Raw genomic sequence first — 71,722 nt, 5'->3', positions numbered from 1 at the left:
AGGAATCCACAAGGATGACTCCACCTTGGAGTGCTGGAGTGGTCCAGAGGGTAGCTGGACCCATCTACTCTGGTGACCAGCCTAGCAAATAACCTAGCTGTCATCATAGAGCCTTTGTCCAGTGACTGATGGAGGCAGATTCAGAGATCCATGGCCAGGCACCAGGCTGAGCTCAGGGAATCCAACTGATGAGAGAGAGGAGAGGTACTGCAGGCGAGGGACATCAAGATCATGATGGGGGGATGTGTAGAGATGACCGGCCACACTAGTGGAAGCCCATAAACTGTGGACTGGTGGCTGTGGAGCCCCCATGGAACTGGACTAGGCCCTCTGGATACAGAAGACAGTTGTTTGGCTCAAACTGTTTGGGGGGCACCCAGGCAGGGGGATTGGGATCTGTCCCTGGTCTATGGGCAGGCTTCTGGAATCCGGTGCCTGTGGTGTGACACCTTGCACAGCCTGGGTGCAGTGGGAAGGGGCTTGGACCTGCCTAGGCTCAATGTGCTGGGCTCTGCTGACTCCCCATGGGAGACCTCAATTTGGGGGGATGAGGGGATGTGGGGTGGCTTGGGAAAGAGGGCTGGGGGTAGGAGTAAGGAGGAGGGGGGATCTGTGGATAGTATGTGGAGTGAGTAGAAAATTTTTTAAGAAAGAAAAATTTAAAAAAAGAAATTTAGTCTGTAGGATAAAGAGCAAAGCACATGGGAAGATGATAAGCTGAAGAGGAGATGGAGGACAGGTTAATGTCCTAGTTTTCTTTTTATGGCTGTGATAAAATATCTCAACCAAGAGGCACTTGAGAAAGAAGGGACCTATTTGGTTTATGCATCCCAATCATGGCTGATAGGGCAGGAATTTGAGAAAGGAGCTAAACAGAGACCATGGAGGAATGTTCTTTACTGGTTTGCTCTTAAGGCTCACTCAATTTTACTTTTCATACATCAGAGGACCACCCATTGGGAGGACCATTCTTCCATCATCATTAATTAAGACAATGTCTCCACAGTCTTGCCTACAGGTTAATCCAATGGAGGCATTTTGTCAATTGTCCTTCTCTTTTTCCAGGTGATTCTAGCTTGTTTCAAGTTGAAAAACAATTTGTAAGCACAGGTATACTCATGCAGGTACAAGCTCACTGTCTCAGAATGTAATCCTATTTCCCTGAGCACACAGATCCTAAAAGAATACAGTGTGTCCAATGACCTAATTACTTTTCACTGGGCCTCACCTCCCACAGATTCTATCATTGCATAATGCTGTGTCTCCTTAGGGACCAAGGCACATGAACCCTTGTCACATCAATCATATCCAAACCATGGAATCCGCAAAGTCAAACAAGCATTAGTGATGTCATTCTTCATGAGGTCATTTGCTAAGTTTCTTCATGATGCTCCCAGTTCCATCTTTCTTGGACCATATCCCTCTTCATTCCATAGTCACACCTGCCCACTTCCTTGTGAGTGCCCTTTCAGGATATTTGCTCCACCCACCAAACTTATGCTTGCCTTGTGAGAGCCACCCTTCACGTTGCTGCCACTTAAGGACTCATCCATTTCCACCTGTGCTCCTCAGCTCACCGCCTTCCTCTATGACAGGATCAGCATCGCACATCAGCATTGCCCTTGGATGTTTGACATCTTCTCTCAGGAAAACAGGGAAGGAGTGGGCTCATGTAGGGAGCTCAGTTAGTGGTGCTACAGGCAAAATTTTAACTAACTACACTGCCAGGCTGTTCTCAAGGCCAATCATGACCTCTACCAGCGCTCATTCCAAGCTCATGTGACTCACTGCACAGCCATAGACAATCTATTCTGGTCTTTTTGAGAGGCTACCGTTCCTAGTTTTGGCCACTTCCCTCCCCTTGAGTGTCCTTCTTAGTCCTTCCACTCTCTGTCTTCAGGCTACATGCACTTTCCTCTCTTCTAATGCCCTAGTGATCCCAGAAATGCTAACACAGTTCCCTGTTTGTAGTCTTCACCTTTGAACTCTAGGTGCTCCTGTTTAGCTAACACCTCATCCCTCCTCTGGCTGTGTGCAGGGCACATCCCACTTCACAAGGCCTTTGTCACCAACTAATTGTTTCCTACTTCAAAGACCTTGTCTGTTTCCCATAAGATCCTCTGCATAGCTGCTGACAGCTCCAACTTCCTGAGTGCTCTGGACAAAGGCCTCCTAGGCTTTTAGTCTCTTCTTTTTCTCCTAGCCCACATCCAACTTCCCTTCTCTCCATTTACTAGTCAAAGCTCTAAGTCTTTAGCCTGTTATAACCCCTTCGTTTTTATAAACCTGTTAATTTATTAGGAGAGTGCTCCATGGAGTGTCCAGAATGCTCTTGGAGAAGCCTGAGTCAAGTCAGGCCTCTGCACAACGTTCACCATTATTTACAACAGCACAGAGACTCTTGCTAAGTCTCCCAGTCCCTGTTCTACCTGCAATTCATAGCAGTCACCTGCACACTGTTTGTCCTAGGCCTTTGTACCTGATGCTTCTCCTAACCTAAATTTCATCCTCTAGATCAGTGGTCCTCAGCCTTCCTAAGGCTGTGACCTTTTAATACAGTTCCCCATGTTGTGGTGACCCCCAACTAAAAAAGTATTTCATTGCTACTTCTTAACTATAATTCTGCTAATGTTATGAATCATAATGTAAATATCTGATGTGCGACCACTAAAAGTGTTATGACCCACAGGTTGAGCACAGCTGTTCTAGATGCTAATAAGACTCAGATTAATTTTATTTAGGTCTATACCAAATGCCATTATCTCAATGAGGCCTTCCCTGACCTCAGTACTGCCTCATGTTTTTATCTTTGCTTCTTTGTGACTTTCTTTTTTTAGTGGCATGATAGACCCTTTGAATCTGTTGGTTTGTGGTCTGCAGTGTAAAATTAATGTAGTCAGACTTTGTCTTTTTGTATCCTAGAAGTACAGTTGGATGGATGATGGATACTCAGTATATAGTTGCTAAAAGAAATAATGAGAGGCCAGGTGGTGGTGGCGCACACCTTTATTCCCAGCACTTGGGAGGCAGAGTCAGGCGGATCTCTGTGAGTTCGAAGCCAGCCTGGGCTACTAAGTGAGTTCCAGGAAAGGTGCAAAGCTACACAGAGAAACCCTGTCTTGAAAAACCAAAAAAAAAAAAAAATAGTGAGAGCCCCACAAAGATCTATGTAGGGATGAGAGGCAGGTGAAGTCCTCTGGGTCAGGCATTAAAGCATAGCCTAATTCTGAAAGGTTCCCTAAGTCCACCCGAGGACCTGGGAGCCTTGCTATTCTATTTATGCCCCCTAATATTTTCTTGCAGCACAGGGGATGAACATGGCCGGGGGAACTGGGGTCACTTGGACCAGGTGGTTGCACTGCGCTGGGTCCAGGACAACATTGCCAACTTTGGAGGTGACCCGGGCTCTGTGACCATCTTTGGAGAGTCAGCAGGAAGTGAAAGTGTCTCTGTTCTTGTAAGTGTCCCTGGCAATCCCTGCCTAGTTTTGGTGAATTTGCTGATGGGACCTCTTGGAGACCAGCCATCTTCAAGGGCCACAGACATCTTTATTTTCAATACATGGGTTCAGGTATTCTTGCAGAATACTAGATGGGGAGGAGCTAAGGAGCAAACTAACTCTGGCTTCTAGAAAGTTCAGTGTCCAACTTTGTTTTCTAGAATCATAAGCATGTCGAGTTACAACCTGGGACACTGACAATCCTAGTCTTCTCTCTTGGTTAATTTCCCCCCTTTGTTAGCCATTTAGCATCAAGACTCACCATTTCTCATTGGAAATAGAGTTGAGTATGAACCAAAACAGGAAGAAGTGGTTTCTAGGCTCCAAGGCAGATCTACATGCTATGGCCTTAAGTGCTGATCGCCACCAGGGAACTCTGAGGTGTTCTTGTGACTTGTCAATAACAAGAGAGAGGGCAGCTGACTCTGGAGCAGGGGATGAATTTTTGCTTGGAGATGGGTAGAAGTGAGACAAACCCTAGCCAGAGATTTGGGACACAAATGCATGGAGATATAAATATTTTGCTAATGTGGAGATGGAACTTAGGGAAACCCAAAGAGAAGCTTAGAAATAGAAAATTTTTGTGGACCATAAAAACACTACTAAGTGCTAACTCGCAGTTGAGGAAAAGTATCTATCGCCATACTCCCTCTCAATCAACCCATAAATCTACCAACCTATGATTGAATCTATCTGCATCTATTGATCATCTTAAAACTAATGTATATATGTATCTATCTATACATCTATCATATGTCCATTGATCTATGCATCTATCTATAATCTGACAATCCATCACTCATCATCTCTTTATCATGTCTCTATCCATTTTCTGACTCTATATAGTCTAATTACATTCCTTTTTTACAGTGAAACTTTCCTTAATAATGTAGGATGATACAAATATTTCCATAAACATTAAACATTCTTACATAACACTATCATTTATAAGTGCACACTATTCCATATCAAAACTGAGAAATTGTTTATTTACCCAATGTCCTAATATATGGATATTGGAGTATTACAATTGTTTCCATTATAATTAAATATCTTCTGTACTTCTGATCATTTCACACTTCCCCTGCCCCTTTCCTCTTCCCTACCCGTCTCTCTTTCACTTTCCTGTTAGTTGTCCCATAAGCTATATCCTCAACCCTTTTTATGATGACCCCCTTCATTCAGGTAAGTTCTGAGTAATAAATATTCTATTGCAGAATTTGTGGCAAGGAATTGCCAGAACTATCTTTGAGGTAGTTTTGATCATCATGATGGCCATACACTTCTTGTTTTGATTATTAGTATGTATTCTGGTTCCATTACACTGAGGTTTTGTGGGGGATCTCAGATTCAAGGTCTCAGAAGCAGGCCAGTAAAGATGAGGCTCCCTCATTTCCACAGAGCACCGCAGTCCCTAGGTGAATGGGTGGGGTAGGGGAGAATGTAGAAGGAGATTTAAGTGGCAATAAGGAAAGAAATAGAAGCTGTGGATTTGAGAGTTCAGCAAGGGGGTGGGTAAGTGGGAGAGGTTGGAAGGAGGAAAGGGAAGGGGGAAATTATGTAACTGTGATCTCAAAAATTATTATAAAAAGGGTAAATGGCCCTTTTGTGTTTTCAAATTCTCTCCTCCTCTCCTCCTTCCCAACAGGTGTTGTCTCCTCTGGCCAAGAACCTCTTCCACAGGGCCATTTCTGAGAGTGGTGTGATCTTCACTTCTGGTTTATTTATGGAGAATACCACTTCACTGACTGAAGTAATACCACCCTGGACAATGCCTGTGCCCTTTCCTCTGATTTCCTCAGATTCTGGGTGGGGGCATCTTTCTGCTTATAAGATTCAACTCAAGAGATTCTGAAGTAAGAAGGGCTGAGCAGGAAGGGCTTTTAGGGCCTCGTTTCAGCCACACTCTGCTGGTGCCTGACCTGAATCATGTTATCCAGATGCCTTGTAGTTCTGCACAGGTTGAGTGTGGAGACAGGGTGTATGTCACCTATATTAATTCTCATACACTGAGTGCTGGAAGTGGAAGCCAAATGATCAATAAGCAAATGAATGGATCATAACTAAACAGTGGAATCATGGATTCTTGCTCTTCACTTGTCTGTACAGGGCTTCTCTTGAGATACTTTGATATTTTGTTCATTTTTAAAGTTGTAAGGACACAGAATCAAATATGTGAAACATTGATATCTGATGTCACAATTATAATTGAAACAGAAAAAAAAAAATCCATGGGCCCCAGAAATCACACTGGCTGCTCTAGAGTGTTTTCGGGAACACTTTCTTGTCTTTAGAGATGGGACTTAGGATAGAACCCACTGTCTACACTAATGGTGGGTACTGACATTGCTCTTGACCTCTGTGGTTGCCTGACATCTTTTACAGAAAGTTGCTGTTATTGCTGGGTGCAAAACCACCACATCAGCTGTCATTGTTCACTGCCTGCGCCAGAAGACTGAGGACGAGCTCTTGGAAGTCACGCAGAAAATGGTGAGTGTGTAGTCTAGTGAACATCCTCTATACGCTTGGACCCAGGTTTCCTTCAGTCTTCTGTCATATGACTCTAGAGCGCCAGATGCAGGGTTTTTTATTTTTTAATTATTTATTTGTTTGTTTTTACCTATTGAGAGCAGTATCAGTCAATGATGCCAACTACAAATTTTATGTTTCCTTTTTAAAATAGTTTTTTAGTTTTTGCAATTAAAATACTATTACATAATTTTTCCCTTTCCTTTCTTCCCTCATGCCCCTCTGCTTGCTTTCTCTCAAATTCTTGACCTCTCTTTCTTTTCTTGTTGATGCGCGTGCTGTGTGTGTGTGATGTGAGTGTGTGCTATGAGTGTGTGTGTGCGAGAATGCTGGAAATGAGTGTCAGTGAGCTTCTGGGAGTCACAGTTTTTTGTTGTTAGTGCACACTTTGTTTTGAAGCCTTGACCAGGAAAAAGGATAGGTTGAAACAGAATGTGGCTGGGTCTGAGTGCTCTGAGGATATCTTACTGAGAATCTCTACCTAAGCTTTCCATTCTATGGCTTCCCTCTGAAGCATGCTTGTCTCCTGGGAAGATCAAAGTTAGCAGCACCCTACACTTACATCCTATCTGCTAAGCAACTGTCTAGCACCAACATTTCAGCAATAGTTTTAGTTAAAACTTTGTTGAACTGAAACTGTTATGTATTCATTTCTAAGTATTAGCTGTGTTCGGGAATATGGTGACCCCATCTCATACCCAGATGTCTGAACTTAAAGTAGGGGAGTGGGAGGGAAGAGAAGGCTCATCCCGTCCTCTTCACATACCCAACTCAGCCTCCCCTCGATGCTGCTACATCCTCTCTACTGTTTGTTTGTTTGTTTCTCAAGACAGGGTTTCTCTGTGTAGCTTTGCACCTTTTTCCTGGAACTCACTTGGTAGCCCAGGCTGGCCTCGAATTTACAGAGATCTCCCTGGCTCTGCCTCCCAAGTGCTGGGATTAAAGGCGTGCACCACCACCGCCTGGCCCTCTCCACTTTTGTTCTACAGGGAAACTGGGGTGTTCTAGCCAAGCAGGAACTGGTAGGGGGCTGGTTGTGGGAGAATACAGGTGCAGGCAAGCAGACATTCTCCCCAGAGCTCCAGTGACCCTGACTCTAGGTCCCAGGATATGTTGACTTCCTGCTGCTACCCCTCCCTCATCATACCCCATCTGTACCCTGCAGAGAGAACCCCATGTAGGGTTCTCGTACAGCAGCCAAGCGGGGGACTAGAAGCACAGCCCAAAAGATCAGATTGCATACCAGGAAGGTTGACTGCCACAATGTGCCTTTGTTTCCACAGAACTTCTTTAAGCTTGATTTGCAAGGCGATATCAAAAAGGTAAGGATGTTTTAAGGTTTGCAGCCTTACAGTGTTTGTCTTCAATTAACTACAGTTGGTGGAATTCCTCTTGGTGGATTTCGTACCTGTTTCTTGTCTGTGCTGTTGAGGCCTAGAGCAGCAGTCACTCAATAGTTAACACAGCCAAGGAAACCAGAGGCATGGCTGGCCCTGCTCCCCAACTGCCAGCTCAGTGCTCCAAATCTGTAATTTTTTTAATCCTTTTCTTATTTGCATTTCTTGCTTAAAAAGTGGTCCTATTAGAAGAAATGACACTAGAACTTTGTACTATCAGAAGGATGAGATCACTAGCCAAGAGTCTTGGGAGCCGTTGTTGAGCACAAACCTCTCAAGATGACATAGGCTCAGGAGATATGTAGGGAGGAGCCTGAGACGTCAATCCTAGGGCTATCACACTGTATCTTATACTATGGAAACTCCACCAGGGCCCTGCATCTCATTCCTCCTGCCCTTGCACCTCCCAGCAGTGACCACAGTCTGTCGAAATCAGTTTTGCAGCATCCTACACACCTGTCCTTTTCATTCCCTCCCTGAGGATCCCATCATCTCCTTTAAATGTCTCTGAGGCTAGAATGAGACTCTTTTAGCCATTTAACAAAATTTAAAGAAATGCTTACTCCGTGGTAGGATATGATTTTGAGTTGGGATACAGCCGTGAAACAGACAAGATGTCTGTCCCTGTTAAGGAATTCCATCCTGCAGGATGAAGGTACCATAGAAAGGAGGTTGAGGGTACCATATACAAAATATTCAACTATGTTCTGGGGCTTGGTCATGCTTATGACTAAAGTGGAAAAAGGGGACAGAATTCCCACTCTGTGGTGTGCTACCCCGTGGCTTCTACAGTCCCAGGATTAGACCTGCATGAAGGCAGTGCTGGTGAAACAACATCCAAAAGAGGGGAAGGATATTTGCCTATCTGAGGATGAGGCCATTCTGGGGAGTGGTCACGTGGGACCTACAGTATGTGATAAAACTTTGGAGAAGGGAAGGAACCATCTAAACTTGTGGATGTTTGTGTTCAAACTTCACACAAGGATGACGACTTTGAAAAATTCATAGTGTAGAACATGATTGTGAAGCTCAAGGAATGTGGTGTCGTGTTACCCAGGGTGGGAGAAATAATAAGTCCTGCCCATTTGGTGTTTTACTAAATCCTATGTCAGCTAATTCTTTTCAAAACATGTGTGTCTTTAAACAGGACTTCACACATAATGTAAGGGTGTGGGTGCTAGCATGGTGGTAAGAGGCTCAGAGGAAATGCATTCTGCATTTCCCCTGAAGCAATGGCTTAGGAGTCACTAATTCAACTGTGGTGATATTTTAATTGTGCTGAAATGTGATTTTATTTGTATGTTAATAATAAAGTTTTCCTGGAGATCAGAGGCCATTGGTGAGCCAGGAACAGAAGTCAGGTGGTGGCAGCCCATGCCCTTAAATCAGATCACGTGGCAGGCAGAGTCTCTGTGTGGTCAAGGACACAGCCAAGTGTGGTGACATGAACCTTTAATCCCAGTACCAACCACAGAGACCTGGAGGTCTGTATAGACAGGCAGTGACAAGGAAGTCATTTGGCTGGGTTTAGAGCCAATGAGAAGGCAGAACAGAAAGTCAATAAAAAGACAAGTAAGAAATGCTCTCTCAGGGAAGTGACGGCAGTGAGTGGTAAGTTAAAGGCAGTCTTGACTCTTTGATAGTGCTCTGATTTCTTGGGCTTTTAACTCTGTATTTGGCTCTGTGTTTCTTGTTTAGTAAGACTGTTTAGAAATTTGTCTATATTCAACATTCATGACAACCTTACAGACCTAAGGTATAATGAGGACTACCTCACTGTAATAGTGTAAGGAGTAGTGAGTATTCATTCTAGGTAATATGCTAATATTGAAATATACATGATACATGTTTAATTTAAGTTAAGGATGCCCCTACCCCTTCTTTGCCACCATTACCTTGACATAGACAGATGCCCCTGATCAAGCCTTTGTGGCTCTAGACCGTTAGCTCCCTTCTAAGCACCCTGAGCTTCTCTGGCCACTGTCTGCAGCCATGGGGTTTATGTTCCAGCCACCCCCTGGGTCAGGCAGAGCAGGGGATGCAGGTGATCTCTAACACAGTGTTGTTGTCTTCCACAGCACTACCCCTTTACGCCAACTGTGCTTGATGGGGTGCTGCTGCCCAAGGCCCCAGAAGAGATTCTGACCAAGAAGAATGTGAACACTGTGCCCTTCTTAGTGGGGATCAACAAGCAAGAATTTGGCTGGATGCTGCCAATTGTGAGCATAAACAGAAGTGTTTGACCAATGCCCCTCCCCCTACCAATTATTCATCCAGTCTGTGCACCTGTATGTTCTTTGTTCAAGCCTTGCTTGGTGTCTCGGGCATCTGACCCTATTGTTATGAGTGGATTCTTCCATGGAAACATTCTGGGGCATCACCTATCACCTGTCACCTGAGAAATGCTGGCCTGGGAGCATGTTGTCATTGCTTTTTCTTAATAAATTCATGAATTCCCAGACTTCTTGGGCCTGTAGAGACAATACTTGTGCAGATGAAATAACCAAATAAATCAAGAAAGGAGTGGAGAGTCCAGAAGTGTCAGGCTGGGGCACAGAAAGATCTGCTTGTGCTTGGCTCCTCAAGTCTCATGGCTCCCCATGAGTGCTTTTGGTGTCTCAGGGATAGTGTTCAGAAGGTGATCTGACTGAGTTTGAATTTGTTTCTAACAGGTAAGAAGAGGTTTTCTTTTTTAGCAATTACAGAACTCCCCAACAGTGGTTAAAACAGGGCGGGTTTTACCCAGTAAGACAGGAACAGGAGTGGAAAGATTAAACATGACCTAGACTCAAATCCCTGACACCAAGGCCAGGGATGTTTTCAGTATGGTGGCATAGAATTGCCACTTTAGAGTGACTTATGTAAGAGAGGTGCCAGGGCCAGGCTTCCCCTCAGTGGGCTGTCCCTTGAGAAAGTGTAATTTTTGCTTGAACGCATTGGGCTTTCTCAGGCAGGCATAGGAGGGGCTCAGTGCCTTAAGATGCTGACACAATGCTGGAGTCAGGGCTCTAAGAATGGAGGTCAGTACATGCTAAGAGTTTGCAGCTCTTACTGGGGCATTTCAGATGTCATCAAAGAACCCAGCCATAATGGCTGTAATGGTGACTTCCTCAGTCAGCAGGGTCTGTGAGGACCCAACTTGTTCCTCTATCCCTGGGCTTCTTGCTTCTACTTTACCCTTGTCTAAATGTTCCCCACTGCCTAGGGGATCATAATTCTCCTAGGCTGATAGTAAGTATGTAAGCACCTTCACCTCATTCCTTCAGTTTCCATATACAAATCCATTTGTTTTATTGATTTTTGTTAAACTCATGGGAGAACTAGAGTCTTCATTCCACAGTGGGCAGGGTGGTTGTCTCTCCCTGTTCATTCCTGAGGATTCACAAATACTTAAATATTTTTTTTAAAATAGCTAATGGAATTTCCACCAACTGACGTAAAACTGGATAAGAAGATGGTCACATCGCTCCTGATAAAGTCTGCTTATTTCTTTGTAAGTGTCATGATCCATAGTAACTGGCTAAGGGACTGGCCCAAATTACCAACCACTTCTTTTTCTTTTTTTCATTCTTCTCTCATCATTACATCCCGACTGTAGTTTCCCTCCCTCCACTCTTCCCAGCTCCACCCCGCCCCACACACACACCAGATCTACTCTTCCTCCATTTCCCTTCAAGAAAAGATCAGGCCTCCTTCCTTCACAGGGATTTCAAGCAAACATGGCATAACAAGTTACAATAAGACCAGGCACAAACCCTCCTATCAAGGCTGGACAAGGCAACCCAGTAGGAGGAAAAGGGTCCCAAGAGCAGGCAAAAGAGTCAGAGGCACCCCCACTCCCACTGTTAGGAGTCCCACAAGAATCTCAAGCTAAACAACCATAACATGTGCAGAGGACCTAGCTCAGATCCATATAGGGTCCGTGATTGTCACTACAGTCTCACCAGAAAAAGACTCACTTGGGCTCTGGACCCACGTTTCCAACTTTCTGATTTTATCACCCCAGGAGGGATTTATACAGGGCCCAGAAAGCTCACACTCAATGAAGCCTTCTCAATTGGCTGGATAAGCCACACTGCTCAGTTGGGGATGGTCACTTCATTCATCCATTTCAGAACATACCAGAAGATGGGATTCCAGCTGCCATTGAGAAGTATTCAATAGACACAGATGACCCAGTCAGAAATAGAGCCCTGTTGCAAAAGTTGATTGGGGATGTGATGTTTGGTGTACCATCTGTGATTGTGTCTCGTGGCCACAGAGGTGAGTCCAACAGGTTGGATGGGGGCAACAGACAGACCAGCTTTGGTCTCTAACCTGCTGACATCCTCCTAGGATAGACAGATGTGGAAACTCCTTGTGGTGAGGCCTCAAAGTTTGGTGCAGGAAGAGCTTTTGTTCTGTTTAGTTCCTGGCAGTAGCAGGCTCTACAGGCAAGATGCAAAAGTAAGCAGTTAATTTTTTAGTTGGTCCCAGGAAACATCATTCAGGGACACAAGGAATGAGACGGGAAGGAGATGGAGGCCAGTCAATGATGCACAGCTAAGCGCATACCCACTGTGAGCAGTGGGCGCTGGAACTCTGAGAATAATCAGATGAGTGGTCTTAGGGTTGTTGTATCTGAGCAAGAGGGGAGGATTTTTATCCACCACTGCTCATTTGTCTCTGGTGTGCTTTGATCTGCTGCACATGGGCAAAAAAAAAAACAAAAAAAACAAAAAACAAAACCACAGTTAATAGTGGCCAGAGACAACCTTGAGGCAAAAGTGCTCCTAGTGTTACCAGTACTGGAGGTAGAAGTTAGGCTTCTTTGCCCAGACAAGAGGGCTGCCATAAACATCATGAGGGAAGAGAGACTTATTTAGGTTGTGGATTCAGTATGTGGTGAGGAGACTCTACTGTTGTGTCTCTGGGGTGAGGTTCATCATTTTGGGGAGCATAGTGGAGCAAACATGCTCACTTAATGGCGCACAAGGAGAAAGGTACAGGAAGAAGTCAGGAAAGGTATCTCCAAGGACTTGCCCTAAGTGACATGATTTATTTTTAGTATGTGGAAACACTATTTGATTTTCATTTACTGATTTTCCATGCTGTAATTTTTAAAATTCTGTTTACTTATTATTTGTAAGTACTTTGGGAGTTTATAGGGTTTCTGTATGTAGGAACTTGCTGTCCATGAATATTGTTGCAGGTCCGACTTTCCTATTTGGATGCCTTCTTTTTAAACTTTTGCCAAATGGTTCAGGCAAATACTTCCAACACAATGCTAATTAAAAGCAGTGTGCAAGGTAATTTTTGTCTTATTCCAAGTTCTAGAGGAAAAAATTGTCCCTCTTTTGGACAGTGTTGACACTGGACTTCTTATACATGACTTTTATTATGTCAAAATATACTCCATCTCATATTGGGTGGTGGGGGTGCAAGCCTTTAATCCCAGCACTCAGGGAGATAGAGGCAGGTGGATATCTGTGAGTTCAAGGCCAGCCTGGTCTACAGAGTAAGTTCCAGGACAGCCAGAGCTACACAGAGAAACCCTGTCTTGAAACACTCCCCTATAACATGAGGTAGCATAGCCCCCATGTGTGTTAAATTGGTATGAACCACAAGTCTAATTCCTGTTTGACCATGATAAATTATCTTTCCAATATGTCATTGAATTGGTGTGCTGGTGTTCTTTTGAGTAGTTTTCCATCTGTGTTCATTAAGGACCTTGCTGTAGTTTTCTTTTCTTGTAGTGTCTTGTCTTATTTTCATATCTGTGTCATTCTGTCCTCTTGGGAAAAAATCTGAAAATGTTCTATTGACTTTTGAAGAAATTTGGCAAGAATTTGAGATATATGGTTCCCAGTTCTTTAAATTTGTGATTCTTCAGAGAAATCGTCACTTTTCTTTGATGAAGAACTTTAATTACTAACACAAGTTCATTCATGATTGACCTCCAGATTGTCTGTTTCTTCTTAGTTCAGCTTTGGTAGGATCTATTGGACTATTGGAAGTATTGATTTTCTTTTCCCAGGTGAGCCAATCTGTGTTCACATATTTGTTTGTAATAATCTCTCATGAGCTTTTGAATTCCAGTACCATCTAGCATAAGATCCCTCATCAATGATTTGATCTATTGGATTCTCCACTGATTTTTTTTTGCCTGGTAGATCTTGATAAATTTTGCTGATATTTTTATTCTCAAAAACCTTTTAAACATTTATACTCTCACAAATCTCTCTGTCTCTCCCCCCACCCTTCCTTTCTCTCTGGCTGTTTAACTCAGTTCCTCAAACATTCTCAGGGAGTACTCTGCCATTGGGCTGCCTTCCCAGTCTTCACAGGTCATCTCTGTCTGATCTTCATTTGCTCCCTTCTTTAGCTTTAGGCTTGGTTTGTTCTTCTAGTTCCTGCCCCTACTCCACACACTTTATGTCTTTTAAATTATATCATTTGTAAGGACAATTTATTTTAGTCATCAAATATTTGTTTTAGTTATAGTTGTTTTTTTTTTTCTTAGAACTTTAGGACTTAGAATCCACTTGTCACATGCATGATCATTACAGCTCTAGAGTGTCCTAAATTCTATTTATATCTTTGACATTTGTGCTAATGGGTTTCATGTTGTTCATTAGTATCTCTTTACTTCAACCTTAAAAAAAACTCTACTAATTTCTATAAGACATGTCTACACATGCTCAATTCCATATGTTTTGTTTGTTTATTTCTCTTATTTCTGAATGGCAGCTTCATACACTGCTGTATTCTTGAGACATGAAAGACTGATTATTCCCTGTCTGTATATACTTAGATTTTAATAAGTTCTACCACAGAGATACTTGCATTTCCATGTTCATTACCACATGATTCACAATAGTAAAGAAGTAGAACTAGCCTAGCTGGTCACAAATGGATGAATGAGGTGAATAAATGAATAAATAAAATATTGTATACACAAAGTCAAATTTTATAAAGAAAACAGTTATGGTATTTGCAAGAAAATGCATGAAACTGGAAATCATTATGTTTATGTAAACTTGACTTAGGAAGATAAATGTGTGTATCCCCTCATATGTGGAGCCTAGATTTAAATTTGTATGTGTATCTGCATGGAGGAGAGAAACTAGAAAAAAACAATGAGAAAGAGATCTTCAGGGAGAGGGTAGAGGTATTGGTGAAATTATTAAGGCCACTCCACGTAGTTAAAAGGGAGGTTTATTTTGTAGGGTAACTTACAAATGAAGGGGTAGGTTGCAGGGTCTGGCAAAGGTATAGCACAATCCGGCGGTGTTCTCTGGAGAACTCTGCTCGGTCTACCTCCTGCGTCCAGCGTCCCCGAACCAAGAGAGTGACCTCCTCTTGATCCTCAGTCTTCCGCTCCCTCCTCTGCCCCGCCTTGTGGGTGTGATCATTACTGAAGCCTCAATGGGGGTTGGAACTTCCAGGCCAATGCTGGGATGGCTATCCACTACATAGAGGAAAGAGGACAGTGTTATACATGTGTCCTGAAAGTAGAATTGAAGGTACTGTTAGTAGGAAAGGCACATGCAAGTGGGTGGAATGGGCATGAAGGAGGGTAGTGGGGTAAAGAAATGAATGAAACAAAATATGTATGGAAATATTACAATGAAACCCGTTAATTTTTATGCTAATTTAAAACATTAATTAAAAACATTAGTAACACTTTCAAGCAAGCACTTGGATTTGCTTCACACTCCTGGAAACGAGTGAGCAAAATATGGGGAAATGCTCAGCACCAGTCCAAATAGAAGATGCTTGGTAGACTGTAGATTTTCTTGGAATGAATGTGCATCAGAGTATTACCATGAGCAAGCACCTCTCTGGTTTTTGGGGGGGAGTGCATTTTAACCCATCAATTTTTAAGTCCATGAATGTCTGACTCAAGTATCACTTCCACTTTCTTTTCCTAAACAGCCCAAGCACATTCAAGTGATTCACTAAAAGGGTTCTTCTGCTTTGCTGAAGACCAGGGGTTTCTTCACATGTAGAAGCTTTTATACCATCTAAATACATGCCTGATAACATAAAGTGTACATGAATCTATGTCTTCTCAGATGCTGGAGCCCCCACCTACATGTACGAATTTCAATATCATCCAAGCTTCTCATCAGATTTGAAACCCAAGACCGTGATTGGAGACCATGGAGATGAAGTCTACTCAGTCTTTGGTGCCCCAATCTTAAGAGGTAAGATTGCCTAAGATTGCTCCCTGTGTGCTTGTGGTTAGGAGGTCTGGATTCCAGTTTTCCTTCTGTGGCCTTGAGCTCATTTAGCCTCTCTTTATTATTATTATTATTATTATTATTATTATTATTATTAAAAGATTTTCTATTCATTTTATATACCAACCACAGATTCACCTCTCTTCCTTCCTCCCATCCCCCCTCTCCCTCAACCTATCCCCCATTCCCACCTCCTGCAAGGCAAGGTCTCCCATGGGAAGTCAGCAGAGTCCAGTACAAGGCTTCCCTATATCAAGGCTGTGCAAAGTGTCCCACCATAGGCACTGGGCTCCAAAAAGCTGGCTCATGCACCAGGGACTGTCCTTATCCCATTGTCTGGGTGCCCCCTAACCAGTTCAAGCTAAACAACTGTCTCACCTATCCAGAGGTCCTAGTCCAATACCATGGGGGCTCCTCAGCTATTGGTCCACAGTTCATGCATTACCTCTAGTTTGGCTGGCCATCTCTGTACATTTTCCCATCATTATCTCAATGTCCCTTGCTCATAGAATCTCTCCTCTCTCTCACTGATTGGACTCTTGGAGCTCGGCCTGGCACCCAGCCATGAATCTCTGCATCTGCTTCCATCAGTCACTGGATGAGAGCTCTATGATGACAGTTAGGGTATTCAGCCATCTGATCACCACAGTATGTCAGTTTAGGCACCCTCTCAACTATTGCCAGTAGTCGAAAGTGAGGGTCATCCTTGTAGGTTCCTGGAAATTTCTCTAGCACTCTGTTTCTCCCTATTCCGATGATGTCTTCATTTATCATAGTATCTCTTTCCTTGCTCTCCCACTCTGTCCCTGTTCCAGCTCAAACCTCCCATTCCCCTATGTTCTCATCCCTTGCCATCATTACCTCCCCACCCCCAGTTTGCTCATGTAGATCTCATCTATTTCTCCTTGCTGGGCAATCCACGCATCTTTCCTAGGGTCCTCCCTGCTAGAAAGCCTCCCTGGAGCTGTGTGTTGCAGTCTGCTTATCCTTTGCTTTACATCTAGTATCTACTTATGAGTGAGTACATACCATGTTTGTCCTGAGTCTGGGTTACCTCACTGTCATTGTTTTGCTCTGCTGAGTAGTACTCCATTGTGTATATGTACCACATTTTCTTAATCCATTCTTCAGTTGAGGATCATAGGTTGTTTCCAGGTTCTGGCTATAAGGAATAATGTCACTATGAACATAGTTGAGCATGTGTCCTTGTGGTAAAGTTAAGCATTACTTGGGTATATGCCCAAGAGTGGTATAGCTGGGTCTTGAGGCAGATTGATGGCCAGTTTTCTAAGAAACCACCACACTGCTTTCCAAAGTGGCTGTACAAGTTTGCATTCCCATCAACAGTGTAGGAGTATTCCCCTTGCTCCACATCCTCTTCTACATGAGCTGTCTTCAGTGTTTTTGATCTTAGCCATTCTGACAGGTGTAAAATGGTATCTCAGAGTCATTTTGATTTGCATTTCCCTGATGACTAAGAATGTTGAGAAATTCCTTAAATATCCTTTGGCCATTTGAAATTCTTCCATTGATAATTTTCTGTTTAGCTCTGTAGCCCATTTTTAAAAAATCGGATTGATAGGGATTTTGATATCTAGTTTCTTGAGCTCTTTATATATTTTGGGGATCAGCCCTCTGTCAGATGTGGGGTTGGTGAAGATCTTTTCCCATTCTGTAGGCTGTCATTTTGTCTTATTGACCATGTCCTTTGCCTTACAAAAGGTTTTCAGTTTCAAGAGGACCCATTTATTAATTGTTGCTCTTAGTGTCTCTGATACTGGTATAATATTTAGGAAGTAGTCTCCTGTGCCAAATCATTCAAGAGTACTTCCTACTTTCTCTCCTATCAGGTTCAGTGTAACTGAATTTATGTTGAGATGTTTGGTTCACTTGGACTTGAGTTTTGTGCATGGTGACAGGTATGGATCTATTTGAAGTCTTCTACATGTTGACATCCAATTATGCCAGCACCATTTGTTGAAGATGCTTTGTGTTTTCCATTGTATAGTTTTGGCTTCTTTGTCAAAAGTCAGGTGTTCATCTGTGTACAGATTAATGTCAGGGTCTTCAGCTGGATTCCACTGGTCCACATGTTGGTTTTTATGTCAGTACCAAGCTGTTTTTATTACTGAAGCTCTATAGTAGAGCTTGAAGTTAAGGATCATGATTCCTCCAGAGGTTGCTTTATCATACAAGATTCTTTTAGCTATCCTTTTTTTTTTTGTTCTTCCATATCAAGTTGAGTATTGTTCTTTCCAAGTCTGTGAAGAATTTTGCTGGGATTTTGTTGGGGATTGCATTGAATCTGTAGATTGCTTTTGGTAAGATTGCCATTTTTACTATGTTAGTCATACCTATTCATGAACATGGGAGATCTTTCCATTTTCTGATATCTTCTTCAGTTTATTTCTTCACAGACTTATAGTTCTTATCATACAGGTTCTTCACTTGCTTTATTAGAGTTACCCAAGGTATTTTATATTGTTTGTGGCTATTGTAAAGGGTGATGTTTCTCTGATTTCTTTCTCAACCCTTTTATCATTTGTATACAGGAGGGCTACTGATATTTTTGAATTAGTCTTGTATCCTGACACATTACTAAAGGAGTTTATCAGGAGTTCCTTGGTAGAATTTTTGGGGTCACTTATGTATACTATCATATTGTCTGCAAATAGTGAAAGTTTGACTTCTTCCTTTCCAATTTCTATCTTTTTGATCTCTTTTGTTGTCTTATTGCTCTAGCTAGAAGTTCAAGTACTATATTGAATAAATATAGGGAGAGTGGACAGCTTTGTCTTGTTCCTGACTTTAGTGGAACAACTTTGAGTTTCTCTCCATTTAATTTGATGTTGGCTTGCTGTAAATTGCTTTTATTATGTTTAGGTATGTTGCTTGTATTCCTCATCTCTTTAGGATCTTTATCTAGGACCTTAGATTTTGTAAAAAGCCTTTTAAGTATCTAATGTGTCGGTCTGAGCGACAGGTAGGGTGGAGGCAGGACCAGTCCATCTGGTCTCTCCTGGGGGCTGAGTGGGATGGTGAGTGTTGATGGCCAAGACATCCCCTTTCCACCAGAGACAAGCACACTGAGCCAGGAGCCTTGTCAAAGCAGGAACTTGCTTTATTGTATCAGGACTGGACTTACACAGGTTGTGGTGATGTGGGGAATGGGGTGAGGATAGTGGGCCAATGTGATGATGCCATCTCAGCAGTTACTAGGCAGAGACAATTCTACGTCAGGTAGAACTACATCACTCGTATTTGGAAGCCATGTCCAAAGATAGGTTGCCAAACTCAAGCTAGGCTCGGGAACTTACACTGGGCCTCATGCCCAGGCCTTATAGGGGCCCAACACTAATGAGATGATCATGTGGATTTTTTTTCTTTCAGTTTGTTTATATGGTGTATTACATTGACAGACTTTTGTATGTTGAACTATCCTTGCATCCCGAGGATGAAGCCTACTTGGTCATGGTGGATATTTTTGTTTTTTTTGATGTGTTCTTGGATTCAGTTTGCCAATATTTTATTGAGTATTTTTGCATCAATGTTCATGAGGGAGATTATTAGTCTGCAATTCTCTTTGTTGCATCTTTGTGTGTTTTGGGTATAAGTGTAACTGTGGCCTCATAAAAAGGGCTTGGTAATGTTCCTTCTGTTTCTATTGTATGGAACAATTTGAAGAGTATTAGAATTAGCTCTTCTTTGAAAATCTGGTAGAATTTTATGCTGAAACCATCTGGTCCTGGGCCTTTTGGGGGGGGGTTGGGAGACTTTTAACGACTGTTTCTATTTCCCTAGGGGTTATTGGTCTATTTAAATAGTTTATCTGATCTTGATTTAACTTTGGTATGGGGTACCAATCCAGAAAGTTGTCCATTTCTTTCAGATTTTCCAATTTCATGGAGTATAGGTTTTTGAAGTATGACTTGATGATTCTCTGGATTTCCTCATTGTCTGTTGTTATGTCTCCCTTTTCATTTCTGATTTTGTTAATTTGGATGCTCTCTCTGCCTTTTGGTTGGTTTGGATAAGGACTTGTCTATCTTGTTGATTTTTTCGAAGAACCAACTCTTTGTTTCATTGATTCATTGTATTATTCTCTTTGTTTCTATTTCATTGACTTCAGCCCTCAATTTGATTATTTCCTGGCATCTATTCCTCCTGAGTGAGTTTGCTTCTTTTTTTTCTAGAGCTTTCAATTGTGCTGTTAAGTCTCTAGTGTGAGATTTCTCCTCTTCTTTATGTGGACATTTAATGCTATGCATTTTCCTTTTAGCACTGCTTTCATAGTGTCCCATAAGTTTGGGTATGTTGTACTTTCATTTTCATTGAATTCTAGGAAGTCTTTAATTTCTTTCTTTATTTCTTCCTTGACCCATTGGTGAATCATTTGGTCATTATTTAGTTTCCATGAGATTGTAGACTTTCTGTAATTTTTTTGTTATTAAAATCTAACTTTAAGCTAAGGTAGTCCGATAAAATACAGGAGGTTATTCCAATTTTTTTGTATCTGTTGAGATTTGCTTTGTGACCGAGCATGTGGTCAATTTTGGAGAAGGTTCCTTGGGGTGCTGAGAAGAATGTATATTTTTTTGTGTTAGGGTGGAATGTTCTGTAGGTATGTGTTACATCCATTTGAGTCTTAATTTCTGTTAGGTCCTTTATTTCTCTGTTAAGTTTCAGCCTGGCAGATCTATCCAGTGATGAGAGTGAGGTGTTTAAATCTCCCACTGCTAGTATGTGGAGTTTGATGTGCAATTTAAGCTTTAGTAACATTTCTTTTACAAGTGTGGGTGCCCTTGTATTTGGGGCATAAATGTTCAAAATTGAGACTTCATCTTGCTGGATTTTCCCTGTGTTAAATATTTAATGTCCTTCCTGATCTCTCTCATTTGATTTTAGTTTGAAGTCTATTTTATTAGATATTAGGGTGGCTACATCAGCTTGCTTCTTAAATCCATTTGATTGGAAAGTCTTTTCCTAGCATTTTACTCTGAGGTAGTGTCTGTCTTTGAAGTTGAGGTGTGTTTCTGGTATGCGGCAAAAGAATAGATCCTGTTTTCATGTCCACTCTGTTAGCCTGTGTCTTTTTGTAGGTGAATTGAGACTATTAATGGATATAAATGACCAGTGATTGTTAATTCCTGTTAATTTTTGGTGGTTATGCTGTGTGTTTCTCTTCCTTGGTATTAGTTGGTGTGGGATTATCTATTGCCTGTGTTTTCATGGGCTTATCTAACTTCCTTAGGTTTTTTTTTTTTTCCTTCTAGTGCTTTCTGTAGGGCTGGATTTGTGGGTAGGTGTTGTTTAAATCTGATTTTATCATGGAATATTTTGTTTATTCTGTCTATGTTGGTTGAGAGTTTTGCTGGATATAATAGTCTGGCTTGGAATCCATGGTCTCTTAATGTCTGCATAATGTCTGTCCAGGACCTCCTGGCTTTCAGAGCCTCCATTGAGAAGTCAGGTGTTATTCTAATAGGTCTGCGTTTGTATGTTACTTGGCCTTTTTCCTTTGCAGCTCTTAATATGTTTTCTTTAGTCTGTATGTTTAGTAGTTTGATTATTAGGTGGCGAGGGGACTTTTTTTTTTTATTCCAGTCTCTTTGTTGTTCTGTAAGCTTCTTGTATCTTCATAGACATTTCTTTCTTTAGGTTGGGAAAGTTTTCTTTTATGATTTTGTTGAATATATTTTCTGTGCCTTTGAATTGGTATTCTTTTCCTTCTTCTATCCCTATTATTCTTAGTTTGGTCTTTTCATGGTGTCCCAAATTTCCTGGATGATTTGTGTTATGACTTTTTTGGCTTTAGTGTTTTCTTTGACTGATGAATCTATTTCCTCTATCATATTTTCAATGCTAGAGATTCTCTCTTCCATCTCTTGAATTCTGTTGGTTATACTTGCATCTATAGTTCCTGTTTATTTACTCAGATTTTCCATTTTCAGCATTCCCTCAGTTTGTGTCTTCTTTATTGACTCTATTTCAAATCTTAGACTGTTTCCTTCACCTGTTTAATTGCCTTTCCTTGTCTTTCTTTAAGGTTTTTATTGATTGCTTCCATTTTTTGTCTGTCTTTTCTTCAATTTCTTTAAGGGAATTTTTCATTTTCACTTTAAAGCCCTCTTCTTAAAGTTATTTTTAAGGTCAGTTTCTTCTGTTTCTTCTGCATTGGGGTGTTCAGGTCTTGCTGATGTACACCCACTAGGTTCTGATGGTGCCTATTGGTCTTTACATTGTTGACTGTATTTTTGCACTGGCTCTACCCATCTCTTCCTCCACTCTGTGCAAGTGGTGTCTGTGTCTGAGGGAGCCTCTCTTGGTCCAGTTGATACTCTTGGTTCAGTGGGAGCTCTTTGTCTAATTAGGGCTCTTGGTGCAATTGGTACTGATGGACTCTGTGTCTCAGGGAGCAGCACTTAGTCCAATTAGCACTGGCTGGCTCTGTCTCAGGGAGTAGTTGCGGTCTCTGAGAGAGGGTGGGGTTTGGGGGAGGTTGGCCTTGTAGGTTACAGGGTCTGGTGGGGAATGGTGGTAATCTGACCTGTCTGCAGGATTCCTGCCTACTGGCCTGAAACTGGGACTGCAATGGATGGTGGTGTAGGGGCTCAAGGTTGTTCCCCTGAGCCCAAAGCCTAGATGTTGGGGTGGTCAGCTTTGAGGACAAAGGCTCACCTCTTAGTCCAATCAGCACTGGCAGGCTCTGTCTCAAGGAGTAGTGCAGTCTCTGAGGGAGGGTCCATTTATTCTCTCTTGTATTTATTTCCCAATTTAGGGTAACAGGAATGAGCTAAAATACCTAGTGCCCAGGCTTTCTCCCACTTCAGCATACATTAGGAAAGGTATATATTCATGGGCAGTCAGCCATGTGTTACATCAGCATGTTGATTGCTAATATAACTAAGAGAAACAAACATACCACCCAAGTCCCCCCACCTGAAGATAAGAATTCCACTACTTGATTTCCCACTCAGAATGGCCTATCAGAATGTGAGTTAGGAAGAGGCAAGCTCTTGCTGACCGTGAATCAGATGTCATGTGCATCTACCTGTCTGTCTATATGCATACCTATTTATCCAAATGTTGTCTTTTACTTATAACTAGTAATATAATATTTCAAAAAACATTTTTGCGACCACCTTTAATACCTTAATTCTCAGCAGTTCATGTGATTTGGCCCATTTCAGTGGCTGCTAATAACACACTCTGGGCATCTCCCAATTAGGTAGGTTTTAGAATGTTTGCTATTCTAATATTTTTTTTTCAAACTGTGAATATGTGGGTTTGAAGGTGAGCTTGAGAAAAGACGCAAGTGCCAGAAATACTTTCATATAAGGACATCACTAAACTTCAGCATCTGCATCCTAAGTAAGGAAGAACCAAATGGTGGGTATGGAAAATGAAGTCAGCCAGCTAGCAATGCTGAGTCCTGGATCATTCATTCTCAAACTGAAAGTCACACACCAGCTAACTATGGCCTTCTTGCAATGAATAATTAGACACGATAATTTTTGAGTTAGAACCCATATTCTGCATTTCTAACAAGCTATTTCTGGTTCATGAAATGCATGTTGAGCTGCAATCATATAATCTTATTTCCCACAGAAGGTGCCTCAGAGGAGGAGACCAACCTCAGCAAGATGGTGATGAAATTCTGGGCCAACTTTGCTCGGAGTGGGTGAGAACAGTGAAAAGGCATTGCCTAGATATTGGGCAAGATGGGACTGCTGGGAAGGGGTGCATTTTAAGATATAAGTGGTCAAATTCCAGCCTGTGACCGTAGTGCTCTGACAATGTCGCTCCCCAATGTTTGGTTATGCACAAGCCTTTGACAGAGATAAGCCAGGAATGGCTTTGAATGCTGTATGAATGTGGGACCTCACAGTAACTAAGACATTCTGTTTGATTCTGTTGCTAGAAACCCCAATGGGAATGGGCTGCCCTATTGGCCAGAGTATGACCAGAAGGAAGGGTACCTGCAGATTGGAACCACCACCCAGCAAGCCTGGAGACTGAAAGATAAGGAAGTGGCTTTCTGGACTGAACTCAGGTCCAAGAAGCCATCACAGAAAGTACACACTGAGCTATGACTAGGAAGTCCTTCCAGCCCCAGGAAACCAGAAAAGTCAAGATAAAGCTACTTCATAGATGTTTCTTGGCCAATGATGAATCTTTGAGAAGACTGAAGAATTTTGTTATGGGGATGGGCAGGGGACAGGGGGAGAATGGTTGTACCTGAGGCCTCAATTTGGAGAATAAATGTTCATCTTAAGATCAACTCATTGTCTGTGTCTCCAACTACCTTAGACTGAGAAAGACAAATAGAAAGATGCTATCATAGGAAGATGCCTCAGTGTAGGGGTGTGACTTGACAAAATGCTTACACCCAAATTTGGGAGGAATTGTTTTTCAAGAAGAATACAATGTGAGCTTTGGCTCATTTTCTACCTTCAGCTGGGAGATATCATCAAACACAGAAGGAGGACATGTGAGAGTTTACTAAAGTGTCAGAGGTGATTTGTGGCTAGCATAAGAGTTTAAAATCCCTAGGGACCACATACTTAAGGAGGAGTTTATTTCCACCACTAACTTCTCTGTGGATCTGTCAGATGCTCAAGGGAAACTTGGAGGCAGGTTTTAAGACCTTAGAAAGTGCCTCTCCAGCTGTGTAGGCATGCAGCCCTGCTCAGATGTGCACTCTGATGAATGCAGCCCTTCAACCACTGGAGAAAACGCATCCTGTTCTGCTTCAGGGCCCTGGTGAAGAGCCTGGGGTTTGAGATAATAAGAACAATCCATCTATACCCTCGGGAGAGTAGCAAGAAACTGTCCTAGCAGAGATCATGAGCAATCTCCATTGTTAAGGAAAGACAAAGCCACTGAGAAATCCATGTGTCTAGTATTTAGGAACACCTCCCCTCCCATGTTTGCAGCCAGACTAATACTATATCAACCACTCTTGGGTGCTGCTTTTAAGTGATCAGTAATTAAGCATCAAGCCAAGAGACCTGTGAAGAGAAGGTCTGAAGCTGAGGGTTGAGAAAGACATCAAGGTAGCTCTTCAGAAACCAGCCTCACAGAAACATGCTAGGATGGTGACAACCGAAGATCATCACTGAAAGATTTAGAGGAGGTGCCTAAAGCCCTGTTTGTGGTTGTCTTTTCCTCCCTCTGTGTGTAGAATTGCTCTCAGGATCTTCAAAGCTGTCATAGTTGTCATGACTTACATTTGTGTTTGTCTTGAAAGGCCTTTGAGTCTCCCTCAATTTTTAAAGATAATTTAGCAAACCTGGGTAGCAATTATTTGCTTCAGGGCTTAGATTATACCATTCTATGCTTTTTACTTACTTATTTATTATTTATTTATTTTTATTATTTTTTTAAATTTTTGCTTCCAGAGTGTATGTTAAGAGGGGTGGTGAGATTCTGGTAAGTTTGCCTTTGTCAGTACGTGGACTCTTTTCTTTTGTAAGTTTTTAGTGTTTTGTCTATTTCCTGTAGTGTTTTTTTAATTTTTTTACATTATAATGTAATTATATCATTTCCCCATTTCCATTCCTCCCTCCAACTCCTCCAATATACCTCTTCTTTCTCTCAAATTCATGGCCTCTGTTTGCATTAATGTTTGTTACATACATGTATTCATATACATATACCTAAACGCATAAACACAACCTGCTCAGTCTGTGTAATGTTTCTTGTACGTTTTCAGGGCTGACTATTTGGTCCTGGGCAGCCAGTTGCTGTGTGCTTCCCAGGCGAAGACTCTTTCTCTGCTCTCACCATTCCCTAGTTTCCTCTTTGTTCTAAAACAGTCTGGTTCTATTGCACAAATGTAATAAAGACTTTTAGAAACAAACCACACCAGGCTTCACCTGACTCCAGCAGAGAACATCATCCTAACAGAAAAATGGGTTTCTCTCTTCCACAGTTCCAGGGCTGCTGGTCCTAAGACACTGTAGAACCTGACATGTGATGTTCTTTCACGTGTGGAATCTAGATTCATGTGTTTGTGCATGCCTCTGTGTGTGTGTGTGTGTGTGTGTGTGTGTGTGTACATGAGTATGTGTGCATGAGTGTGTGTGTGTATGAGAGAGAGAGAGAGAGAGAGAGAGAGAGAGAGAGAGAGAGAGATGACAGAGGGTAACAGTAGAGATGGAACCATGATAAATAAGGAAGAGATCCTAAGAGAGATGAGATAATAGAACATCTTGAGGGCTGGGCTGACCCAAGGCTTTCTCTAAGGCCCTGATGTATGGAGAAGAAACATAGCTCTTTGTACTAGCTGCTTTGTGTGTCAACTAATATAATCTAGAGTCATCAGAGAGGAAGGACCCTCAGCCGAGGAAAGGCCTCCATGAGGTCCAGCTGTAAGGCATTTCTCAGTTAGTGATCAATGGCAAAGGGCTCAGCCATGGTAGGTCAGGTGCCATCCCTGGGCAGGTGGTCCTGGGTTCTATAAGAGAGCAGGCTGAGCAAGCCAGGGAAAGCAAGCCAGTAAGTAGCTCCCCTCATGGTCTCTACCTCAACTCCTGCCTTCAGGTTTCAGCCCTGCTTGAGTTCCCGTCCTGACTTCCTCCAATGACAGACTATGATCTGGAAGTGTAAGCCAAATAAACCCTTTCTTCCCCAACTTTCTTTTTGGTCATGGTGTTTCGTTATAGCAGTAGAAACCCTAGCTGAGACACTCATTCTCTATCTAAACCGGGGCATGTTTGGCAGAGCTAGTAATAGCCTGATTCCAGGACCTTGGGAGCTTTTCTCTGGGGTTGTCATGCAGGAGAACGGACACAGTTACTTATCTAAAGCCAGGAACATGCTGAGCAGAGGCAGTAATGTTCTGGAGCCAGGCCCTCATGGGAGCTGTGGATTTGGGTCCTGGGGACCCAGCTCTTCTCACTACACAGAACTGTAGTTATCAGTCCCAAGGCTTCTGTGTGCTCGGCCTATAAAGCTCTTGAGATACCCCGTGTTCCTCTTATGCAACATTGCTTGATTAACTTTTAGTGAACTTCATTCCACTTTATGATAGTTCCTGCTGGCTCTGTTCCACTTATCCCCTGGAAATAGCACATAAGATGCTGTATTTCTTAATAAACTGGCTTGCCATAAGATATCGCTTATGTAAGACCTCCTGAGCCCATATTTTTTATGTCCTTAGCTCTGACCCCCTGGACCTTCCTCCTCAAAACCCCGTCACTCAAGGATGAGCTGATGGTCCAGCTCAGGAACCCATGTGATGTGAAAGCCCAGAGGTTAACTAGTTGGGAGGGTAAGAGAGGAATGTGAGGACAGAGTAGGAGAAGGATGCCAAAGAAAAACGTATAATGATGTATTTATGAAAATGCCAGATGAAACCTTCTTCCCACAAATTATTTTGAAAAGATGTTATAGACCCTTAGGCAAAACAGAAGCCTTAACAAATAGCTCAATTTGGAGGCACTGCCACATATGTTACCTTTGTTACATGTCCGCAGTGGGGAAGAGTGCAGCCTCTCGCCCGAGAAGACTAAACTCACAGGCACCTGGGAGCTAAGCCTACAGGTTTTCTTTCCTATGGAAGGAAATGCCAGACATTTTGGTAAATATTCAAAGAATGGATGCATAATGGGTAGGCAGGATTAGACTACAGAGAGATATTTACTGTAGAAGAGAATGTCCCCAAACTCCCCTTCTTGAAAGCAGTGATCTCTCTGACCTAAGAGGTGAGCAGAAGAAGGCTGGGCACTTGACAGCAGTACTGCAAAGGCAGTATTTAGTCATCAGGGGGCACTGGATAAAGAGCAAGTAAGGTTGTTTCCAAATATGGGCCTAGAACTCTAGGAAGCACAAGCCCAGGGATGCTGAGAGATGGAGCTGAGATGCATGGAGGCTTTGATTTGCACTAAAATCTCCCATCTTTTTCTGAAGATGCCAGACCAAAGACGCCCCCCCCCCCCCCCTCCCCCCCCCCTAGCCCTGCCTGATGGTACCTGCCTGCTATGCTTAGTCTCTGCCTTTAGGGGGCTCACAGAGCACTGAGGGTTGAATGTCACTCACAGCAGAGATCCGCAGGCAGCTGTGCTGGGCCCAGCTCCTGGAGTCCAGTCCAAGAGAGGGAGGAGGGATTATATGATGGGGGAGGGGAGTCAAGATCATGCTGGGGAAACCCACAGAGACAGCTGACCTGAGCTAGTGGGAGAGCTCACAGACTCTGGACTGACAGCTGGGGAGCCTCATGGGACTGAACTAGGCCCTCTGAATGTGGGTGACAGTTGTGTGGCTTGGTCTGTTTGTGGGGTCTCTGGGACTAGGATTTATCCCTAGTGCATGAACTGGCTTTTCGGAGCCCATTCCCTATGGTGGGACACCTTGCTCAGACTTGATGCAGTGGGGGTGGGCGTGGGGCTTGGTCCTGTCTCAACTTAATGTGCCAGGCTTTCATGGGAGGCCTTATCTTCTCTAAGGAGTGGATGGGGGTGGGGTGGGGAAAGGTGAGGGGGAGGTGGGGGGCAAAGATGGAGTAGGAGGGAGAACTGAGGCTAGTTTGTGAAATGAAAAAAAACTTTAAAAAATAATATAATGTGCATAAAAAGGTAAATTAGCCACAATTTATACAGAAGCCATGCTCAAGTAATTTATGTGATCTGTACATTTATCGATTACATGGTATGTACCTGAAACCTGCTGTCTACTGAAGAAAGGAATATGTGAAATACTGACAGATTAGTTTGGGACATGTGCTTTGACCCCTTGACAGCTTATCCCTAATAAATTAAACATATTTTGTTATCTTATTGCCAAAAAACAGTCCTTGGGTTAGTTTATGGGCCTCTGTTACCTGAGAGTTGGGCAATGACTCTGCAAACAAGAGAGCGTAAACTCTAGGTGGGTGTGGCTTAGAGATCCCACTAGACACCCGGAACTCTTGTTGGAGGAATTTCATCTGGTTGTCTTATGCAAATTGACCGAGTGGGCAGGATTCAGGGGTTGGTCTATAGCTGTGGGGCAGGATCAGGGCATTCCCTCCAAGCACCAGACACCTGACTGGACCCCAGAGCCACTGCCCTTCCATGATGTGGCTCTGTGCTTTGGTCCTGGTCTGTCTCACTGCTTGTGTGACTCAGGGTGAGTACTTATGGGTACACATTTGAAATTCTTTGTCCTGGGCCGTGGCAGTGAGTGCAGGCAAGTGCAGGGAAATGAAAAACAAGTTCTGTTTCTTAGAGGTGATTGCCCTCTGGACACAGACAGATAGCATGAGTGAATCTAAGCTCAGTGCCCTGGAGCTTTGTGTCCTTGAGTGAGGAACTTAACTTTGCAGTGCCAGCTCCTTCCCCATGGGGCTGCGGTGGGGGTGAAATGAGTAACTGTGTCTGTAACACTCTGAGTGGCAATTGGTCTAGAGGACATATAGGAAAGGGGGATTTATAGTAGAGTCTATCCATAGAAAGTGTGACATGTAAAATCATACAAGAGCTGCATTTGAAAAGATAACTTTTTAGAACTGAGAGTTACCTGAAAAGGGGGTATGTCAATGAAGTAAGGCAGAGGGGGTAGGGCTGGGGTCAGTCATAAGGCTGAGAATAGAAGCTGTTGGCAAGGAGGCATGGGAAAGTGGTGTAACCTCGGATAGCTAGGGCAATTTCTGAGGATTTGAGGATTTGGAGGCTGTGTCTATTTTAATTGTACCCCATTCTGTGTAATCAAGATGGGTCAGTGGAGGCACAGGCTAGGGAACCCAGATAAGTAGGTGGCTGGGGGTAGGGCTCTGGGGTAGTTGGACCCTAGGAGTGACAGTTTATTCCAGATGAACTGGGCCTCAGTGGTCAAAGAAACAGGTATAGAAAACAGACTATCGTCAGTGCAGAGGTACAACATGGGACCTTAGCACCCATCTGTGCCATGGAGGAAGACTGAGGCTTCCAAGGAACGTACTCACCCAAGGTCTCCTGGAATCATACTCACCATATCTCTAGAATCTACAGTAGTGCTTCCCCATTAAGAGTCATAGTCTTGTTGAAATTTCTAGACTTCCTATGTGACACTGTGAGAGGCTGGGACAAGGTATGAGGCAGAGTGCAAAAGGGTTCAAATTTGGAGTGGAACATGTCTGTGCTGCTAATTGCCCTTGCCCCTCACAATGACCACCTGCAGTCTATCTCCAAGAAGTTCACCTAGTCTGCTTGCCACTCCTCTTTCTTCATCTTTAGTATGGCCTTGATAACTCCTACTTAGCAAGGCTTCTTTTTTGTTTTGTTTTGGTTTGTTTTGGTTTTTGGAGCTGAGGATCGAACCCAGGGCCTTGTGCTTGCTAGGCAAGCGCTCTACCACTGAGCTAAATCCCCAACCCCAGCAAGCCTTCTTTTAAAGGAGCATTGGGATGTACTTGCAACACACATTATATGATCAGTATGTGCATGTTCCTGTACTCAAAAGTTTTCCTGTGTCCCACCCGGTTCTGCTTATAAAAAAAAATTACACAGAGGCTTGTATTAATTACCAATTCTGTGGCCTATTGGCTCAGGCTTCTCACTAGCTAACTCTCACAACTTAAATTAACCCATTCCTATTAATCTATATGTTTTCACATGGCCGTGGCGTTACTGGTCTGCTGGCATTTTGTTGCTCCTTGGGTGGTGGCTGGCATCTCTCTCACTGTCCTTTCTTTTCTCTCTTCCATTTGAATGTGCCACCTAATCTTATTCTGCCTCGCCATTGGTCAAACAGCTTTATTTATCAACCAATCAGAGCAACACATATTCATAGCCTACAGAAAGACATCCCACAGCACATTCCATATTATTTAAGCAACAGCTGTATTTTTGTTTATGCTTCCATCCCATACATCCCATTTTCTACCCAGAGAAATCTAGATTCTTCCCACTTCATTTGGGTAGAAAATACTCATTGAGTTAACACAGGCCACAGCTAGTGGTTTCTGTCTGGCTTCTCTTTCTCCTCAGGACTCTTGCCAGTCCCTGCCTCCTTCTCCTTGGCCTTCCATGTGCCACCACCCTGGTGGGTGTTCTCACTCAACTCCAACTTCCCTGAGCTTCACACTTGCTTCCTACACTATATAAATTCATAATGTGTACACTAATGTTCAGGAAGTAAACTCTACCTACCCCTCACTGACCTCCTTCCAGCATTGAAATTCCCATGTCTGGGGTCTTCTTCCTGCCCAGATATCCTCCAACTGTACTTGTCTTAAAGGGAGCCAGTAATACTCACTACTTCTTTCCCTTTGGCCCCATATCTAGCCAGGGATCAAGTCTGCCTTTTAAATTTCCCCATATAGATCTGAATACCTGTATAACTATTTTCCCTAATTATAGAAGAGTCTATTTTAGTATAGAGTCTTGGAATTCACACAGAATAGCAATTCTGCTACCCATGGACATTTTAACAAGCATGCTTCTCAGGAGAGGTATCTCAGTGGGACTGGTGACCTGAAAGCTATGGGAATTTTCTCTTAGTAAGCCAATTCATGGTCATGATTTTATAATATGGTTTGCTATAGAGGTTCAACATTATTGGCTATTCTTGATAACAGATGCTCCCCCCAAATCATGATGGGCTTATTTCATTGATCTTGAGGGAAAAGTATCACAAATCAAAACATCTTAAGTTGGAAACCCTCAGTGGGTAGAAAGATGACAAATGAGAGTTTGAGAGGGAGATAAGGAAAGACTGTGCTAAGTAAGAATGGAGTTAATGGGTATACAGAGGCTTGATGCCCCATCTTTCTCCCTCTGGATGATCATGCTTAAAGCTATGAAGTGGATGTTCTAGAACCTGGTATTCTCGGTCCCATAGCTATTTTATTCTATGTATTTGTCTACTAAATAAAGCCCTCTGGCCAGGGATTCAGGGTCCTTCCTGATGTGCATCCAATAATACAAGATTCTTGTGGTATTTATATGCCATTTTCTCTTCCCAATAATGTCCCATGTTATGCTGTCTCTAAGCTTCTGCACTTAATGCTTATTCTTGCATAATACCCATCCCTTTTCATCTTCCACCTCTGCTGTACGTCTTAGGTTCTCTATGATGACAGCAATAAGAAAGCCTCATTCCTTCTAATTTCAGTATTTCCTTCCTATCCCTCTCCCAAGTTACAACCTTGTTCTTATCTGGTCCTTCTAATGAGGTCAGCCTCCCAAGGATATGGTCACCCCTGCTAATTGTCTCATCCAGCATGCAGCTCATGTTTTCTTTATTTTTATGAAATAGCCTAGAGGATTGAGGTGATTTATTTAAGATCATATACCTAGAAAGTGACAAAGCCTGCCTGGAATCCAGGTCTGACCTTTCTCTTCTGATCTGTCCTCATTTTCTCCATGTCTAGCAGGGCACCTGTCCTCACCACCTGTGGTGAACACTGTTCATGGCAAAGTCCTGGGGAAGTATGTCCACTTAGAAGGATTCACACAGCCTGTGGCCATCTTCCTGGGTGTTCCCTTTGCCAAGCCTCCTCTTGGATCCCTGAGGTTTGCTCCTCCACAGCCTGCAGAGCCCTGGAGCTTCGTGAAGAATGCCACCTCCTACCCTCCTTTGTAAGACAGTGGGGCCCTGTTTGGGGACATTGTCCTTGTAAATATGAGCAAAGCTTCCCCAACTGTAGTAGCTCCTTCTCTATTTGCTGTGTAGACACCATGACCAAGGCAACTATAGGAGAAAAAGTTTATTGAGGGCTTACAGTTTCAGATAATGAGTTCACAACCATCATGGCAGGAAGCATGGTAACATTCCAGCAGAAATGGTGCTGTAGCAGTAGCTGAATGCTTAAATCTTAAAATAGCAACCACAGGCCAGAGTTGGGGGACCTAACTAGGAATGGTGTGGGTTTTTGAAACCTCAAGCCTACACACACCCCTCCAACAAGGCCGCACCTCCTAATCCTTCCCAAACAGTTTTGCTAGCTGGGTACTGCTGTGGATGATTGATTGATAAATAAAATGCTGATTGGCCAGTAGCTAGGCAGAAAGTATAGGCGGGACAAAGAAAGAAGAGAATTCTGGGAATAGGAAGGCTGAGGCATGACTTGCCAGCCAGACATAGAAGAAATGAGATGTAAAAGTACCAGTAAGCCACGAGCCATGTGGCAAGGTATAGATTTGTAGAAATGGGTTAATTAAAAAAAAAAAAAGAACTAGATAGAAAGAAGCATGCCACAGCCATGCAGTTTATAAGTAATATAAGTCTCTGTGTGTTTACTTAGCTGTGGGACTGGCGGGTGAGAGAGATTTGTCCTGACTGTGGCCAGGCGGGACCAGGGAAACTTCAGCTACAGGGTACCAAGCATTCAAATGTGTGAATCCATGCGGGCCACTCTCGTTTAAACCAGTTCACTGACAAGTGTCCTAGGGCAGTTGTCTAACATCTATATGCCTCAGATTTTATTCTATGAATGGGGATGTTGGGTGGATGTGGGCCTTACATGGCTTTTATTCATAAAGAGTAAGTGCTTGCACGCTTGACGGACTTCATGATTGCCATCAGTTCAGCTCTGTATTGGACCTTTGAGCTCTCTTATGAGGCAGCTGGCAGTGATTGCTGGGCTATGAAAAAGGTAGAATCTTAGCAGGCTAGGGCAGCAGGAACCTTAGGGTCAAAACTTTACCCTGGACCTGGCATTTTGAGTCCCAGTGAAGGAAATAATTTTCCTAAGGTGTGGGTGGCCATTCCAACACCACTTTCCCCCAGGGTACTCTTGAGCAGAGCAGCAGGAAATATTAGAAATTTATAGGGGAGAGAAACAGATAGAAAACACAGGATCACCTTGGGAGGGACTGAATCCTAACCCATTGGGCCCTGACTGTCTCTGCCAAAGGGCTTTTAAGGGAATGCCAAGGGGTAGAACACAGCCACAAACCTCCTGGTACAGGATTGAGCCTCAGACATCGTGCCCAGCTTCCATCTGGTGGAAACTCAGGGGTTCTTTCTCCATCCTAGGTGCTCCCAAGACCCAGAGGCAGCACAGACAATCGCAAAGCACTTCACCAACAGAAAGGAGACGATTCTTCACAAGTTTTCTGAAGACTGCCTCTACCTAAATATTTACACCCCTGCCGACTTGACAAAGAGCAGCAGGCTGCCGGTAAGCATGGGGACCTCTGGTCCAGACTTGTGGGTTCCAGCATCCTTCTCTTCTGTGACACTGGAAGGGGATGAGGAATCTAAGGGTAAGGACACCACAGTCCAGGACTCAATCCAAACCTGTTAACCACCAGAAAAGCAAAAGTTTCTTGCCTGTCTGTATAAGTGCATCAGACCTGGCTGGAGGTTGCCCTGCATCTGACATATATGTCTTAAGCTTCCAAACTCCCTCACACTAACAAGGACAGTGATGTCAAGTTACTAGAATGATAATGCGATCCCAGAGCAGCTAAGACATAATTTCAATACACTTAAGCTGAAAAAACACATTTTAAAAAAATCCTATGTGGTAGTTTACATGAGAATAAGAGAAACTGATATTCTGGTGGGAAAAGCTAGGGCCCACAGTGGGTAGGCAGGGCAATAGCATGGGTCTTTCTACCTTTAAAACAAAACAAACCAACAAACAAAAACCCTGCTGTTTCATAAGGAGTAGCAAAGGTAGCTGGAATGTCACCTTTCTACTCATAGTACCTGTGATAACTTACATTGGCCTGTGACAAAGGTGTGAGGGGAGGAGTCAGGGGAGCAATTAGAAGCACCCTCTTTTGCCTCAGTAATCCCGGGTTTTATTGTAGGTCACTGTTATCAGTAACTGCCTTTGGCACAGGCTGATGATGCAGTGAGTCAGCATTTCCCACATAAATGAAGGGCCTGAGATGGCACAAGCTGCCATTTGTCAGTTGTTGGTTGGTAAAGGTGCTTGGGCAACCAGTCAATTCCTGAGTTGTTACAAGTGAAATACCAACTCCCACCAGTTTCCATTGACAGGAGTAGGAAGAAGAGATTTTGAAATTGGAACTAATATTATGCCCTACTCTGCTTTTCAATGTATAGGAAAGTGAGGATAAATGTTCTTTCATTCAAACTCTGAATTCTCCACCCATTTCTTGTATACTCAGTGCCCCCCACACAGCCACACTTGCAGGAAGTCAAGGACATGAGCATTCTCACACAGCCTCTCTTGAAGGACCTTGCAGTCTCACCATAGTCTTACAATCTGCTCAGTGTGCCATTGCTCATCAGCCCTTGCCTCCAGCTTTCATTATGAGATAGGCTTGACTTAGTTGCTACTGGAGCTGGCAAAGAACCTGGTTGTGTGGGCGAGGGGACAGGGACTCTGAGAACCTAGAGGCAGAAGACCCTCTACTTATGACAGAGGTACAAGAGGTATAGGGTCTGGGGTTAAATTCAGGTCCTGCCTTTTTCTCCTGCTCCAACTGCTGACTCACTGTGCTGTGGCCATGGGCAGTGGGGATTGGAGCTCAGTGCACAGTGTTGGGCCACATGGCCTGGCTAAGCTGTGCTACCACATCTTATTAACTATGGAATTCCAGCAGGCAAAGCACTTTTGTTTCTTAGCTGACACATGGGGCATTATTCTCTACTCCATGTAGAAGTTATTTCTTCTGCTTAGTGCAATTCTTAGTTCATAGTACACATTATGATTTCTTTTAAACAAACAGGATTTCATAAACTCTCATTTCTTCTCTGCTCAATAGGTTAACACACACACACACACACACACACACACACACACACACACACACACACAAATTGAAAATTTTTGTACCCTTTTACCTTCTAGTTTTATCGGTCTTTTGTACAAAGTAATTTTTAAAGTAATGTTACCCAAAGACTGAAGACATCCTCAAGGAAGTAGTGGTGAGCTGGGCTTAGCAGGATGGGAGGGTCCAGGTGTGCTGAGGAGGCACTTTGGAAGCTGTACCATCAGGCTGGTGTGTTCCTCATCAGATAATCACTTCCCAGCAGAGTAGTTGAATTTACTCCTGAAAGTTTAGTGGTATGAAATGAAGTGGCAGTCTAAGGGCTGCCTCTTGCTTGTGTTCAGTTGGCTGAATAGTCTAGGCATGAGGTCATGGGATTGTGGGAAGGACATGACATCCTTGATCCTTGCTGTTCTTATGATGGTTTTCTCAATGAAATCTCTGAAGGATGGACATGAGGGACATGAATGTTCCAGCATTTTAGGCTGATCTGAGAGAGTTGGAAAGGAGGGTGACTGCCTATTGCAGCCTTTCTGGACATTGGTGTGCTTGGGGTGATGTCCTTAAGTCACAGCCTAGATGCAGGTGGCCAAACCTGATGACTTCTGCCATCTCTGCAGTTCTGCTACCTATGACTTGTGTGGTTATGTTCTTGTCCAGGTTATGGTGTGGATCCATGGAGGCGGATTGGTGATAGATGGAGCATCCACCTATGATGGACTGCCCCTTGCTGTCCACGAAAATGTGGTTGTGGTGGTCATCCAGTATCGTCTGGGCATCTGGGGCTTCTTCAGGTGATACACAAATATTCCTCTCTGCATATTAGTCCTGAAATAGGTCTGTTTCTGCTATAATAACAAGAAAAATGAGACTATGATATTGTATAGAGTTCAAACTTATTTATTTAGCTTAGATTTGAGATATTAAAAGTCCAAGACTGTGCGGTTGCATCAACGAGCCATTGGTGCAAGCCCTGGGCTGTGTTACAACATGATACAAAAAGGGAATCTGAACATACAGGTAGATCACATGGTGAGGCAGGATGCCTGGAAGAGGGAAGGGGATAGTCTTTTTCTTTTCATCAAATCTCATTCCCTGGAGAAGCAATCAGAGTCATAGGAAAGCTGCATTAGTTCCTTCTCTGTGACCAAATAACCTTCCCCTGACCTCAACTTTCACATTGCCAAATTTTGACACAACACAGCCCAGGACTCCCACACTGAACCCTTGGTGGGCAAACCATATGCAAACCCTAGCAATTAGTGCAAGGCCTTGTTACAACCCTAGTCAAAGCCCATGTGTCAAGCCAGATATTGTTAAAACCATCTACTCTTATAAACAGTTACTTTAATGCTATATCTGTTCTGCACAGGGCCCAGACTGTTCTGTGAGGCAGATTAAGTGATTTTGTTTCTCTACACAATGCTTCTGTGTTATTTATAATGACACGATGTCCTTGCCAAGGCACATAGCACTCATTCTGACTGTATCTCATACCAGCTACACTTACACTTTTGCTCCTGTGACCCTGAGTCCTTTGTATCTCTTGTGCCCCCTAGCTGCAGTTCTCTTCTTCAGATGCACAAAACACATGCCCTAATTTGCTTTCTGTTGCTATGACAAAACACTCTGACCAAATACAACTTGGGGGGAAAAAGGCTTATTTGCTTTATGCTTCCAGGCTTTAATATATCATTGAGGGAAGTCAGAGTAGGAAATCGAGCAGCAACTGAAGCAGAAACCAGGAGGGATGCTGATTACTGGCTTTCTACATGGCTCATACTCAGCCATCTTTCTTATGTAGCCCAGATCCACCTATCTAGGGATGGTGCCATCCCCTGTGGACTGGGGTTCATCAATCCTCAATCATCAATCCCAGCAATCTCACAGACATAGCCCCAGGCCAGTCTGATCTGGGACATTCTTAGATTGAGTTTCCCTCTTCCCAGACAGTTCTCGACTGTGTTAAGTTGGCAACAAGAACCAGCACAACCCAGATTTCTTCAGGTTTGCAGTGAGTGACACTGCCTTGACGTCTTTCCTTGTTGTGCAATATAACTCAGCTGTTTGCTTAGCTTAGATTTGAGATATTAAAAGTCCAAGACTGTGTGGTTGCATCAACAAGCCATTGGTGCGAGCCCTGGGCTGTGTTACAACATGATACAAAAAGGGGTCTGAACATACAGGTAGATCACATGGTGAGGCAGGATGCCTAGAAGTGAGAAGGGGATGTTTTCCTTTTTTTCATAAAAACTCATGCTCCACTGCTGTATCCTGTAGTAAGAGTTTTCCTGCCTGGCCCACAGTCAGGACAAATCTCTCTAACCTGCCAGGCCCATAGATGCTCAGAACCAACCAAGTAAACACATAGAAACTTATATTGTTTACAAACTGTATGGCTGTGGCAGGCTTCTTGTTATCTATTTCTTCTATCTTAAATTACCCCATTTCTATTAATCTATACTTTGCCACATAGCTTGTGGCTTATGATTACCTTACATCTTCCTTGTCATGGTGGCAGCTGGCGGTATTTCCTGCCCCAGCCTTCCACTTCCCAGAATTCTCTTCTCTCTTGTTCCGCCTATACTTCCTGCCTGACCACTGGCCAAACAGCATTTTATTTATACAGAGTGATTTCCACAGCAGTATCCTCTTTACACAACTATGTTTTTCCACTCTCTGCCATTATATTCTATTTGCATCTGTTGGCCTGTGGTGTACAGTAAAAGCCACATGTAGACAGAGATTTCATGTGTTTTCTTCTTGGATGAGCTGTACATTTTAAACCCTGGTTGTATGCATGGTGGCTCCTAACTACCTGAACATAGAGTCCCCTCAAAACATTGCTGTGGAGATGAGTGGCAGGGGAACTCTTGTCAGTGATGTAGAGCTGGCCTTATTTCAGAAAACTCAGAGACAGTCCCAGTCTCTTTCTAGCCCTTAGAATGCCAGTCATGCCATGTCTAACTCTACCCACTATTGTCTCACAGCACAGGGGATGAACACAGCCGGGGGAACTGGGGTCACTTGGACCAGGTGGCTGCACTGCGCTGGATCCAGGACAACATCGCCAACTTTGGGGGCAACCCGGGTTCTGTGACCATCTTTGGAGAGTCAGCAGGAGGTGAAAGTGTCTCTGTTCTTGTAAGTGTTCCTGATACCAGACCTCATGTCCAGACTCGCTGTCTGCTGATGAGACCTCTTACAGACCAGTCCGTCCAGCCTTGACACTTCTCCTCTCCTAACCCAGATGCAGGTTGACTCTACTTATTGATCAGTGTTAGCTGCTGGATGGCTACAGACTAAACTTTCCTCAGCTCCTGGGGAGCTCAGAGCTAGCTTTATGTCATGAGCCATAACAAATACCAGTTGTATACTGCACCATGCCACTTCTCCATTTCTGACTTATTTGAGTTTTCTTTGTTAGTTAGACTAACCTTAGGGTTGATTTCTCTCAAGAAGGGTTGGGTGTAAATTCCAAATAGGAAAAGGGGAGGGCATGAGTGTAATTGTTTGGTTTCAGCTGGGGTCTACACAGTGAAGGCACTCACGCATCCAGCAGCCTGGGTCTACATAGTGAATGGACTTGGGCACCCAGAAGAAGCAGGGGTGTCTTCAGGTGTTTTTTCCATGCTCACGAGGGAAGGTAGCATCCTCTGGGACAGGGTTATACAGTGAGACATAGAACTGGAGGGCACTGAGGGGAGCTATGGAAAGCATTGGTGACACCTAGGACCACTCTAGCTCCCTAAGAGCTGAACAGAGAATCAGCCCCATTTCTGCATTTTTCAAACACATTAATTTCATATTTTGATTGACAAGTGAAATGTTCATACTTTAGAGATAAGGGAAAAGGGTAAATAAACCCCAAGAAGCTGGGTTATGGTGTGTGTCTCTAGTACTATCATTCAGAAAGCTGAGGTTTAAAGGCCACAAGGTAAAGGCCAACCTTGACTGAAAAACTCATTCTTGTCCATTCTAAGCTATTTGGCAACACATATTTCCTTAAATGGGAAATTTCTGTATTATTATCTTTTTTTATATAGTATTTTATATAGTATTTTTACATAGTATTCCACAGTGAAAATAAAACATCATTTACACAATGGAATCCTGACTTATGATTTTAATATTATGAATATCAGGAGCACATTTTTTAATGAGCCTCCACGATCACCTTTCTTGGGATAAATTCTGAGTAATATAATTCTGAAGCAGAATTTGTAACTAAGAATTGTCAAATTGTCTTTCCAATGGTTTGATTATAGTGAAAGTTTTTTTTTGCCATGTTGTTGTTGTTGTTGTTGTTGTTCAGTTCTTGTTTGGGGTTCTGTCTTTACTGGGCTGAGGGTCTTTTGGAGGAGGTGGTTCCAGAGTGACCTTAGGAACAGGATACATTTATGTCCCCAGAGCACTGGGTCCCCAGGAGAATGGCCAGGACAGTAGAGCAGATGGACAGAGCCTTAAAGACAAGTGAGTTCAGATCACTCCGTTTCTGTGCAAACTCTCTTCTCTTTCCCCTGCCAGGTGTTGACCCCATTGGCCAAGAACCTCTTCCACAGGGCCATCTCTCAGAGCAGTGTCATCCTCAATCCTTGCCTATATGGGATAGATGCCAGGCCCATAGCTAAGGTGAGTGTCACCCAGGACAGCTACTACATGCTTTAGTCTGCCACCTTGGGTCCTCATCCTTGGGTGTTTCTTGTTGCAAGATTCAGCTGAGGTGCTCAAGGGCTGCCTGAAATAAGAATGAATGAATAGGAAGGACTGATTTCTTACCCACATCTAAGCCACATTCTACATTTACTAAAGGTTTCATGTTGAGTATGTTATCCAGCCTCCAGCAATTCTACATTTTAGTGTACAGGAGACATGGCCACTCCTGTGCATGTCACATCTAATCACCACCCCCATGTGTGGCTGATTTAACCCTTTAACATTCAACAGCTTCTTAAGAGGCATTTTACTTTGAGAATTTCCCTCATCCCTTTAGTGGTCCTGGGAATGGATATTGTGCCCATTTTTATCAGGACAAGATAACAGAGACATAGATATTGTGTAACCAGTTTTAACCTATGCTCTAGTCAGTAGTAGAGGTACTTTGTGGTACCCAACCCCCAGGCTTGTTTTTTTAGACTCCTTTCAGCAACCCTCTACCTTCTTCAGAATTCATGCATGGGCTAGAAGCCACAGTCTGCATGGAGGGAGGGAAAGGATTTGCTCTTGACCCCTGATCTCTTACAGAAAGTGGCTACTCTTGCTGGCTGTAAAACTACCACATCAGCTGCCATGGTTCACTGCCTTCGCCAGAAGACAGAGGATGAGCTCTTGCAGGTCTCTCTGAAAATGGTAGGTGTGCTCATCCTCCTGTCCCTACCCTGTGTACTTGGCCCAAGGTTTGACTCATTCACCTGTCTTCTGAACCTCTCAGGACAGTGTCAATCCTATGATGTAAATTTCCTTAACATGAAATAACTGTAAACAGTAAATAAATATAAAACTGCCCAGTAAGAACATTATATGAAATTACATGACAATCCTCCAGCTTTATCAAAGCTTAATATCATGGTATTCTTGTTTTCAGGTATATTTTAAGTTGTATTTCTACACATAATCACCAAATGGAATTGGGTGGGACTGAGGGCATGCAATACAATGCCTCTAAGGGAAGTGTCACATACAATCTAGGACCACCTATCCAGAGAAGGTATCACCCATAGTGAGCTAGGCCCTCCCATATCAATTATTAACCAAGAAAATTTCTCATAGACGTGCCCACAGGCCAAACTAATGGACGCAATTCTACAATTGAGATTCCCCATCTTAGATAACTCTAGTTTATGTCAAGTTGACAAAAACTAGCCAGCTCATCATCTGTTTCCCCAGCAGTCTACTGTCTATTTCATTCATCCTTATAACCAATTCTATTAATTATTTTTCATTAATCTAGTAGATATCCATTTAAAATGTTTAATTCTTCTATCTTTAATCTGTCTCATCTCAATTAATCATCCAGCCAACCTGTGTCTATGTGCCTTCATGCAGACCTTCAAAACAAAGGTCTGTAGGATTCCTCTAGATGCCAGAGAAGCCCTTTGGCACTGTGCTGTTTCTGCTTGTCCAGGGATTGAGCCAATGCGGACATAGGGCTTTCACTGTCAGGCTTAGGTTAGGTGTTAAAAGAATTAAGAGAAGGCTATTTTCTGATACTCAGAGAAAAGGCAATGATTGCAGCTACTCCCCATGTGGCACAGGAGGACTCAGCTTGCACAGGAATAGAGGGTGACTTTGAAGAAACCAAGAGAACCCAATATCCAAGGACATGCTATAAGTTTTAGGATCTTATACAAATAATTATCTATTGGTCCCAGCATGCATGCACACTTATACTCATTTGCATGAGTGTGCACATACATACAGCACACTCTTGGATGGTGGGACTACAATGTACAATGGAGACACTGTAGTGGTTGCTTCCCCCGTGCAAGTGAGCCCAGTTAGCTAGAGGATAGTGATGTTATCATTGTCATCCTTACAAAAAAGAAAAGCATGGGTTAGTTCCAGTGATCTTGGAGATGTCAGTTTTCTGATCCCAGATGAGAATGCTCTTCAGTGTCCCTTGAACAGGAAAAGGAATGCATTGTCACAGAATCCTTCAGCAACTGAAGTGTTCTGGAACAAATGGTCTAGCCCATGGCTATATCCAGATGTTCTTCAGATACTTGGGAATACATCAACTCTATTACTCAGTTTCCTGTTTTTTTTTTCTTTTTCTAGCACTCCAGAGTCATACCCTATCTGCTTAGAAGGCATTTTTCCTTAATTTAAACAGTAGGCTTAGTGTAGACTCAGGTACACTGACACGGTGTAGCCAAGATTTCTGATTTACAGGGAAGTAAACTGTGGTGGAGGGGCATGTTAGATTAGATGCCCAAACACCACCTGGGAAGACGTGGTGTGGCATAAAACCACACAAGGGACCTTGTGGGTTGTACCTGAGAAGTGAAAGGGGTAAGATGTAGTTGGAATCTGGAATCTTCCTTAACTGCTCCTCATATTGAGGGTTGTGATGCTCCAGATCATGTATAGTCACTTGAATTCATGAAGCAGGAATGAGGAAAGGGGGAAAGTGGTGAAGCAGCTTCCTGCTCGTCTATCCCAACTGTAGTCTTATCCCTCACCTGACCTCTGTATGTCTCCAACTGTAGCCTGACCTCTATATGCCTCCCACACTGTCTTGACCTAATTCCACCACTCTGCAGAGGAGACATTGGGGTATTGTCACCAGTAAGAAGAGTTCAGATTAGGAGCACAGGAATTGGCAGCAGACATCTTTCTAGAGATCCTATGACCTTGAGTAGGTCCCAAAGCCTGTCCCTTGGCTGCCACTACCCCCACATCATCTGAATCCTCCCTATGCCCCTGCCCAGAGGACTCTGACCCTGTTTCATATCTGTTTCCCAAGATTAAACTATCCTGATAAACTTAGGGGAGAAAGAGTTTATTTTAGCTTGCAATTCCTGGTTATAGTCCATCATTGTGGAGAAGCCACAATGGCAAGTGATTGAAGCAGCTAGTCACATCACATCCTTAGTCGAGAGCAGAGATAAATGCATAGATACATGCTCGCTTGCTTGCTTGTGCTCAGCTATACAATCTTATACAGGACTACCTGTCTAAGAAATGGTGCCCCCTACAGTAGTCTGGATCTTTCCATACTAAGTAAATTTCTTAGGACAGTTTCCCCCAGACAAACCCACATCCCAAATCAGTGTAGACTACCCCATTGAGACTCTCCTCCTAGGTGGTTCTAGGTAGTATCAGGTTCACAATTAAAGCTGACCATTACAGACCCAGTGTAAGGATCTCTTCACCTTGGGCCTAGCTAAGGAAGAATCAGGAGAAAGAACCTAGTACCTCTAAGGCCAAGCTCAAAGGATCAGCTTTGGACAAAAGTTTTCTCACCCAATTTCTCTGCCTTTGTTTTCACAGAAATTTGCCTCTGTTGACCTTCATGGAGACCCCAGAGAGGTAAAGTCCTTTGCTTTCGGAATTATAGGTACTGAGTCTTAAAATTAAGGAATAATTCTCCTTTGTGGACCAGTACTAGTATCTGTGTGTGCACTGCTGGGGTCCAGAGAGGGAAAGTTACTTGTGAAGGTAACATAGCTAGGAGGACCTGATTCCTAGCCCGGTGCTCCCACTCAGCAACTCAGTGTCCCTCAGAGTCACCTATCTCCTTCTAAGTGAAATTTCCTGCTTTAAAAAATGATCCAGTAGGAGTAGGATGTACTAGAACTTCCCATGTTCAGGAGATTGAGATGCCTAAAGGAGCCCTGGAGCCATCAGAAGGGAGGGAACGCAGGTCTCCTGAGAGAACACAGGACTGATATAGTGTGATGAAAGAGACTTTGATCTTAAAGGACACCATCCTCTTCCCACCGGCCAGGAAACTCCAACAGTGCCCTCCATCTCATCCTTCCTGCTCTCCCACTTCCCAGCACCGTCCAGGAGATTAGTTCTGCACCCTTTGCAGTCCCTCCCCCTCCACTTCCTCCACAGGGCTCCCAGCACTCTTCAGAAAGGTCCTATGAGAAAGAAATAGGATTCTTTCAACATTCAGAAAAGTTGTGGCAGAATGTGTTTTAGGAATTGGGACATGATAACAAAACAGATAGGATCTATTTTCTTAGAAACTTCTAGTATTATCAAAATAGGAAAAAATAGTAAACTATATATATGGCTTATATTTCCATGGATAGAGTCAAAGTAAAGACAGTGGTGGATGGAGGGCTGCACTGTGGTTCCATGTGAACAGGGCCAGGGGGTGACTTGAACAGTTGGTGTCCTCTGGGGGGAGTTGTAGAGAAAGAAGTCAGCCATTTAGAAACCTAGAGGATGAAGTGCTCCAGGCAAAGAGAAGAGCCTCTGAACAGGTCTGCTGAAGAAGGCCAGCATGCTTGATGAGGAACAGTTAGGAATGAGTAGACCTGAGGCTAGGTGAGTAGTAGAAGTAGGAAGTTGAGTTGGCCAATGAAAGGCTTGGACTGTGATTCAGCCTGAGTGGGGAGCTGTTTGGAGAACTACAAAGAGAAACTGTAACAGTGATTTTACATACTAGACTGTAGGGAGGGGACAGGGAAAAACAGCTGGGAGGCCATTGTGTGACAACTAGGCACCACATTTTTATAGTATCTACAATATGCCAGGGCATGGGCAGTAGGGTGGCAATACATTGTTTTGGATCTACAAACTGTGAAGGAATATCTGAGCAGGATTTACTGTTGGTGTAGGAAGAAAACAAAGGAAGCCCATGACTTGTTTCACCCAAGCAGGCAACACACAGAGCACCACAGTGCAGCTAAGCAGGCAAAGCATGCACACACACACACACACACACACACACACACACACACACACACACACACCACTACAGTGCAGCCAAGCAGGCAGCACACATGGTGCCACAGTGCAGCCAACAGAATCCCAGGGGACACTGGCAACTGCTCAGGGTGTCACAGTTACTACTGGGGGACCTCCTCTTGGGTGCATTTCCACCTGGGTTTTCCCTGTGTCCATGTCCATCACTTTCATATTCTTCCTTCTCATCCCTGTGTCCCCTGATGTCACCAGACTTCCTCTTATGAAAAAGAGAGATCCGCCATCTTAAAATCCCAACCTTTATTTTAAGTGGACACTCCTTCATGGAGTTGCTTCTAAAAAGCATTGGTGAGTGTCAGAGATGTTCCAGACATTGTACAAACAAGATGCTTCACCCTTTACTCCCTGGATCCTGTCCTTAAGCATTCCTCCAAACCAGGACTATTTGAGAGTCTCAGAAATAGCCCTGCACAGTCATACTTTGTCTGTGAGATCGTGCCCTGCTCATTTCTTGGGAAAGGTTCATTTACTGAGGGCATCCACAACTGCTCTGTGTGGCCAGTATGTATCTTCCTTCAGAGGAGCTGCTTCTGTTGCCCTCTCCCATGATGGCCTCACACACTGCACAGTTTTCCTATGGCAGGAGTAATTGTCCACAGGTCCTGGTCTCTATTGTCAGCCTGTTGGAGGAGGGTTTGGTCCTCACTTGCATCTCTCAGATGCAGAATCAAGTCACAGTTTTGTCACCTTGAGTGATAAGTTTCATGTCTTCTTAAGGCTAATTATATTTTTTAACAGTACAAATTTAGATATGCATAGATGGATGTCATCTGCCATATCCATGTCTATAATCATGGATTCTGTGTTTGAGAATTCACTTACTTAGTAAAATATCTCTAGAACCCTAAATCATCACTCTTGACAGTATTCTGGTTATCTTCATAGTGTATGTAAAGCAGGTGATGCCCAGGTTCCATCTGAGCTCAAAGAAGAAATACTTTGTTTTCTTGCTCACACTCACAAACTTGTGTCTTCCCTTTGGTCTATTTAGTGCTACCTTTAAGAACAGTAATTTGCTGGTTTTTAAATATCTTTTTTTTTTCTGGAGCTGAGGACCAAACCCAGGGCTTTGCAGTTGCTAGGCAAGTGCTCTACCACTGAGCTAAATCCCCAACCCCTAAAATATCTTTGTATGGGATTAATTTTTTTTAGACTTTTGTACATGAATATACTGTACTTAAGTCATTTCTAACCCTCCCTCTCCTACTCCACATCCTCTCTCTCTCCAATTCTTCTTGAGTTCATGATCTCATCTTCTAGAATCATTATTGCATATTGTGTACAACACACACACACACATACACACACACACCACACACAGACACGCACACACAGACACACACACCACACACAGACACACACACGCCACACACACACACACACACACACGCACGCACACAGACACGCACACACAGACACACACACCACACACATCCACACACACCACACACACACACACACACACACACACACACACACACACACACACACACACACACACGCACGCACGCACATACACACTGATCCTCCAGCTCTTACACTCTTTCTGATTCTTTTCTTCTGAGTCTTGGGATAGGTGTTGCACTGCAGATATACTGAATGCAGACAGGCAATTATACTCTGCAACGACCAGTAGCATCTGTTTATTCTGTTTACTGTAAAAGGAAGCTTCTCTGATAAGGGGTGAGAACAACACTTATCTCTGTGTAAACAGACAACTGTTTAGAATACAGTTAGACTAGACACTGTGTTGATTTAGGAAAACATCAGCAGCAGGTTCTCTTCTAAGGTCTGTGACCTCTATAGCCATGAGTAGTTGGCTAGGTTTAGAGCACCAAGTACGGTTTCCTCAAGATGGATCCAGGCATGTGGGGTATGTAGGGATAGGGATGGTGTGGTGGGGCAGTTATAATTTTCTTAAATTAGCATACAAAGTATTAAGTTTTGTTATGGTATTTTCAAATAAAAAATCAATTAATATGAATTAAATTTGTTTCTAAACAATTTTGAATTCTGTACATGCACGCAATACATACCAACTACTTTTATCTCTAACCTCTTTACAACCTACCAGCTCCTTTTCTTCCCATAAATCTCTCTCTTATATTCATAACTATTTGTTTTATTTTGCAACCTACCTAACTATCTAGAGCTTTCCATGTGATCATGGGTTTAAAGCTAACTCTTGGATACTGGTGGGTTCATCAGTTTGTATACAACAAGACACTAGCTCCTCCTCACTAGAGTCTATTAACAGTTAATAATGCAGAGTTAAATGGCAGGACCCTGTTAGCCCATCCCACTTCCTTAACTTAGTATTAATAGGGCCTGCCTTGTGTGGGTCCAGTGAGGATAATAAATTATTAATAGAAATTGTTGTCTGGAGAAGGTGGTTTCACATGTCTTCATTCTGTCTTCCAATAATTACATGCTCCCTTCCACAATGTTCCCTAAGCCTTGACAAGGGTGATATACATATCTCAATCAGGCCTGAGTAGGACAGTCATGGACACTGCATTTCCATCTTCCCAGAGCTATCCCTTCCTGCCCACTGTGATTGATGGAGTGTTGCTGCCAAAGGCACCGGAAGAGATCCTAGCTGAGAAGAGCTTCAACACTGTGCCCTACATGGTGGGCATCAACAAGCAGGAGTTTGGCTGGATCATTCCAATGGTGAGAATGCTGTACACACACATGCCTCTTACACAAGTATACTCACAGTCCCAACCGTCACGAAACCCCTGATGCCTTCCTTCTTCTTCAGCTCTCTTTGAGACCAGAACAGATGTCCCCATTGTTAGGAGTGGGTATTTCCATGGCAACATTATCCAGAAAGCCCAACTATCCTCTAGGAATCTTAGTCCTGGAAACTCCTCTCTCAAAACATTACCTTTCTTTAAGGAGTCCTGACATTTATAGGCTGTAAGGGCCAGAGATAATACCTGTGCAGATGGAGCAAGCAAGGACATCTAAGGAGAAGGAAATGGAGTGAAGAGGCAAGTTCAGGCTGAAAAATAGAGTAGCTTCCACTGAGTGTCCTAAGCTGGTGTCAAGCTAGGGCATGTCTGTTAGTTGCTAGAGTAGGGACAAGTCTCTGATTGCAGAGGTTTGAATGAGGTATGGACATATGGATGATTATATAGCTGCTTTGCAGAAGAACTTCTACATAAAACTGAGTCATAAAAGGGGTCATAAATTGTACAGCCATGGCTGGCTTTGACTTCCTTGGTCATCTGAGACTGTGGGCAAGGGCTTGAATCATCTGCCTTGAACTCTGACTTTTATATTATTCTGACCTAGATGCTACTTCACTATTTGGGTAACTGTTTTATGTGTTATATACAAATATATGTAAACACACATACATATACACTATATATGGAAGTATTTATAAACTACATATATAAAATATAGGCTTTACTATGCTTTGTTGACTCTCATGGGAGGTGTGCCCCTTTCTGAATGAAGGAGGAGTGGATGGGGGGTAGATGGGAGGTGGAGGGAGGGAATAAGAAGAGAGGAGGGAGAGGAAACTGTGCTTGGCATATAAAATAAATAAAAAAATTTAATAAAAATATATAGGCCTTACAAAGAAGATATTTTAATATGTATGTATATAAGATATATGCTATATTCATGACTGTTCATAAATGTTTCTTTAACAGTTTCAGGGCTTTCCACTCTCTGAAGACACACTGGACCAGAAGACAGCTGCCTTCCTCCTGTGGCAGGCCTACCCCATTTTTGTAAGAGTTGAGGGAGTCGTGGAAATTGTCTGAGAAATAATAAGTCTGTATGTTTTTCCTGAAACACACATTTATTCAGTGGCTGAAACATCCTTAGATGTGGAACTCAGCTCCAGATTTCTGTGTTTCCCAGTTTAAAATCTTTATAAGAAACTCACATTTGTGATTTGTAATCAAACATCTCACTGCTGGTGACTGCAGGCAAGTTCTTGGGGAAAAAATTGTTTTTAAGTTAGTAAACCAAATAGGATGGAGGCAGGGACTGGCAGCATAAGACTTATGTAAGTTGCTATGAGGAGGTATAGCAGAAGGGCATACCACTGGTGATTACAGATTTTGGGTTCTCTGCTCTTTGGGCATATAGGTTGCTGTGATCTGCAGATCCATGTAAAGCTAAAGAGAAGTTATGTAACTGCAAATCTTACAACTTTTTTTATTCCATTTCCCAGGAATACTTTATTTTGAAGTTAATTTACTGGATGTCAAAGGTGCCTTTCCCAGAGAATAAGGGAAGATAGCAAAAATTACTGTTCCCTTGAGAACCCAGGGTGTGTATATGTGTGCGTAGAGAAAAGACCTTTCTTTCAGGATAGAGCTGGAGATATCACCCACTGGAAAGCATTTCCTAAACCAGTAGGTGGCTTTAGTCATGTAGACTTTTGCCACTGAAGCCAGTGGGACACTAATGATATATTACTGAGATGCCTACCCTCCAAAATTAAACTTAAAATTTATTAAAAACAAATGAACCTAGAGAGTTTATATTAGGCTTCCCTGGGACACACTCTCCTCCAAAAGTTGCCCTCTTGTCCACTCACCCCCAAACCTAGGGGAATTTGGCACAGAACTCAAGTGGCTCAGAATCCATGAATCCATGGTAACCACCTTGAGAGGCCCTGTTGTAACAGGTTAGGTGGTCACTTTCTGATCCATTTCAGAACATCTCTGAGAATCTGATTCCTGCTGCTACTGAGAAGTATTTAGGAGGGACAGACAACCTTGTCAAAAAGAAGGACCTGTTCCTGGACTTGGTGGGAGATGTCATGTTTGGTGTCCCATCTGTAATTGTGGCCCGTAATCACAGAGGTGAGTCTTGAGAATGGGGTGGGAGCCTGAACTCACCAGACAGATCTCTAACCTCTGACCCTCAGCATAAACAGGTATGAAATCTGCTGAGGGTCAGGTCTCGAAGGCTAGTTCCCTATGGCTTGCAATGTCTAGTATTGCTTCTGCCAGCAAGTATCTGTGAGGAAAAGGTTCGCATGCAATGTAATCTAGGAGGTGATACCAGCAAACTCTCTAGAAAGATGAGGAAGTGACTTGGGGGCCAGCCTGATGACCAGCCCACTGAGCTATCTTCATAGCCCCAAGAATTGCACTTTTAATATGTTGTTTAATCCTATTTGGTAAAATGCTGTTGAAGATTTTTATGTCTATGATCATGAAGGATATTGGACTATAATTTTATTTGCTTGTTATGTCCCTGTCCTATTTTAGCATCAGGCTAATGATGATCTCAGTAAAATAATTTTATAGATATTAGGGAAGAGTCTAAGGATTAGTACCACAAACTCTTCCTATAATTTGTGGTTCTGTTTATCAGTGAAATTGTAATAATCTGATTTTTTCATTGTCCATCAATGACTTCTAATGACTGTTACAGTCTCCTTATTCTACACTGATCTGTTCAGATTGACTATTTCTTCTTGTTTCTGTCTCAATTTGGTTTGTTGCGGCAGATACTTACCTGTTTTAGTGCTGGTCAGGGGTGCTTTGCTCTGTCCAGATATTATCAAGGATAAATTCTCCAAGCACTGGTCTCTGGCAGCTGTGTTTGATGGCCTTGACTGTGGATGTAGACAGGTGGAGTCAAAGGCAGTGGGCAGCCTCTCATCTTACAGCCATGCACTACTGGAAAACATGAAACACATGCAGTACTTAGTCCTGCAAATGGTTCAGCTCCCGTGTAGGCCCAGGAAGCCAGGATTCCCTAGTCTTTTGCTGCTGTCAATGAATCTTCTGCAAAAGCAGTAGGCAGTAAGCTGGTGGGTATAGGCATCCAAATTCCTCCATTTTTAACAGCAACCAGTGTTGCAACTCTTATGTAGTCCCATGAGTGTAAAGTTCCTTAGTTTGTAATACTGGTCAGTATCACAGTTCTAGTTCTGGACCCAGGGTCTGGAACCCTGGGCCTAAAGAACTCCGTATCCTTTGCAGAATTCTTCTGTCAACTAGGGTCTGCAGTCTTCCTTTGCTAGCACCTTATTGCCTCTATCCTTCTTCAGTCCAGGTTCCCCATCATCTCCTGCTGTCTCTCTTTCCACTGACTATCTTCCTGGCTTGGCTGTTCTCAAGCTGTTCAGCTGCTTCTGCTTCAGCACCTCGGCCTGCCAGCAGCTCTACTGCCTCTTCCATTTCTGCCTCTATCCATTGTCACCCCTTTGGAGTATAGCACTGCCTTCATGACTGAATCGGGCAAGAGAAGAGCCCTCCAGAGCCTCACATTAGGCCTGATGTTCTAGTACCTGAGGAGGGAGCACAGACCAGCATCTCTCAGGCATATCACCAAGTAATCCTGGACAACCTACTTAGACCCAGAGGAGGGGTATTTGCATCGAAAGGTCTTGTGTCTTTACCACTAGTCATGGTGGCCATCTGGTAGATGGCCAAGAGAACTGCTGCTCCTCTGACCTAGGGGCAAATGGCTATAAGATCATCTAGACTTCACTAAGGTTTATGACAGCAAAATGTCTGGTGCACATTATTTCAAACTGTCTTGGTGATGCTGTACCCTCAGTAGCCAGGGCTCTCAACTGTCTTCACTGTATGATTGTCTCAAAGAGTCTGTGGAGTTTTCAAGTTGGTTGATGATGGCATAAGGGTTCTTTAGCTGGCTGACTGACAGTCCTTTAGTCCAATGGAGCCAGAACAGCAAAGGAGACCCCAATAATTGTACATTAGAGAGGCAAGATGCTCCTCCTTCACCACTGACAGAAGGGGGCTTACAATAGCCAACAGAACTTATCATTGACAATGATGATTGTTTTAACCATCTTAAACAATTTCCCAGTGCACTAGGTACATACAATCCCCTTAAATGACACATTTCTTTCAGTTATCTAATACTTGTGCATATATTCATCTGTAGTAGTCTCTTATAATACTGGGATTGTTCAACATGTAGAAATCAACAAACATAATCCACCACATAAATAAACTGAAGGACAGAAACCACATGATCATCTCATTAGATGCAGAAAAGGCCTTTGACAAAATCCACCATCCATTTATGAAAAAAGTCCTGGAAAGAACAGGAATACAGGGGACATATATCAAAATGATAAAGGTGGTATTTAGAAAGCTCAAAGCCAACATTATTCTAAATAGAGAGAAATTCAACGCATTTCCACTAAAGGGAACAAATCAAGTATTTCCCCTCTCTCATTGTTCAACACAGTACTTAAAGTCTTAGCTAAAGCAATAGACAAGTGATGGAGATAAAGGAAAACAAATAGGAGAGGAAGGAGGCAGTGTCCTTATGGTGATAAGATTCTGTATACAAAGGCCTTAAAGACTCCATTAGAAAACTCCTACAGATGATAAATGGGTTATGGGAACTGAACTCAGGTCTTCAGCCTTGGTAACAAGCTCTTTATTTCCTGGGACATCATCTATATTTAGCCAATAACAGTGTAACTTTGATTAAGATTAAGAATAAGAACACATACTTTCTTCATGTTTCTGATATCAGAATTTATATCATCTGGGCAAACATCATAATTTATTGCAACTCCAGTTGATTAATTTGTCTCATCTATAAATATTGGTTTAATTAATTTCTATTGACCTTTTGTACCACACAGGATAAAATTGTGCTCACATTTCAACTATAATTCTAATGTCCTGCCTATGGCTTGCTTCACACGTGTGGTTTTGATGTCTTACTAGATTTCTTGGAGCTTTAGTTTAAAAGACCTGCTTTAGCCATTCCTGTGAGGCAGGTCCAAAGGCAGTGAGTTCCACAGCTTCTATTGGAGAAAGCTGCTGTGTCTCCCTCACCCCTCACCTCTGAAAGGCCCTTTCCTGAGCACAGGGCTCCAGGCTGGGGCCACTTTCCTCCAGCACACTGTCTGTATTACCTGATCTCCCAGACCCTGGATTTCTTCTAAGACATTGGATGTAGGTTTGACATTTCCTTGATTGTGAAGTTCTTATCTCTGATGTTCCTGGGGATTCCTTTATCTTCACTGTTAATGCTATAATTGTGTCTTGGCTAACATCAGCTGGAGGCTGCTGTGCTTCCTGACCTAATTCTGGGAACCTATCCTAGAAGGGGAGCATTTTCAGCCACAGTCTCTGGAAATAAACTGTAGTTGGAGATCTTCTCTCCAGGTGCCACCAAGCCCCCACAGTCCCACAACCCACGTATAAAATAATCACTCAGACACTTATATTACTTATAAACTGTATGGCTGTGGCAGGCTTCTTGTTATCTACTTCTTCTATCTTAAATTAACCCATTTCTATCAATCTATAACTTGCCACGTGGCTCGTGGCTTACCTGTACCTTACATCTCACTTGTCATGGCAACTCTCTCTGACCCAGCCTTTCACTTCCCAGAATTCTCTTTTCTCTTGTCCTGCCTATAATTCCTGCCTGGCTACTGGCCAATCGGCATTGTATTTATACAGAGCGATATCCACAGCACTTCCCTTTTTCTTTTTTTTTTTAAAGGAAGGTTTTAACTTTTACATAGTAAAATTACATATAACAAAAGAATCATCAAGCAAGAATTATAGTTATAATATCTAGTCTATTTGTTTTGGCAAAATTAAACAAAATATTCTATCTATCCTATATTCATGAGTCTAAGGTTTTATATCTAACTTATCTTTTATCATAACTAAGGAAAATTATACATATCTAGTCTTCAACTACATCAAAGACCTCAGAAGGATATACTATTACCCAAGAAATGAGAGAAAGATGCAAGCAACTTCCGGGAGTCTTGCAGGGTAGACAGAGACAGCTGACAGTCTGGACAGTCACCTAATGTTTCTTTGTAAAGTTGGGGCATCTGTCTTCAGCCCACAGGTCTAGAGTCTCTTGTTCACTTTTTTCTGTGTCCTGTAGAATGTCTGGAAGTTTCCTCTGTGAAGCAGGGACCTGAAGGACCATTTTGAAAGCAAAGTTCAGTGGTCACCTTTCTATGGGTCCTGCATGTCCAGTTGATCAAGCAGTCTGGGCAAGAACAGTTTCTTGCCCAAATAGTTATTTTATCCAAGAAGAAGATAAACTCCATATAGAGTGTCCTTGATGCCCATCCTCCTCTCTGAAGTAAATCAGTGCTGCCAGGAGCAGACATGTCTCATTGTCTAGAAAGTCTAAATTTTAAAAATATTTTAAATGCCATATTCTATAGGTCTTTGAAGTATTTGAAGATTACTTATCTATCTGAAATATATCTATGTATACCTAGAAGACTTAACTAACATGGCTACAAGTATGATTATCATAGATAACTAATTATTAATCTATTTTAAATTATCCATTACAATTTTAAATGAGCTGTACAAACATAATGCCTTGAACAAGAGTAGAAATATACACACAGTATAACAAAATTAATTTTAAGTTTGTATCAATAGACTAAAATCTATACCAATGTAAAACATTTTAAACAAGTTGTTGCTCTTTAGAAGTAAATTCATTAATCTACCCTTTTATCCTATTATATCTATATCATATCCCCTTTTCTTCTTTAGAAAGAGATCACATTTATATTCAACCTGATTTAAATAAAAATATTGGTTTTTCTCTGTCCCACACCAGAGGGCTCTTCTGATTTGGAACACAAGAATCTTTTAACCTTTTCTTTTAGCAGTATGTCTGGGTTTAGAGAGGGAGTGAGCCAATTCCATCTCCAAAGCCAGCTTGATATATTGGGGAATTTGGGCATAGCTTCTCTTACTACTTTCTTACTACTATCCTCCGTCTGTTTTCTTCCCTCTGCAATTTGTCTTTTCAAATGTGTAGCCTGGAGACAGCACCCCATTGTCTTTGCTTTTCTTATTATTACAACTTGTAACTACTAAAATGTATGTCTTAATTTCCTTCCAAATATCACATTGTGATTATAAGAAGTTTAGAAATATCAGAGGTTGAGCAAAAAGTAATAAAAGTATCTTGGGGAGTGTGCTGTGTAAAATGTATTTTTTCATTCACAAAAGATCTTTGCTGCATATCTGGAGTCTGAGTTCCCTTCTAAAATTACCAAGTGGCAGAGACAAGAGAAAACCCTCTTTCCAGCAAGTTCTACTTATCTTGAAGCATTTATTCTATAAATGGCTTTCAGAATACATGGTTGCCAAGGTTACAATAAGAGAAAATGTCAAAGGTGATTATTCCTCATCCTATACTGGGAAGACATATGTCATTAAAAAGTTTTGTCAGTGGATATATTATGATGTGAAATAATGACAAAAGTGTATTAAATATACACAAAATTATTTCAAATGTGTTTATTATAACATATATGATAAAATAAAATTATAAATATATAAAGGTTTGTATACATATGTATATATAAGCGTATATCTATATAAAATACATAGCCTATAAAACAGTGGGATATAATTATACATTTTATTTTTGTTTCGATTTTTACTTTTTCTGCAAATTTCAATCCTCTTTTACTTCCCTGGGGGCAAAATTGTCAAATTTCTCCACCAGGCTGACATGCTCACCCTTGCCTTCTTATAGCCACTCCTCTGTGGCCACCTGAGCACTGCTGTGACTAGTGCCCAGTTATGAGGCTCTGTGTTGGGGCTGGTACATCAGGAGCAAGGATTGGTGGCTCTGCTGATGCTGTAAGAAAAGTGGCATCTTAACTCACCCACAGGGCTTTGTCAGTGAGTGTGGAGGCTTGTCGGTGAGTGTGGAGGCTTGTCGGTGAGTGTGGAGGCTTGTCGGTGAGTGTGGAGGCTTGTCGGTGAGTGTGGAAGGTTTGTCGGTGAGTGTGGAGGCTTGTCGGTGAGTGTGGAGGCTTGTCGGTGAGTGTGGAGGTTTGTCGGGGTGGAGTGTGGAAGGGGGCTTGTCGGTGAGTGTGGAGGCTTGCGGTGGGTGTGGAGGCCTTGTCGGTGAGGGTGGAGGCTTGTCGGTGAGTGTGGAAGGTTTGTGCGGTGGAGTGTGGAGGCTTGTCGGGGGGTTTGGGGTGTGGAAGGGCTTCGTCGGTGAGGTGTGGAGGCTTGTCGGGTGAGTGTGGAGGCTTGTCGGGGGGTTTGGAGTGTGGAAGGGTTGGTGAGGGGGCTGGTGAGTGTGGGAGGCTTGGTCGGGGAGTTGTGGAGGCAGAGGAGATGGGGAGAGAGTTGACAGAAACTCTAGTTCATTCTTGCCTTGTCACTTCTGTTTTACCATTACTTTTTCCTGTTATGATCTTATCCTTGGGCCAAGCACACAGCTGGGTATGAACTATGAAACCTCTAGTTTCTGCATAGATTAAAAAAAAAATCTAATTACCATAATTTTCAGAGAGGCAGCCTGGGTTTTCTTCAGCCTGCTCTGTAGAGCTCAGAAAATCCCTAGGAATGCTCAAAGCTAGACTGGATGAAAGACATCCATGAGGTTCTAGACTGTCTTAGAACCAAGATACAACCATGTCATCATTAACACACATCTCGTATATTTATTGCATTTGGGGATACATTAATTGTTCATTCAATAAACACCCGGTTCAAACCCTAATTCCACATTAACCAGCTGTGCAGCCCTAAGCAAGCCACACCATTCTTAAAACTGTCTTTATCTCCTCTACAGATGAGGAGTATATTCAACTGTATGGCCTAGGGTATGTGTCTAGTAATGTGAACTGTGCATGAATCCATGTCTCCACAGATGCTGGAGCTCCTACCTACATGTATGAGTTTCAGTATCAGCCGAGCTGTGTATCAGACAAGAGACCTAAGACTTTGAAAGGAGACCACGGTGATGATCTCTTCTCAGTATGGGGAGCCCCATTTTTAAAAGGTAATGTCTGGCTTTGGCCTTGGTGATATGAAGCCTAGGTTTGGGTCTTGGCTTGCTGGCCTTGAACAAGTTTGTCCTTTTAAACTGACTTTCCTAATGTTCTGTAACAGGGCTTAGCTATAGGACAGTTCCCAGCCATGTTCTCCTTTAACACACATGATTGTGTTTGTACATTCCTAGTCATAGTTATCCTCAGCATCCTAACTTGTGACATTGGAAAAGATTTAATGGGTTGCATATAGGCTCTCCTTAGGGCAAGAATGCCATGGTTTGACTTTCCTCCCATGAGAACCTATTGGAACAGAAGAGGAGATTTAAACTTTTTGCTAACCTTAACAAGGCCTATTGTGTTTCTTTCCATCTACCTATATATCTAAAATACTTAGATATCTTTAATTATAAGGTATTTAAGGGAAGCTTTTACAGAGGTCTTCAATACCTTATTTCTCAGCAGCTGCGTGTAACTAGTGATCTCTTACAATGCACCACTGTCTCAGGGGGTGTCCAAACTATAGGACTCCTCAGGCTCTCGACAGTTCTGATTATTTTCAGAATCTGTGCAAAGGTGTGAGGATAAGAGAGTGATAACAAATCAAAAAGTCACCAACCCTGCTAAGTCAGAGGTAACTGACTATTGTCGTTGTACCCAAGAGGAAAGCACCAGGCAGCTGAACATGGAAGATAAAGGCAGACAACTTATGGAATAAAGTCATTTGAACTTTAAAAGTATGGGCCTGCTCAAGCAGGATCTTCAGAAAAGTTAGATTTGGACTCAATAAGTATGTGATAGGGGCCAAGACTCTTCATTTCTCCCATCCAAGTACTAACCAGGCCCAAACACACTTAGCTTCTGAGATCAGAAGCGATCAGATGCACTGAGGACAGTATGGCCCGACAAAAGTCTGTATTTCTTACAGGCTTCCTACTGCTACTCTGCCTTGTAAACCAAGTCTCATATAGTCAAAGCATCTTCTTTTTTCCTCCACAGGGGGCGCCTCAGAAGAGGAGGTCAACTTCAGCAAGATGGTGATGAAACTCTGGGCCAACTTTGCTCGGAATGGGTGAGGCTGGTTTCAGTGTTGGGCTAGGCCTGAGGCTATGGTGCAAAGGCCCATAGCTTTTGAGAATGAGTGTTTTCTAAAGTTTGAGTGGTCTACCTCTTTTCCCTAACACCATAGCACTCTTATAACGAGGCCAGAGTTAGTCAGCTTTGTAGGTGTGACAAAATCTATGAGACAGTTCATTTGGAATAATTGATTGTAAAATTTGGCTCACAGATCAGGGGTTTCAATTCTTAGACACTTGGCTGTTCCCTCTGATCTTATGTCAATACAGAACATTGTGGTGGGAAGTAGGGTAGATCAAAGCTCCATAGCCCTGTTAATCAGAACGTAGACATAAGGGTGATAAGGAAGTAGATATAAGGGATAAAGCCAAGGTTCCAATATGCTCCTCATGGGCATGTTCCCTATGACCATCTTCCTCTAACTAGTGGACACTCTTAAATTTTCCATCAACTCCCAATATCACCATCAGATGGGAATTAAGACCAGCACATACATTTTTGGAGGAATACTTAAGCTCTAAATCATAACCTGTGACTTCCAGAGGTGCATGTGTATCACACAACATCAATATTTCCAATACTAATTAGAAGTCCAAGTCAATGACTTCCTCAGTCTTACAGAAACTCTTAGTTTTGAGTCTCCAACAGTAACATTTCCAAGATACAGTGACAAATTCCACACATTCCTATCATGAATGGTAAAATAGGAAAGTGGCATCAAGGAATTGTAGCAAAGCAAGTCCAAAGTACAAGAAAAATATCTTAATTGCTGAAGCTGTGTGTCCAGCATCCAGGAGTCTGTTGGTAGACATGGGCCCTGAAAGACTTGAGAAACTTCTACTCTATGGTTTTGCTGTCTGCACTTCCAGGACCTCTCTGGAGCCAGCTATTCTTCTGGTCTGAATCTTTCCTAGGCAAATGTTGCTGGCCCTGCCTGTTCTAGTTTATCAGGGTCTCCATAGCAGCTCGAGCTTCACTTTCACAGTGTCATGCATCATGCTCTCAGTATTGCTAGCAGGGACTTCAAACCTTCCCCCCACTTGCTGGCCTCCCAAACCTTCATTTGAAATCAGGTAGAAGCGTTGATGACTCTGTAACTCTTGTATTCTGTCAGCATGCTTATAAAACCAGCACCACATAGACAATGCTGAGATGCAACCGTGGCCTGAGATTTGTCAGGCTTCTGTAAAATCTGAGCTGCAGCAGCTCTCTGAATATGGAAAAAATACGTTCAAGAGAATCACTTCCTTAGGCCACTTTGTGGGGGGCAGAATTCCCTAGTGCTGGCTTCTCAAAGCAAATTCTTCAAAATAACTTTATATTGAAAGTCTGGGATGGGCTGATTTGCGGCTTCCCAAGTCATCCTTAGAGTAACTCCTCTTTGTTCTTATACACAACAGACTTGATCCCAGAGCACTACCCACTCAAGCAACAGAACTGTCCTTGTACACAACTTTAAGCATGCTCCTTGTTTGGCAAAACTCTGAATTGCAAGCCTTTATCCTGTGATTTTTGCTCCTAAATCTTAGTGTAAACAGATTACAATCAGCAGAAAATACCATTGCTACTGCCTGAATACCATGCTTTCTAAAATTTCTCCCACTAGTTAAATAGTACATCAACTTTGAACTCAGCCTCTCGTAAAATTTCAGGGAATGGACAAAATATAGATATCTACAAAGGAACAAAGGAACATAGATTGCTTCCAATATAGTTCTTTATAGAGGCTGCATTCCCGTGTGGGTAAGCAGATTGACTTCTCTGTCCTTTTCCACATTAGCTCCTACTATACTCTCCTTAATTCTTGCTATTCTGCTTTACTAACTGCATTCTGGCTGTTCTGCAGCACACTCACCAAGCATTTCCAAACTCCTTCACAAACCAATTAAAAAGCCTTCTGAACTATATCACTGGATTAGTTAGATACTGTCCAGCAGCTCAGTAGCGATTTCATGTATTAGCTTTCAATCAATTCAAAGGATGGAAGATTATTTGAGGCTCTGAGTTACACTTGGACTTTTTATTTGGGGCCTGTGATGAGGCAGAACATCAAGGTAGAGACAAGTTTGTGTAAAAAGCTCCTGTCTCTTGACAGTAAGGAAGCAGTGAGATAAAACAGTGGAGTCTGAGCACTATTCAAGACCAGGCCTTCAGGGACCTACTTCCTCTAACCACACCCCACTTCCTAAAGTTTCCACTTATGCCCAGCTTAGTATCAGCCTGTGTCACATGAGGAAATTTTAATAGCCAAACAAAAATGTAAATCTTCTTAAAATGAACAGGTTGTCCCAGACGGGAAGTAGAGACCTGTCTATCTGTGGAAGGTTACTCCATCTGTGGAAGGTTACTGGTTTCTCCACCGAAATAAGCCAGGGCATCCTTATACATCTCCAAGCACCATTGGGACAGCATAGCTGATTTGATGGATTTCTCTTTTTATTCTGCTCACAGGAATCCCAATGGGGAAGGGCTGCCCCATTGGCCAGAATATGACCAGAAGGAAGGCTACCTACAGATTGGAGTCCCAGCACAGGTAGCCTATAAACTGAAAGACAAGGAAGTGGCCTTTTGGACTGAGCTCAGGGCCAAGGATGCAGCAGAGAGTCCAACCCAGAGGGAACATGCTGAGCTCTAATCAGGAGGCCCAGCCAGATTTGACAGCCTGGAGCCAAGAAAGGGGTGTTCCACAAAGACTTTTTGCCTGTTTGCTTGTTTGTTTGCTCTACAAAACAAGGCATCTTTCTGTTGATTGTATGAACTCCTTGATATATTGTGCAAACAACAAGAGGGAAATGTTGGTCTTTGTGCTCTCAGGTTTTTATTTGTTTGTTTTATTTATTTTTTATTTATTTATTTATTTATTTTTTACCACAGTGTAAACCATAACTTTGTAAATCAAACAAAAGTCTGTGTCCTTGAATCAAGATGAATGTCTGTGCCTCTGAGAGGGAAGTATGGAGAGAGATCCAACATCATGGAATGCCATCTCCACAGGGGGTGGATAGATGGTTGACTTTTCTGAATCATAAAGGAAACTAGCACACAGGGGTGGGGGTGGAGGAACAGATGAGATGATGTTGTGCCACTTTTTCCCGGGGATACATGAATGAAGGCCCACTCACTCCAGAAAGGGCAGGAATGATGGAGCCAAACAATAATTCCGCCTGAGTCCAGCTTGGTTTATTGCCCTTACTTATGTGAGTAGGGGTTTCTTACCAGTTTACTGAGAAAGTAGCTGCATCGTGAAAAAGTCCTACATGAGCATGGGTGACAACTGCCCGTAATTGCTGAGATGGAATCCATGTGCAACTAACCTGTCCACCCTATTTACTCCAGCACACTGTGAGAAGACATACAACTCAGGCAGAATAATACACAACAGGGATTGGATGGCAAAGAGAGTGACTAGACTCTGGTGAGGACCATCCAGAAGGAAACATCAACAGCTGGATTTTATGAGATTTTGGTGGGGAATCATAGCTGTTCAGATTATAATGTTACACATAAGGAGAACTCTGAATACTGCCTCAGTTCCTACCTTTAGGTGCAAAATGTTTTAATGAATGTGAGGAGAGGAAGGCTAAAGATTTTAAAGTGATATGCACCATGTGCAGCCTTAACAAGAGAGTATAAAACCCCTGAGAACCACAAACTCAAGGAAGTGTTTATACCCATCATAGGCTTTTCTCTGTGAATGTCTGTCAGGTGATAACAGTTAAGTTTGTGGACCTGTAGCAAGACTGCAATACAAAGTGTTTCTGGAGTTCATACACAAGGCACCTCACAGGTTCATGTTCAGGAATAAACAGAACTCTGTACCCATTGAAGAAAGCCAAAAAAGGGGGGCATATTTTTCACTATAGCTTTGTTTAAAAAATATTGCAAATAAAGAGAAGAGCTTGAAAATTCTACCCTCCCATACTTAGGGAGGAACTGGGAGGACTGGGGGGTGTGAGGAGAAAACCATAATCAGAGTATATTGTATGAAAAGAACCTATTTTTAATTAAAGAAAAGGAAAGAAAGGGTGGATCTATTTTGGAAGCCTGGATCCTCTGCACCGTACTCTATTCACATTATTATATTAAAAATGTCCACAGTTCAGATTCTAATCAATCCTCCACATTTCAAAAGTGAAATATGGGCCCTTTTACATATAGAAAAATCTATTTATTTTCAATTTGGTGTGTGGATTTTATTGCACATTTGGAACAGTCTGTCCTCAGAGACAGATCTAGTTTACTTTTAGAAGTCTAGTGGAGAGAGTGACTGAGATCACAAAGTAGTCCTTGTAAGACCTAGTCTAAAACCTTTTTCCAGTTTCTTTCTATACCAAATGGAAGCAAATAAAACATCCCAGAAAATGCTATCTTCTCTGGCATGATTATGGAGCTTACAACAGTAATTTCTTCCATATGTTACCAACCATACCTGCAAGGAGGGGCATAGGACATCAACTTTGACCCTCTTTCCCAGAATATTCTTTGGATGTTCATAGCAGGATGAAGCCACCACCACTCAAAGGCATAAAAACTTCCCAGAACTCGGGGGGAACCTATAAGCAAAGCATAGAGCACAGGAGTACCTGTCATTGAGGAGGCCATTATAGGTTTGGATTCCATACTGGTTGTGGGGGCCGTCCACTGGAGTAGAGTCAACCTACCAGTGGCCACACCCTTAGAGAAACTGACTCTTCCTACTCTAGCAATCAAACACTGTCAAAAGGGTTTAAGCTACTGGTGGGGACTCATGACTCCCCACTCCCCGTGCTAGAACATTGACTGGCGTCTCGAGTGCGTTGGTCCTGCCATGGCGAGAAGATGTGGTTTGCTCCAGTTCTCCCTGACTTCTAGCTCTACAATCCTTCCTTTCTCCTTCCACAGTGCTCCCTGAGCTGTGGGAGAGGAGAGTGATACAGGTGCCCCATTTGTGCCTGAGCACCCCACTGACACATGCTCTCTGTACATTGCACTTGTTGCTCTTGGAAGAAACAAAAACCGTGTTCAGTTCCCAGCAACCACAGAGTGACAAAGCACTGTAACTCTCTTCAAGAGAGTTCAGATCCTTCCTCTTCGGGCCTCCACAGGCACTGCAGACCTGTGATGCACAGAAATTCATTTGGGCAAAAAACTTATACACACAAAATAAAAATGAACAACCCTCAAAGAAAAGATGCAAATTTAGAAGGCAGTTTGATATCACTTCCATTTATCAGATAATTGCTACAGTGTCTTTTTTTTATGAGACAGTGTTTCTCTGTATAGCCCTGGCTATCCTGGAACTAAATCTCTCTCTCTCTCTCTCTCTCTCTCTCTCTCTCTCTCTCTCTCTCTCTCAACCAGGCTGGCCTTGAACTCAGAGATCCATCTCCCTCTGCCTTCCGAATGCTGGAAATAAGGCAGCTGTAATAGTGTCTTAGTTAGGGTTTAATATTTGTGAAGAGACCCCATGACCACAGCAACTCTTATCAAGAAAACATTTCATTGAGGGTGGCTCGCTTACAGTTTCAGAGGTTCGGTCCATTAAGATCACAAAGGGGAGCACAGCAGCATGCAGGCACATGTGGTGTTGGAACTGAGAGGGCTATATCTTGTAGGCGACAGGAAATTGACAGCCTGTCACACTGAGGGAAGCTTGAGAAAAAGAAACCTTAAAGCCCGCCCCGACAGTGACATACTTCCTCCAAGAAGACCACACCTCCCAATTGTTTCACTCCCTTTGGTGGTCCTTTTCTTTCAAACTACCACAAATAGGTTCCCTCTTGAGGCCTATGAGCTCCCCAATCGTGGGTTCTTGGTCATATTTAGAGTAGCTTGTATGAGTTTTCCTCCTGTGAAGCAGACATTAAATCCAGTTAGAAAGTAAGGCCACTATTGAATCTATGGGTTGTTATTATTATAGTTCACATGGTTCACAACTGGGAAAGACTGTTCATAAATTCCCCATCCCAGCAGCCTACCTACCACCTTTCTAGTATCATGAATGCAAGCCAGTAGGGGTGAAGCTTCCTGCTTAGTACCAAGTTGATTTCTCTATGCCCTGTGACCAAAGGATGTGGTGTCCTTAGCAACAGAGTCTCACTATAAATTTATGCTGGGCTATCAGAGCAGTGGCAGGAGCCTGTACCATTTTGGGGGTTCTCTCAGACACTCTTGGCTAACAACTTGAGTGGAGGAATCTCATACCTGGTACTGGGTTTTTATTTGGTAACTCATTGTTTCTGGGAGGAGTGCTATTCTCTATGTAGGGGAATTCCAATTAATATATTTCATATGAATATATGCTCATAAGATATTTGTTCTACTTTTCCAAAAATCTTTGGTATTAATTGGCTGTACTCCCAATCCTTCCTCTACCCTATCCTCTCATCCTTCTTCTCACTTAACCCCCACACTGTTCCTCTTCCCCAACCCCTATTACCTGTGTTTTAAAATCTCCTCTCCCATTAAGATCTTCCTTCTATCTCCCACCAATGGTGCTTTTCTAGTTTTCTGAATTCTATAGGTAGTTCAAGTTAAACACACAAATCTAAAATGTTGACACTGAGATATACATATGAGTGACAACATGTGACATTTATCTTTCTGGATCTGGGTTACCTCACTCAGAATGAGTATTTCCTGCTCCATTCATTTACCTGAAAATTTGTAATTTCATTTTTTATAGCTGAATAAAATTCCATTGTATATAGGTACCACATTTTCATTATCTACTCATCAACTGATGGGCCCATAAGCTGTTTCCACATCCTAGTTATTGTGAATAAAGCAACTATGAACATGAATGAAGATGTGTCTCTATAGTAGAAAATGGAATATTTTGGCTATATACCAAGGCATTTATATATCCAAAGGTCATATGATAGATCTGTTGCTAATTTTGGGGGAAACGGCACACTGACTTATGAGGAGACCTTCAGGGAGGCAGGATGATTCAATATGTGTGGTATGAAAGGAGAAGAGGAAACTAGCTGGGAAAAACAAGAAAACTAACAAGAATGATGGGGTGGCCGCAAGAGGTACAGAGTGTGCAGAGGGAATAAAAAAAACTCTAATAACACACCTGAGAAAATAACTTAGGGAAACCCATCACTTGAAAACAGTCCTTCAAAAGACATTGTAGAACTTAGAACTCTTAGCAAGAAGCTCGTGTGTAACAGTCAGAGCATTAGAAACAATGCTGTGTTTCTTGATTTGTTTTTGCTGCTACCTGGGGAAAGGGAAAAATGTTCGATCTTCTACCCAAGAAGACTACACTCACAGGTTTATGAGCATCATAAACCTACATCATCAGAAGCATTCATCAGCAGCTAGGTGTAGTTTTTACTTTCCCAGTGTCTTTCCTGTAGAAGAAAATGCCAGACATTTTAGCAAATGCTTAAGAATGAACAGATAGACAATTGGATGGACAGCGATTAGACTATGGAGGGATGGAATTAGTTTACTGTGGGAGCAGTCCATCTGCAAATGCCTGCTCTACAAGGTGCTGTGCTACATAGGAGCTCTTGGCAGGAATATTGAAGGCAATTCAGACAAGAAAGGAGATGGGATAGTGTTTAAGATTGCTTCCAAGCACAAGACCTTACAACTCTAGGAAACACAGCCTCGGGAAGGTGAAGCTCAGTTAGAAGTGGGACTTCATGGAGCCCGGCAGTAGTGGTGCATGCCTTTAATCCCAGCACTCAGGAGGGAGAGGCAGGTGGATCTCTGTGAGTTCGAGGCCAGCCTGGTCTATAGAGCAAAATCCAGGACAGGCACCAAAACTACACAGAGAAACCCTGACTCAAAAAAACAAAACAAACAAACAAACAAAAGAAGTGGGACTTCATGATGCCTCCCCTATCCACACCTATAGCCTATGACTGGTTGAGTGAGGTAGAGAAGCCCAGGGCCTAGTTTACTGATGGTTCTGCACATTATGCAGGCACCACCCAGAAGTGGACAGCTGCAGCATTATAACCCCTATCTGGGACAACCCTGAAGATACTGGTGAAGGGAAATCCTTTCAGTGGGCAGAACTTTAGGTACTACAAATGGTCATACAGTTTGTTTGAAAGGAAAAAATGGCCAGATGTGCGACTGTTCACAGATTCATGGGCTGTAGCCAATGGATTGGCTGGATGGTCAGCAGCTTAGAAAGAGCATGACTGGAAAATTAGTGAGAAAGACATCTGGGGAAGAAGTACGTGGATAGATCTCTCCAAATGGGCAAAAGATATGAAGATACTTGTGTCCCATGTAAATACTCAGCAAAAGGAGACTTCAGCTGAGGTGGAGTTCGGAAATCAAGTAGACTCGAAGACCCATTCTGTGGACAGTCAGCTTCTTTCCACGGCCATTCCTGTCATTGACCAATGAGTCCATGATCAAAGTGGCCATGGTGGCAGAGATGGGGGTTACGCATGGGCTCAACAACATGGATTTCCACTCACCAAGGCTGACCTGAATACAGCTGCTGCTGAGTGCCAGGTCACAACCTCTTTTTTTTTTTTTTTTTCTTAACCAGAATTAAGTAAAGTATGTCTGTTGTTCCTATCTCTCCAATCTCCCCACTTCCCAAAACTGATAGCTCACCTCTGTTCATCCTCTCACCCAGCAAGTAGCTCCACACTGAGATCCTCATAAGTGAATGTTTCCACAGGTTTCTAAGACAGAAAACAAAGTTCTGGTTCATTTTCCAGTTTTTCCAATGAATTTGGCTGGATGCTTTTATCCAACAAATCCAGTCTCCCTTCTATCCTTTCCTTGTTAGGAAAAAATTGTCTGTATCCTTATTTTACATGAGGTTAAGTGAATTTTATAGGATCGAAGTAACTTACTCAAGGTCACATGCCTAGAAAGTGACAAAGCCAACCTGGAATGCAGGTCTTGTCTTGTGTCTCTGATGTATTCTTTTTCTTCTCCATGTACACCAGGACACCCGTCCTCACCACCCATGGTGAACACTGCTCAAGGCAAGGTCCTAGGGAAGTACACGTCAGCTTAGACGGATTTGTACAGCCTGTGGCCGTCTTCCTGGGCCTCCCCTTTGCTAAGCCTCCTCTTGGGCCCCTGAGGTTTGCTCCTCCACAGCCTGCAGAGCCCTGGAGCTTTGTGATGAATGCCACCTCCTACCCTCCTATGTAAGCCCCTGGGTGGGCCTGGGTCTCTTTAAGTGAAGGTATCTGTCTCAGTGTGGTATAGGAATGAGTCAAAGGGATCTTCTAATTGGCTATACTTTCTTTTTAAATTTTAATTTAATCATTTTTCCTATTGCTGAAAATAGATTTTTATACACTATATCCTGATTATGATTTTCCCTATTCTATTTATTTCCCCTGTTCCTCCCAGTTCCCCTTCACCCACTTTTTCTACTGGCTGCATACCCTTTCTGTCTCTTGTTAGAAAACAAACTGACATCTAAGGAATAATAATAAAGTTCAGTGAGATAAAACAGAAACAAACCGGAACAGTATAAAACAAACAAACAAACTGAAGAAAAAAGCAAAGAAAAAGCCTGAGTAACATCTATAGATAAAGAGAAACACACGTTCACACAGGCAGGAAATCCATAAAAACAAAACTGGAAGCCATAATATGACTCCATTTGAGGAGCAGTATGGAAGCCTAATAGAGCAGAAGCTTCTTAAAATAGATGCATATATACAGGCCAAATCACAGGGAAGACAGAGCCTCAGCTAGACATCTCCCATAACCCAATGAAGACTCCAGCTCCAGGAAGGTTACATCTAAGTGAGTTGTTGTCTAGAGGGGTCCCATGTGAACTGCAAAGCAACCCAGGCGTTGGTTGCTCTCCACAAACGGGCAGCACAGTGCTGTTGCTGAAGGCAATGTCCCATAACTCACAGGACGTGGAGAAGTTAGCTGGTGCCTACATAGAGCTCTCACCCCTTCTGACTAGTGTTCCCTGTACTGGAAGATACTCTGCATACTCTCAAAGGAGAAAAGTAAACACCAGCCCAGCTACAAACCCTTCCATCTATAGTGGTGATCAGTCGGCCTGCAGGACATTCTGGTGAAGTGGCAAGAAGCTTGTGGGAGTGACTAACCAGATCTGGTTTGATTTGAGGCCCACTCCATAAGATGGAACCTGTAACCCTCACTGCTTGGGTGTCCAAGAACCAAAGACTAGACAGCCCAGGGACTTAAGGTAAAACCAAATACTACTGGTCTACAAAAGGAATGTAGCAACAAAATGACTCCTAATGACATTCTGCTATACTAATAGACCAGTGCCTTGCTCAGTCATCACCAGAGAAGCTTCCCACTGCAGCAGATGAGAACAAATATGGAGACCCACAGCCAGACATGCAGAGAATGAGAGACCATGGAACACTCAGCCCTAAATGGGATGTCTCCATAAAAACCCTCCCCTCAGGGCTCAGGGTATTTGTGGAAGGAAAGGAGGAAAGAATGTAAGAGATAGAGGAGATGGAGGACACCAAGGAAACAAGGCTTTCACCACAGAATAACTGACACACCTATGAAGTCACCGAGATTGTGGCAGCGTGAACAGGGCCCACACAGATCTGCATCAAATGGGGTCCTAGAGGAGAGGACACATACCGCCACCCCTAAGCCAGAAACTATCTCCAATTAATAACTATTTACAAATGAAAACTTAATTTTCTCCAAAAGAGTCTCACTGGGGAAATAAACCAGACTTAAGGGTAGGCCCTAGGCCCTGTAGTAGATGGTCAGCAGCAAATGGACTCAATGGCGTCTTTGGAATTTTTTTGTTTGTTTGTTTCATAATGTTTTGTCAGAGCTTTATTTATTTATTTGTTTGTTTGTTTGTTTGTTTGTTTGCCTTACAGGACCTGTGTGTATATAAGATCTCAATCAATGGCGTCTTTGGAGGTTCTTGTTTCCTATATGAACTCAACTTTTTTGGAGGTTCTTTGGCTGTCCTTTCTCATGGCATCCTTTAGATCATTAGTATGTCTAAGCTTAGCTTTCCGATGCTGTCAGTCTTCTGAATCCCTTTATTTGGCAGATTCTTAGTGAGCAAGATATATTCTAGGTTCTAAAATCCCATTACAGACCAAAAAAAAATTCCTACTCTAGTGGACATTGAATATAAATTAACAAAACAGTTGTAGATCATTATAAAGTGTGCTAAATATTTTATAAATGCCCACTGTATCAGGCAGGGGAAATACTTCCTCATGTTATTAATTCTCCCATCTTGAACCATGGCATTGCTTGGGAGTAGAGTGAGTAAGGGTATAATGAGTAAGTGTTTAGTTTCTAGGACACAACCTGAGCAATGTCTGGATTGACCTGTCAGCCTAGTCATTAGAGCATAGAAGCCTAAAGGATGCAGATGGTCCCAGAGCCACCTCCAGGGCACCCAGGATACCTACAAGTGTCAGTTTAGCTATTGCCTCCTTAACAATGCTTCAATGAGCTAGGATCCTATCTCTAGATGTCTTCCAGCCTTCCCTTGCTTTTCTTTTTAAAATATTTGCTCATTTTGTATTCTTATTGCAAATGTAAAAATATGTACATATTTCAGAAAAGCCTAGGAAAACAAAGTCAAAACTTGAAATCATGTACATTTAAATAGTTAGACTAGCTGTTCACTTTGACTCATGTCCAGTTTTATACCAGTTGTATACCTTCTACTTTAAAATGGATCAGATATGCAATGCCACCCTATACAATTGACTGTGAACCTAAAGTTTATTAATAGTTGTATTTAATTGGGCATATAACTGTAACTTACTGATCCAGTGTCTTATTTGGGGACATTGAGGTTTTTTTTTAATCTCAACATCATAAATGGTGCTGTAATAAAAATATAATAGATAAGCCAGGCGGTGGTGGCAGCACACGCCATTAATCCCAATACAGAGGCAGGCAGATCTTTGTAAGTTCAAGGCCAGCCTGGTCTACAAAGCAAACTCAAGGAAAGACACAAAGCTACACAGAGAAACCCTGCTTTGAAAAAACAATATGTGTGTGTGTGTGTGTGTGTGTGTGTGTGTGTGTGTGTAATAGATAAATCATTACACACAATCATGAATGTCCTAGGACAAGTTCCAAGAAATAACATTTCTGAGCCAGAGTATCTATGTAATTTCAATTACGTTTACTTCTAGAAATTCCCATTTATGTGTGTGTCTATTTCTTTCCATAGAAATATGAAAAAAAACATCCTGTAGACCATTACCGAATATTAAATTTTCTGAAAGAATGATTTTTGTCTATTGAACAAACACAGTAACACAACAATAAAAAAAATGTGACTTTGCATGTCTCTAAATACCAGTGAAGTTGATCTCTGTACCCATTTTCAACTCTGAATTTCTCTTCCTGTTGTGATGAATATTGTTAATGGTGGTCTTGGGAAACTTTCTCAGGATGGAGATGTGGAAGTCATCTGTGCTGGCTGCACCCTTCCCACTGTGTCAGGGGACACCTGTGTCACCCTGTTCTTCTGCTTGATGGAAGTGTATTAAGGACTAGAGAGTGTTTACCTGATTGAAGAGCATGGACACCCTGCAGGTCATTCTACAAAGCCTAGAAAAAGGAAAAATTCTGTCTAGACACTGCAGGAACTCTCTTTTCTCTTAGAGAAGTCAGGCACATAAGCACATCATTCCTGCGTCCAGAACATCCCCAAGCTCTGAGATAGGAAGAAGTGCCAACTCATTCTCCCTGTTCAAAGTTAGTAGGCATTTATAGAACCATGGGGTTACCTTTAGGAGCCACGGAGACTGTCTTAGGCACTGATTCTCCACTAGTAAGCTCAAATTCACAAAGCAAGCAATGCTAGGCCTCAGATAACATATCCAGCTTCGATCTGCTATAACTTGGGTGTTGTCTCACCTTCCCAGGTGATCCTAAGACCCAGTGGCAGGGCAGATGCTCTCAGAGCTCTTCACCAACAGAAAGGAGAGCATTCCTCTCCAGTTTTCTGAAGATTGTCTCTACCTAAATGTTTACACACCTGCTGATCTGACAAAGCACAGCAGGCTGCCGGTAAGCATGGGGACCACTGGTCCAGACTTGTAGGTTCCAGCATCGGGCTCTTCTGTGCCACTGGGAGGGGGTGAGGGAGGCTGCAGCCTTGTACCACAGACAAGGCTAGAGTTCAGGCCCAAGGATGTCAGATTTTGGTGGAGGCCGCCTTGCATCTGAGATGCTCATCTCAATCTTCCAGGCTTATGGGTGAAATTATTAAGGCCACTCCACATAGTTAAAAGGGAGGTTTATTTTGTGGGGTAACTTACAAATGAAGGGGTAGGTTGCAGGGTCTGGCAAAGGTATAGCACAGTCCAGTAGTGTTCTCTGGAGCATTCTGCTCGGTCTACCTCCAGCGTCCAGAGTCCCAGAACCAAGAGAGAGACCTCCTCCCGATCCTTGGTCTTCTGCTTCCTCCTCCACCCTGCCTTGTGGGCGTGACCATTACTGAAGCCTCAATGGGGGTTGGAACTTCCAGGCCAATGCTGGGATGGCTATCCACTACATCTCCCCCTTTTGTCTAAATAAGAAAGTTCTAACCTAATACAAAACTATATACAAAGAGATGGTTATCAAATATTGTCCAGGAGTAATGAGGGATAATGACCTAGATAAGTTGGAATTACAATAAGTGCAAACAATATCAAGCAAAAACACATAGTAAAATCCAGGGAAGTCTAGAGCATGGGTAAGTGGCATGTTACAAAGATCATTCCAAAAGGTGTCCTATCCTAAAGAACCTGAGTCTAATACTGAATATATTCTATCTAAGATATTATATATGTATATATACTAAGTTGTAGCTATAACTGCTAATCTCCAACCTCATCAAAGACCTGAGAAGGAATATAATAATACCTGAGAAATGGGAGAAGGACGCAAGCAACTTTCAGGAGTCTTGCAAGAGTAGACAGAGACAGCTAGCAGCCTGGACAGTCACCTAATGTTTCTCAGCATCATTGGTGCATTCAAATTGGCTACAGGCCTAGAGTATCTGACAGACCATTTCAGAAGCAGGAATTCTGAAAGACCATCTTACCCTCTCTTGGCAAAGTATAGTGGTCGCTTTCCTTGTGTCCCGCTTGTCCAGAAAGGACAGGCATTTGTTACTGTCAGCAGTTGAGGCAAGGGCAGTTCTTTGCCCAGTAGGCCATTTTGTGCCAAGAAGACAAACT

General features: G+C 42.7%; 2 protein-coding genes across 5 annotated transcripts in view; both read left to right on the top strand.

Annotated features, from left to right (window-relative positions):
- LOC118584335 (carboxylesterase 1E-like) overlaps positions 1 to 23,743 on the top strand; it is a 36,250-nt gene extending 12,507 nt beyond the window's left edge. For both annotated transcript variants that reach the window (XM_036188519.1, XM_036188518.1), the window contains exons 5-14: positions 3,304 to 3,457; positions 5,148 to 5,252; positions 5,885 to 5,989; positions 7,312 to 7,350; positions 9,504 to 9,644; positions 10,838 to 10,918; positions 11,541 to 11,688; positions 15,483 to 15,614; positions 23,259 to 23,331; positions 23,572 to 23,743. In XM_036188519.1, the coding sequence (XP_036044412.1) occupies positions 3,304 to 3,457; positions 5,148 to 5,252; positions 5,885 to 5,989; positions 7,312 to 7,350; positions 9,504 to 9,644; positions 10,838 to 10,918; positions 11,541 to 11,688; positions 15,483 to 15,614; positions 23,259 to 23,331; positions 23,572 to 23,743 (1,150 nt within the window). The remainder of the gene's footprint in view (positions 1 to 3,303; positions 3,458 to 5,147; positions 5,253 to 5,884; positions 5,990 to 7,311; positions 7,351 to 9,503; positions 9,645 to 10,837; positions 10,919 to 11,540; positions 11,689 to 15,482; positions 15,615 to 23,258; positions 23,332 to 23,571) is intronic.
- Positions 23,744 to 28,708: 4,965 nt separating this feature from the next.
- LOC118584334 (liver carboxylesterase 1-like) lies at positions 28,709 to 60,216 on the top strand. 3 transcript variants are annotated; one of them, XM_036188517.1, is made up of 14 exons: positions 28,709 to 28,748; positions 31,987 to 32,191; positions 33,591 to 33,735; positions 35,963 to 36,096; positions 38,293 to 38,446; positions 39,830 to 39,934; positions 40,547 to 40,651; positions 43,295 to 43,333; positions 47,276 to 47,416; positions 48,409 to 48,489; positions 49,428 to 49,575; positions 56,384 to 56,515; positions 57,504 to 57,576; positions 60,033 to 60,216. In XM_036188517.1, exons 1-14 carry the CDS (start codon positions 28,709 to 28,711, stop codon positions 60,214 to 60,216), a joined length of 1,686 nt encoding a protein of 561 aa, XP_036044410.1. The 3 variants fall into 3 exon arrangements, with proteins under 3 accessions (XP_036044410.1, XP_036044409.1, XP_036044408.1); XM_036188516.1 differs by having other exon boundaries at positions 28,709 to 28,760; XM_036188515.1 differs by having other exon boundaries at positions 28,709 to 28,760; positions 31,984 to 32,191.
- The last annotated feature ends 11,506 nt before the right edge of the window (positions 60,217 to 71,722 follow it).

The sequence above is a fragment of the Onychomys torridus genome, chromosome 5 (genome assembly GCF_903995425.1).
Source record: "Onychomys torridus chromosome 5, mOncTor1.1, whole genome shotgun sequence".
In the NCBI taxonomy this organism is placed as follows: Eukaryota; Metazoa; Chordata; class Mammalia; order Rodentia; family Cricetidae; genus Onychomys; species Onychomys torridus.
The sequence above is the reverse complement of the archived record's forward strand: the minus strand, read 5'-3'. Positions and strand labels throughout refer to the sequence as shown.

What these genes read in the sequence shown, in the direction of transcription:
- LOC118584334 (XM_036188515.1), top strand. Translation starts at nt 28,709, where the DNA reads ATGTGGCTCTGTGCTTTGGTCCTGGTCTGTCTCACTGCTTGTGTGACT. An exon ending in GGCATCTGGGGCTTCTTCAG is followed by an intron (nt 36,097 to 38,292) that starts GTGATACACAAA and finishes ATTGTCTCACAG; the next exon opens with CACAGGGGATGAACACAGCC. An exon ending in GCCAACTTTGCTCGGAATGG is followed by an intron (nt 57,577 to 60,032) that starts GTGAGGCTGGTT and finishes TTCTGCTCACAG; the next exon opens with GAATCCCAATGGGGAAGGGC.